The sequence below is a fragment of the Lissotriton helveticus genome, chromosome 7, assembly GCF_964261635.1.
Source record: "Lissotriton helveticus chromosome 7, aLisHel1.1, whole genome shotgun sequence".
In the NCBI taxonomy this organism is placed as follows: Eukaryota; Metazoa; Chordata; class Amphibia; order Caudata; family Salamandridae; genus Lissotriton; species Lissotriton helveticus.
Window position 1 is genome coordinate 317,622,110 of NC_136068.1, and position 72,089 is coordinate 317,694,198.

The following is a 72,089-nucleotide window of genomic DNA, read 5'->3' on the forward strand; positions in this document are numbered from 1 at the left end:
TCAAGATAGAACCCACTATTCCACTTCCAAAATTTCCAGATCAATTTCCCACTGCACTAAGTCCATTGCCAATTGCTTCCAATGCACTTGTAGCTGTCAAACAAGTCAAATATCTCAGTAAGTGAGTAATATTCTTGATGTACTTCTGTAAATCCATGCTCTTATAAGGAATATAGGTACAACACTGCTGAACTTTCAACATTTGGCAGGCTCCACCTTCCTTTGCTTAAGATTGTCTAACGCAAATCTATGCTGCAAAACCATTGACCTAATAGCAACCATTTCAGGATCTACAAGCAAAACAACATCTGCTGTACCAGCGGATAGCTTATTACCTACAGTAGAAAAAGTTTGAATCTTAATGTCATTCAGCATCACCCCTATATTAGGGATTATTGATCCAAAAATATCTCACACAATTTCTGCAGCACTAGCCCCTCTTTTGGGTCTATTTTTCTGTTCCCACACAGGATGATCACAATTGTTTACATGATATATTTTGGGGAAAACTACTCCTTAATAACATGTACCATTCCATTTCTTGGGCAATTAGAAATAAGCGTTCTTCCCAAAAGTAAAATAAACCCCAGGAGTCACGGGGTTTATTTTATTTTATTTTTATTTTATATTCTTATATAGCGCCTGAATAGACCCCCGAAGGGGTATCTCCGCGCTTTTGCCAGTAAAAATATGACTCCAGATAGTCGTGTTCAGGGGGGGGGGTAGTACATATTGCAAAGGAGGCGTTAATTACTAGTGAATAAGTGTGTTTTTAAGGTCTTCCGAAAGGCCAGATGGCTAGTGAGTGATCTCAACTCAAGAGGTAGAGAGTTCCAGAGCACTGGTCCCGCATGGGCCAGCGCTCGGCCTCCTTGTCTGGATTTCTTTATTCTGGGTACCTGCAATAGCTGCAGATTACTGGATCGCAGGGAACGCCCAGGAGCATATGGCTGAAAGATTTTGGCCAGATATTTTGGGCCTTCGCCTATCACACTTTTGTGAATGGTACATAGAGTCTTAAACTGTACTCGCTTCCTCACTGGTAACCAGTGGAGTCTAGTCAGCAGGGGGCGAGAAGGAGTCCTAGGGGGAACATTCAGGACAGTCCTTGCAGCCGTATTTTGTATTACTTGTAATTTATTAAGTTGACCTTCATTAGCTCCTAAAAGAAGACCGTTACAGTAATCCACTCTGCTCCATCTCCATCTAAATATATTTCCCACAGTGCTCTAGCTTCAAATGTATGATCACATTCACTCTTTCCTACAAACAAAGTATCCAACTCGTTCTTGTCGTTCTGTATACATAATTTCCCTGCATGCTGCCAATCTAAGGATAATGCTCCTGTGCTTCCTGCTGTTTGAGGATCCATCTCCCTTTGTGACCATTTGGGTATTCTAGTTAATCCAGTAACATTTGCTAATACTGCTCGGAACCTTTCTTCTACTAAATCTAAACATTTCTTCTCAACATCCGTTAGCAAGGATGTTAAAATATATCTATGGGCATACGCTGTGTCTAATGCTTTAAAGGACAAAGTATCTTTGAACCATGTCACTTATTTGGGAATATGCATATTGATTCATATGTTTAAACATAGCAATTTCTGAAATAACAATCATAATTCATATAATAATATTCAAAATGACCATGTCTATAGAAAAGACTCAAAAAAGACTAGAGGAAGCACCATACGTTAAAGGTATATGGTGGTAAGTGTTGCCTTCAACCACTGAAGCAGGTTATTTCATACAAATGAAGCAATCTCTTGCATTCATGGTATTGACATATTTGTAAAGCAATCTAGTATATGCGTTTAACTTGTAATCCCCTCTAGATAAATCTGTATGTAAATCTGGATTGTCTAATGAATAAAGGTTTCTATCAGCTATACGTGATGGTTTGGGTTTATAATTAACCTTCTCCTCTACTGTGTTAAATGCCGGGGAATAAACTCCTACAAGTAACGAAATGAATGCTGCGACTATAACTAACACGGCAATCCCTAGTATGTACCATCTACGATGATATGGGTTTGTTTCCATGACTTCGCTAAAGTCAGACCAGTGGGTGGAGAACTGCAACAGCAGAGTCTCCTCTGTCGGTCCCTGACCGGTGCAAAAGAAATATCAAAGTTCATGCATTGGAATTGCCTTTATTTACGAGATTCTTTGTGAGGCTACCCTAACCCTACTCAGTGTTCTTCTGAGAGGCAACCCTATTGCTATTCTTCTTCCATTCAGGCCTAGGTAATTTCCTTTTCTATATCAAGCAATCTATAAAGGTCTCTTATCACCAACAGGCAATCACAAAGTGATCCGGTGACAAACAGTCTATTGACAATTGTTTCAAAAGGGAACAACTCAGTTCACTCAATTCCACAGGAAATTCTCTCACATCCAACAAAGGGAAGTCAATCATATCCAGCATAGGGTCTCACATGGCTAATTCTTGTTTATATATGAAGGGCTAACAGTAGATATAATTAGTACCGGAAGTCATATGATAACAAAGGAATCGCCAATATTCTCCCCAAATTCTATCTCTCTGTCATTTGGAGCAAAGCATGTCTACTCAGGAGAAGAATATCTCCAACAAAAGCACCCTCAACAAAGCACCCTTAATCTCTATGATCTCTTCACGGCAGGCCCTCCACCTTCATCACCACTCAGATCAGATTCTTCAGAAGCTTCAGGAATAGCTGGAATTTCACATTCAATTGGCAACTTCACTCTCACTCTTTCCTGGCTTCCGTGCCAATGTTCCCTTTCTGCCACTCGCAATTCTACAACACTAGGTCCTTCGCTAGGGTCGTACTCTGTCTTGCTTACCATCAATGGACAGGTTCTTTTAACATCAACACCACCTGTCAACTCATCAAGACCAACTCAGGCCGATAAAGTGCTGTTTCAGGCTCTGACTGATACCCTACAGCTTGATTAACCTACTCCTGTGGCCTCTTGACTACCACAGGCACTTCTGGGAGAGGTGCTGTAATTTCATGAAGGAGAAATTGAACTCTGCGATTGTTGGCAGCATGCTCCCAGTTAGGGTGACCTTCACACTCCACAGCAGTTGTGGTGACAAGAATCACATGGTACAGGCCATGCCAATGAGCTTCCAGGCACCTCTTTTATACATGTTTCTACACCAAGACCCCGCAACTGGGACTAATGTTATGGCACTGCTCCTGATGAGCAGGGGCTACTTCAACCTGATGAGATACAGAACACATCACATCGGCCAATCCTTTGTAGTAATCAAGAATGACATAATTTGTGATATTTCTGAGAACATTTGCAGGTAAAGCTGGCAATCCCGTAGCCCTCCCCATGATGATTTCATGGGGAGACAATCCTGTTCTCCAATCGGGAGCACTGCGAAGACTCATCAACACAAGAGGCAAAGCATCAGTCCATTTCAGAGATGTCAAAGCACACACTTTAGCCAATCTGGATTTCAGCATTATATTAACCTGGTCCACAATGGCAGCAGCATCAGGTCAATAACTGCAATGCAATCTCTGCTCCACCTGCAATGCTGCACACAACATTCTCAGGACCTCTGTATTGAAATGAGTTCCTCGGTCTGAAGCCAGAGAAGCAAGAAATCCGAACCTCGGAATGAGTTTCCCTAACAACAGCTTAGCTACAGTGAGACTGTCATTTCTCCTGGTCGGGTATGCTTCACCCCAACGTGAAAAAATGCACACCACTACCAAGACATATCTCAGCCCATTGCAAACAGGCATCTCAATGAAATCTAGCTGCATCCTGTTTAAAGGACCTCTGGATCTCCCTATGTGACTCAATGTAACTGTGGTCCTTTTCTCTACATACATCTGTTGACAAACAACACAACTGTGACCCAAAGCTTCCGTCATCAATCTGAACTTAGAATTGAACCACATCTGCAGAAACAACCGCACCATGGCATCTCCGCCCACATGCGTTGGTCCATGATAATACCTAGCCAAGGGTGGCAACAAACTGTTAGGCAACACAGGTATTCCATCTCCAGAAACCCAAATGTTGTCATCTTTCTTTACACAACCTGCCTTTATCCAGCTCTGCAGTTCTGTCTATGTCACTTCTTCTTGAAACCTCTTAACTTCCTCCCAGGTATCAGCAATTGCTAACAAAAGGTTGTAATTGGTTACACCTGCTCCCTTATTGGTATAGTTCAATATATACAATGGTTCCTTCGGGTATGCAAACTGATTCCTGCAATACATGAATTCAAGTCCTTATTAATTCAGTCCAGTTTACTAGTTACTCAGGACAAAGCTCCCAACAAAGAGCCTGTTCACCTTACAAATCCAGCACCAAAGAAATTCGGGGTAAAAACATCTGTTTTTAATCTATGAATTAATCATTTCATTCACAAATATCCCTAATACATATCAAGATTTAAATCAGAACTTCTTCACAATTCATAAATATTTTACAAAAAGTGGCGCAGAACATACAGTGATTATAATGTAACATCAAGTGAAATGGTGACATTCAAAAGTGTTTATATACACTTGAGTGAAGGAAAGTGAGGGGTAAGACAAGACGTATTTTGGCCAGTTTCAATTTTTTAGTTAAACTCTGCCAGTAATCCACTTCAATTTGTGATCCTGAAAACTGGGTGTTTTGTACTGGTCCAACTATATCAGTTTCGTCGATGTTTCGACCCTATGGACGCCTGAATAGTGGGTCTATAGCGGGTCTTCTTCAGGACATGGGACTGTGAAAAGGCGCTTGCAAGTTAAATAAATTAGATGATCAAAATCTGGATTTGAAGGATTGTGGTGAAAATTATTGTGTCGAGTGACATTGATTAATCAGTACACTCACCACTGGGCCTCCAGGAGATGGACCCTGTATTTAACGTGAAGAAATCACTTCTGCCGTGATGATCTTTTTGTCTGTTGAGTTGAGTAAATATATGAGGATAGGCATTAGTCCATATCCACTGAAATTAATTATCTGAAAATTCCCACTCATTCTTAAAAATCGAGCAGACATATACCACTCACCCCTTACTTGACACTGATCATGTCCATCAACGTTTTTCATAGAAGGGCGGGAGACCCGTGTGGGGCTTAGAATGTTTAAATCACTCGTTTTAATCAGATCCGTCATGTGAATCCGATGATCTGTTAGGGAAAAGTGGATATAGTCAAAGTGACCAACCATAAGCATTGAGGTCATTATATACAGTATAGAGTATACACTCACCCCAAAATAATTGATAGTGGTCCCCACACCACACAGGGTTAAAATCGAATTCTCTCAAGGTTCCGGTCGCCGTATTAATCGGTCGATCTGTCGGAAAACAAGTGTGTTAAAAGACGTTTCTTGGATAGACTGGGCAAGCCAGCTCTTCATATCCAGAGTAAAGCCATTTAAAATGACGCCCTGCGTATGTTCTCACCTATATGATTGAAGTCTCTTAATCCCGGTCAGCTAGCGTGATCTCTATGCAGCTCCTTGCTCCTGGCGCGTTCAACTCGCGACTGGGCTCTGAGTCAGCCCGTAAACAAACTCGTCTCGAGGACGCCCGGGGACGTGAACGTCATGCCGTACCTGGTCAGCTGACGAGCTTACGTATTGCTTCCTGGAAGCGTTTTTGGTTGCTAAGCAGCCCGTGGTTACCGTCAAGAACCTCTTGCACGGCGATGATCAAAGCACCACCCATCGCAACCGTGATAGTAATCGCATTATTTTGATTAAATTAGGGTATTGGAATACATAGTTATAGACAAGGTTACGCAGGTTATGCACAGCGGGGAATTTTTTCTTTAGAGACAAATTACAGTTTTACCATCATGAGGATTGAATCATACAGCTTAATATTGACGATATGTGAAGTAAAAAGCTGGGGTATTTGTGTCACAAATCATGGGCAATTTTACAGTCAGAAGGATGACAATACATGTGAAAGAATATTCATACAGTTCACAAACTTCAGCATCCTTAGGTTTTTTAACATTCTCATATACCAAAACCTGATCGATATTTCGCTCTATTAGTGCATCTAGACCCAACCTAGGTCCACAGACTACTAGTTCGATTATAGACCTATATACCTAAAGTTGTCCCATCTGTTTTGCATTCTCCTCACTCTCATTTAACCCCTCCTGCACTGTATTAAGAATGTGTATCCACTTACACTCCTTGTAATTCAGTGATTTCGTAATTGATCCACCTCTTGCGCTAGGTGTTATTCTGTCTAGGACCCTCCACCTGATGTCTTCTGGAGTATGTCTATGTGTTTGAAAATGTTCCACTAACGGGGCGCCCACCGTATTACACCTAATCCTACTAATGTGCTGTAGGATCCTGGTCTTTACCTTATGTTTAGTCTGTCCCACATATGTCAAGTCACAGGGGCAAATGATGGCATACACCACCTGTGCACTATTGCAGTTCGTAAATAATGTTAGCTTAAATGTTTTGGTATTCATGGTGAAACACGAGCCCTCCAGACAGAATCCGGAGGCTCTGCAATTGCCACATTTACGATGACCAACCACTGGTGGCAAGTTCAACAAGTTCCTTAGGTCAGGTTGTTTCGGGGGTTCCAAGAACGCCTTCACCACTGTGTCTTTTATATTTCTGCCCCTTTTGTATGCGAATAAGGGCTGCTGTGCCGTTTGCAATTTTCCTTGGACCAGATTCCAGTATTTTTTAATGATTCTCTGAATCTCATTACTTCTAGTATTGTATGTTGTTACACAAACAATCCCACTAGATTCCTTTGGCTTTTCCTTCGTCTCCAGTAATATTTCTCTTGGTTGGTACCATGCACGCTTCTTCTCTACATACATCTGTTGACAAACAGCACAACTGTGACCCAAAGCTTCCGTCATCAATCTGAACTTAGAATTGAACCACATCTGCAGAAACAACCGCACCATGGCATCTCCGCCCACATGCGTTGGTCCATGATAATACCTAGCCAAGGGTGGCAACAAACTGTTAGGCAACACAGGTATTCCATCTCCTGAAACCCAAATGTTGTCATTTTTCTTTACACAACCTGCCTTTATCCAGCTCTGCAGTTCTGTCTATGTCACTTCTTCTTGAAACCTCTTAACTTCCTCAAAGGTATCAGCAATTGCTAACAAAAGGTTGTAATTGGTTACACCTGCTCCCTTATTGGTATAGTCTCCATTAAAGGTACAATCGTTATGAGCATAGTATTTTGAGACTTCTTTGGCATATCTGTTGTCAACAGTCACGTAATCATCTCCCTTGCAATGTGCGGAACATTTCACGACAGCAACTTGCGAAGGAAACTGCAAAGCCTCCAACAGCTTAAGTACTTATTCTTCATTACAAATGGGGAACCTGCTGAATTTATGAGCCCCCTTTGAGACCATAACTGAAGTATTAGTGTACTACACCAAAGTATTTGGCTTGGGGCACAGTTCGGTTACATCGAGACAGTCATGTTATTCTTCATCAGAATCAACATCACAATCAGTAAGAGTCAATAGAGTGGCAGGGTTCAAAACTGGAAAGCGTTTTAACGTGATGTGCTCCATTGCAAGAATAACTTGCTCATACTTAGTGAGGCAGCTAATGTTATGTTATGTTATGTTAATAGGAATTTTCATGGCGCTAATCATATAAATGTTAATGCGAGAGGCCAGATTAGCAGGGTTGCCCGAAGAGCCATGTTTTCAAGGCCTTTCCAAAGCCCAGTAAGTTGTCACAATTCCTGACTGAGAGTGGAAATGAATTCCAAAGCCTAGGTGCCAAATAGGAGAACCTGCGTCCCCCCTGCCTTTTTAGTTTGATGGTGGGAGTAGTAAGGAGATGAAGGTGAGCAGATCGAAGGTTGCGCATAGGGACATATTTGGTGATCAGGCTGTTAAGAAATTTAGGGCTCATACAGTGCAATGTTTTAAAAACTATACAACCTGTCTTAAAAGCGGTGCGTTGTGCTATGGGCAGCCAATGTAGTTTAGACAGTAGGGGCCTGGCCGATTGCCATCTCGGCTGTTTGTGAATCAATCTCCCTGCCTGATTCTGGATCATTTGGAGTCAGTTAAGCAGGCCCTGAGGGAGGCCAGTGTAAAGAGAATTAGAAAAATCAAGGCGTGAGAGCACCATGGCTATTACCACCTGGACCAGAGTTGGGTGGGACAGCAGGTGCGCGATTTTCCTTATTTTACGTAACTGAAAAAGACTGGTGGAGACCACAGTGCCCACGTGTCCTCTAAATGAAAGATAGGAGTCTATAGTCACCCGGAGACCTTTTACTGATAGAGAAGGGACAGGAGGTGGGCCTAATTTGCCTGGCCAAAAGTGAGATCCCCAACAAGTGGAGCTCTTCCCAGGCAGCACCAATTCCGTCTTGCCTGGGTTGAGTTTCAGTTGATTCAGATCCATCCAGCGCTGGATATGACGCATTGTGGATTGGAATTCGGCAGCTGCATTGGGAGAATCCAAAGAAAAAACAAGCTGCAGATCGTCAGCATAATTGAAAACAGTGGTTCTCATGGCTTTAAGTGAGTGAATCAAAGGCCTAATATAGAGATTGAACAATAGTGGGGAAAGGGACGAGCCCTGTGGAACACCACAGGAAGTGGACAAATTGGGGGCAGTATAATTCCCAAGACGCACTGCTTGGGTTCTGCCAGAAAGAAAGGACTTTATCCACTTAAAGGTGGCGCCCCAAATACCAGCTTGTTCGACACGGATGGCAGGATGTTATGTTCGACCGTGTCGAACGCAGCCGACAGATCCAGAAGCACAAGTGCCTGCGGGGCCCCCATGTCAGCATTGGCCCTCAAGGTATCCATCACCGCCAGAATAACTGACTCCGTAGAGTGAGGAGGCTGGAATCCGGCTTGGTTAGGCTCGAGGTAATCAGATTTTTCAATGAAGTTGGAAAGGCACCTAGCCACGCGGGCCTCCAGGATTTTTGCAAAAAAGGGGAGGAGGGAAATAGGGCGGTAATTTGAGGAATTTGATGGATCTGCTCCTGGTTTCTTAAGAAGAGGGACTAATGTAGCATTTTTGAAGGCTCCAGGTACTTCTCCCTTACTAAGGGATTCATTAAGGAAAGGAAGAATACTGTGAGGTAAGGCCGAAAAAATATCCCTCAAGACAGAGGGAGGGCAGCAGTCCTTGGGAGAGCCCAACTTGACTCGGGACTTTAACTACGATAAGATGTCAGGACATATAGCTATGAATTGATTCATAGTAGATGAGTTATTAGGATTGTCATCTAGAGACTTCACATGAGCAGTGATGGGAATACTGGCCCTGATGATTTCGATTTTTTCCACAAAGAAATTGTTCAATGAATTGCACAGCTTTTGGGTGGAGGCTTTTTTTTTTTTGCAGAGTTTTATATAGCGCGAACTTGAACCGAACCGAATCAGTTATCAGAGTGCTTTACATAGCACCAGTTACGTTACATGAGGACACACTTTCATTTTAGGCACGGGGAGATTAAGTGATTTGCCCAGAATCACAGGGGGTTTTTGGCGTCGTTACCGAGACTCGAACCAAGTTCCCCAGGTCCGAGGTCGAGCGCCTTAGCCGTTAGGCCAACCCCTCTCCCCAAGGAAGAGGAGAGATTCTGTCATCGCTGCTAAGGACATTTACAATCCTAAAAATGTCTCTAGATTTGTTAGGGGCGGTGAGGATCCTTGTGGAAAAATACGAGGCCTTAGCGGTCAATAAGGCTTTCTTATAGTCCCTGCGAGCTGACAGATAGAGCTGTCTATCTTCACTGGCATAACAATGCCTCCATTTCCTCTCTAACTGACGAAGCAATCGTTTTTGAGTTTTAAGTTCACTAGTGAACCATTTGTGGGCTTCAGAATGTCTGGCCCGTGAAAATTTAATAAGCGGGGCATGAGTATCGCTGGCCGCCAATAGCCAGTCAACTATATCTTTCTCCATGGAGTCAATATTAGAGTTGGAATTAACGGTGGGAAGGGAGCTAGCTAGTGTATTAACAAATTCCTGGGTGTCAAGTGTTCTCCACTTTCTGGTCAGGCCTCCCGCCACCTTAGGAGTCTTTGCCCTGCCATTAAAGGTGGCTATAATTTTAATCAAATTGTGGTCAGACCATATACAGGGAGAAATAAGAGGTAGCGAAAGTTCTATGTTATGAGACCAAATTTGGTCCAGGATGTGGCCCTTAATGTGAGTAAGGGCAGTAAGATGTTGGACCAAATTGATATTAGAAAGCAGTTCGGAAAGTTCAGCCGACTGAGGCCCCCCTCATACATCATTGAACCAATAATTCAGGTCCCCAATAAGTAGGACTCTGGCATGGTTCATGGTAAGGTTCGCTATCTGTTCACTGAGGGAGAGGGGAAGGAAGGCATGGACTGGGGAGGGCGGTAAATAAGCACCAGAGCCAGAGATCCCGAATTAGTGTCGAGATTAATGACGATGTTCTCAACTTCTGGCAGAACCAGGGAGGTCAACGTGGTGTACTTATGTCTTTTGTGTATGATAGCAGCAACTCCCCCTCCCGTCTTCCCTGCAGGCCGGTTAGCCGATAGGATGTAATAGTCATAGGGGAGTGCTGCTAAGATATCTGGAGTAGAGTCCAGCGTGAGCCAAGTCTCAGAAAGCAGAAGAACATCCGGTTTGTCAGATAGTAACAACATGAATATGTCCAATTGGTGCTTCACCAAAGAACGGGTGTTAAGATACAAGACCCGGAGAGAAGTCGAATTGCCTGCAGTTAGGTAATCAGTAGGGGAAACAGAGGGCGTCATGGACGAGGGGATGAGATGGCCCACTTGTTCATGGAGAATACCATGAGCTTTGATGCGATCTGAAGGACTGGACTTTTAACAGTACCAGCGGTGCCAGGGAACAACACCTATAACCTTCATGGGATACCTGTTTCGGCGCACAAACTACAGAGACACGGGACACTTCCTTCGGCGTCAAAGATCAGCTTTTATTACTGCAGGGAAACAAGAGTCATAAGAAGTACATGGAGTAGTTCTGCGAGTCTGCTTCAAATTGCGTTTGTAGGTCGCTCTCTTTTATACAGAATGTTGCCATTGCATAACATGTGAACAAAAGATTACAATCCGGTTCCCACAGTAAACTTCAAAGAGGTCGCTTTCATGTGTTCAGAATCCCGGAACATAATTACAATAGCAATGCCGGTTCCCAACTGTAAAAGTACATCTTCCCACCATTAGGCACACCCATTAGAGTTGTAAATGACAGAGAAGAAGAGACAAGAGCAGCTGCAAGGAAGTCAGACACGTGTAGAGAAAAGAGTGTGGGGGTAATATCGGAAGCATGATCGTAGGATCAAAGAGTTGGATCCCATCGCCTGCAAGGCTGTCACAATAAGCCGGCACGACCAGATTACCCTCAAGCTGAGCCATTTGCCTTTGCTGTGTCATTCCTCCGGCCATAAAGATGCATGAAAGGAATATGCGTCTTCCGCAAGGCTTGGGAACTAGAGGGTCAAGGGGCGAACAGTTACCTGCTCGCTGACTACGTGAGGGCAAGAAACAAAATGGATGCCGTATCTAAAATGGAACCCGAGGGTTCAGATGAAAAACACGTAATAATAGACGAACCCTGGTAGGTAGTGTAGCGAAACTTCGCACACTTGCCGAACTCGTCATTTACGGTTCGTAGATACCAAACTCGTCCATATTCGGCAATGCCCAGAACATCATAATAATTTTTACGGAACCTCAGACGGTCCTTTTGCCCTCATGTAGGCAAGCACTAGTCGGAATCATAATCGATTTCGATACTCATCAGATCATTCAGATGTTGCTGATACATTATTCTATCCTTCAATGCCTCTTTGGTGACAACGGGCTGTCTTATACACGTCGTAGCACAAAGGCCACATAAGGCAGGACCACATTGCACACAAAGACAACACGAGAACAGAAGTGTCACAACAACCCCTATGATCATTCGAATCTTCCAACCCCAAGTCGATATCAGACCCCAAAACCATCCCAGAAGCGTCCAATTTCCCTCGTCCACGTGTATGGACTCCGAAATTTTGTGCAACTTAGAGATGGCTTGATAAACCGTTGGAGCGTTATCAGGTATGAATATGCAGCAGCTCAAATGGATGACTTTACAAACCCCACCTCTATCTGCTAGAACGATATCTAGAACCATACGGTTCTGCAATGTCATTAGTCTATCCGCCTGGAGTTCGGCTGTCAAATTACCAAGGGCATTTGCAGTTATGTTGGCAGTTGATTCTACTACACGAGTTAACTGCCTCAAGTTCCTGCTATTAACCATCGGTCCCCAGAACGGTAGGAAACCCTTAAAGAAGTCTCCCGCTTCTTGTCCGGAAGTATCTTCTTTGCTAATCACACCTCTTACAATTCTATTTCTGTGATAATCGGAGGCCACAGTGAAAGTCGGAGGCAAAAGATTTGCAATATAGCAGGTACCCGAGAAGTCATGAGGTAACCACGTATAGGCTCGATCATAACAAACAAAGTAGGTACCCTTGGCAGGCAGGAAAACAGGGGAAGAGAGCGTCGGTAAGACATACGTCTCGGTACAAGCACTCTCCCCAAACTGAGCTCTCGGATTTCGACCAAGACCTTTCAAGCAGAAATTACCAAGGTGAGGTACAATCCATATCGGTGGCGAGCTTTTAAGCTGCCTCTCACCCACTGATAAGCTGTACTCAGCCTCACTTAGTTCCTTATATGCTCGCACCTCTTCCTCTGGGATGAGCGATGCGTCAAAAATATCTCTATCTAAGTCTGCAATAGCTCTCGCCAGAGTCTTGTGGTACGGGCCAGGACCAGAGTTTGCTGAGCGTGGTTCTCGATGGGGGTAGGAATCTAGTGCGCTACGGAACATAGTTTGTAATGCTCGAGCTGACCCTTGTGCACTATAAGGCAGAACTAAGTACGGAATACCCTTATCCATGGTATGTGGCATTAACCCACACACCCAACAGTTGGTAGTGTTTACCACTAACTGATGCTGATGCAGGAGTTGGATAAAAGAGTTGTTTCTGAATTCCGCACGTCTGACTTGTTCGTGTTGAGGCAGAGGATAAAAGGAATGTGGAGAGACAGTAGAAACGAAATATAGATCATGAGATGGAAGAGTAGGTGTAGCAGAAGACAATAAGAACTGAGACCCATAATATATTCCTCCTACCAATAGCATAGATATGGTGAGAAACAGTATGATTACTTGTGAGAAAAACCATTTCGTATGACATATTTTATGCACTGCAGATTTTTGCGCCAAAATTTCTTCTCTTTTCGACAGCTCAGACAATGATGTTTCCATCCCCTAACGACCGTCCGCGACGTTCTTGACGCACTTCGTTCTGAGTAGCGGTTATCAATTCCCAGGAGTTCCCAGAAATCGATAATAGAAACCAACCTTGTGTCGATAGCTGCTAAACAGAAGGAAGTACCCGCACGGCCTTACGGTCAACCTGGATGATAGGTTCTAGCTAAATAATGTTCTTGGCTGTACGAAAAAGAAAAAGATACACAATATATAATGTCCACTGTTTTCAGAGCAATGTAGAACCTAGAAACAAAAAAATCTTTTTATTTGTGGCTTATTCGTGGACGAAGAAAATATCGGCTACTTCCAGGGCGAGTCTGATCTTCAAACAGTGGATTGGACGGCAAAGGAGTGTTCAATTGTTCAGGCGATTGTTCAACAGTCAAATTTTCCAAGGTTGACGTGGAGGAAATTGTTTGAGGGGAATCAACAACGGTGTCAGATACAAGCCGAGCTTCGCTGAATGGAACGAAGCGTTGCGGAGTCTCGGTCTCAGATGAAGAAAGACCTCTTCTCGTCCAGGTGTCCGACGGCAGAGGAAGCGGGACTTTTTTCGTGTGGGTAGCATGTACCCAGTTCCGACGTCCGTGTAGTCGAACCGCCGTCCTCGTAGCCAGCTGAACCTGAAACGGGCCCACAAATCTTGGTTCAAGGTTTCGTTTTCGTCCGTAGTTTCTGACGAGGATCCAGTCTCCTGGTTGAAGCCGATGACCAGGACCCTCTGTTTGTGACGGCAGAGCCTCAAAGACCTGTTGGTGAATCAAACTCAATTTAGCAGTCAGATCATAGAGATAATCGATCAACATAGGGTATTCAATTCTATCAAATTCCTTAGTTCTTGGGATTCCCCATACATTGGCAGGACGACCGAACACAATCTCATATGGGCTGAGCCCTACTCGAGAGTGTACAGTCGCCCTGGTCGACAGGAGAGCTAGAGGCAAAGCGTCGGGCCATGATAAACCAGTTGTTGCCTGAATTTTAGCCAATTTCAGTTTTAGAGTGCCATTATATCCCTCCACCAGGCCTGCTGATTGTGGATGGTTTGCACTATGAAATTTTTGTACTATCCCTAAACCGCGACACACACTCTTCATCACACTCCCAACAAACTCACTTCCGTTGTCCGACCATACGACCCGAGGCATTCCGTAGCGGGGAAAATATTCTTTGAGCAAAATTTTTGCCGTGGATAAAGCCGTATTATCCTTAAGGGGGTAGGCCTCAATCCACCTAGAGAATGCACACACCACAACCAACACATACTTCAAGTTATTACATCGGTCCATGTGGATAAAGTCCAACTGGATGACTTCGAAAGGGTATGTAGGAGGGGCAAAATGGCCAGGTGGAGTAGGGTTGCCCTTGCCAGGATTGTGCATCAAACACACCATACAATTCTTGACCACTCTCTCGGCACACTTAGTAATCCCATCATTCTTCCATACATGAGACAACAACTTGCATATGCCTTTCGTGTTGATGTGTGCCATACCGTGAGCCATTGTAACAACAGCGAGCACATACGCATCCGGTAACATCCATCTCTGCTTCTCTGATAGATCCACCCAACATCCATTCTCATCCAATCTTCCCGTGCTCTCTCTCCATTTAGTCCTTTCCGTCTCAGTGGCTTCATTCTGTATTCCTTTCACACTTTCAAATGTGTCTTCACACATACCAGTCTCTGTTGGCCATCTCACTGAGCTCGCAACATACATTCTGTTCGTCAAATCTTTAGCCGTCTCTTTAGCCGTTTCATCCGCAAACGCATTTCCACGACCCACATCATCTGTTACTTTCTGATGTGCGCTACATTTGACTATGGCCACTTGTTTAGGCAATGTGAGTGCATCTAAAAGATCATTTACAAGCTGACCATGTTGAATCTTCGTGCCATGCGACGTAAGGAATCCTCTCTCTCTCCACAATCGTCCAAAACTATGTGCCACACCAAACGCATACTGGCTATCTGTAAACACATTCACCCGTTTATCTTTAGACAACACACACGCTCTCGTCAATGCAATTAACTCGGCAGCCTGAGCCGAATTCTGACTTAATCTTGCGCTTTCCACAATCGTTCTCAATGTTACTACAGCATACGCAGTCGTCACATCACCGTTCGGCAACTTAAAACAGGAACCATCCACATACAAAGTACCATCGGGATCTGTCAATGGAGTATCTTTTAGGTCAATACGACCCTTAGTTTCCTCTTCAGTTCTGAGATAGCAGTCATGTACTGCTTCACCACTTGACTCTGTGTCGATCGGCAGCAATGTTGCTGGATTCAACACATTACATCGTTTTATCCGTATGTGACTGGCCAGCAACGTCAACTCATATCCAGACAATCTTGCGCTCGTCAGATGTTGAGTTTTCGTTCGATTCAATAGAGTGTCAACTGCATGCGGAACCATTACCGTAAGCATATTATCCATGACTAGACCTGCGGACTGTCGAATGGACGCCGCAGCTGCCGCCGTTGCCCTTAAACAACTTGGCAAGGCTCTTGCTACTGGGTCTAAAGTCGAAGAAAAATAGGCACATGGGCGTTGCTTGCCACCAAAAGGTTGTGTCAGAAACTCAACGCACAACCATCCCTCTCGTGAACGTATAGTGTAAACGGCTTACTGTAGTCAGGAGTGCCCAACACAGGAGCCGAACACAACGCATCACGTAATTCAGAAAAACTTTTCTGACACTCTTCAGTCCAAGGCAATGGGGATGAAACATCCTTGCACGTAAGGGCTATCAATGGTTTCGCCAACAATGAAAAATTTGGAATCCATTGTCTGCAATAGGACGTAATACCTAAAAAGGCGCGAACATCTCTCTGGGTTTTTGGCACAGTCATTCGGGTAATCGCTGCAATTCTCTCTGGGGTCAACCTTCTCCCTTCTCTTGACAATAAGTGACCTAGATAGGTAACTTCTTGACAACAATACTGTAGCTTTGAAGGCGATACCTTGTGGTGTAAGTCATGTAGATAGTGTAACAATGATACTGTAGCCGTTTTGCAAACAGCTTCTGTATCAGTTGCCACTAAAAGATCGTCAACGTATTGTATCAAAGCCGCACCCGTTGGTAAAACAAAGGCATCAAGCTGACCTTTAAGTGCTTGGCTGTAGATTGACGGACTCTCACAGTAGCCCTGTGGAGCGCGTTTTAGCCTAAAACTGCGACCACCTAATGAGAATCCGAATAGGTCTCTTCTTTCCTCTGCAATCGGAATGCTAAAGAAAGCATTCTTTAGATCGATCACCGTGAACCAGGAGGCAGATGCCGGAATCATTGTTAGTAAGGCTGTAATGTCGGGAACCACAGGAAATTGTGGAACCACTATTTTGTTCACCTCTCTTAAATCTATTACGAAACGATACACAGGAGGTTTAGTTGGGTCAGTTCGTTTCAGAATTGGCAATACAGGGCTATTACACACGTTTCCACGAGTTTCTTCAACAACACCTTTTCCAATGAGATCATGAACGATTGCTAACAGCGCTCGTTCGCCCTCAAGAGAAATACGATATTGAGGTAAACGCGGTAATCGCGCATTTTGTTTCAATTGAATCACATAGGGTGGAATGTCTAACAGGCCCACATCATTGGGACCTGTGGCCCATAGGGACGCAGGGAGGGAACTCAATTCCGGTGGGAATTTATCGACCGACAAATACATGGGAGAGATCACTCTCCGTCCCAACGTAAGCTCCACTCCTTCGGGGGAACAATACAATGTTGCATATAATCGTTTCAATAAATCCATGCCCAAAAGATTTTCACCACAACCTGTAGATAGAATCAGTGGAGCCGTTAGCTCACGAGGTCCAATCATAAGGGGCAAAGGACTAGAGACTGGGTTGCTAACAGGGGCGCCAGAGAATCCAACGGAAACGTTCGTTAAGCCAGACAAAGGTGCGCCAGGGAGTTTCGAATGCATGATGGAACTTTTTGTCGCACCAGTGTCTAACAGAAAAGGCTCAACTACACCCGATGTAGCCACTGCAACGTAAGGCCCACTCTGATCGACCGGAACTGACACTACTCCCTCTCTTTGTCGTTGGCTGTCCTAGTAGTGGTCATTTACAACAGTCTCATGTTCTACGTAATAATCATCCACATTATACTGTGCAGATCGAACTGACCCCGCATTTCGCTGGTCGAAACAATTATTCACGTCCGATTGATTTTGATGACGATCAATCTGATTGTGGGATGAACCACGACCCCTACCACGTGATGCCTGTTGGGGGCCACCACCACGGTTTCCATGTGTCGACACACCATTCAGACGGTCCCGTAAGGCAAGACAATCATATTTTAGGTGTCCCTCTTTCCTACAATATGCGCACTGATTATACCCAAGTGAAGATCTATAATCAAAGTTATCAGAACGCGGCTGCATCCTATCAGGCTGTGCTCGTGGTCGATACTGCTGTTGTGAATCGTTTTGGTTTGATCGTGGAGGGTATGCTTGCTGCAACAAAACCTTCGTTTTGAGCTCTTTTGTTTTCTTTTCTACACGATCACTTTCTTCCTTTTCCCTATTCTCATAATACTGGGCCATTGCCAGTATTTGCGCAGGGGTTGAAACTGCCCACGCACTCTCCGAATTCTTCAGTTTGTTGCTTAGTTCAGGCAACAAATTCGATACGAACTTGTCAACAAATAACCGCTGGCCTCCCTCAGCGCCCATGTCCTGGCCGCTGTGGTCGACAAACGCTTCCTCAAACCTTGTAAAGAAATCCGAGACACTCTCGTCTTTCTTTTGCTTACAAGCTGATAACTTATCCCAGTTCACCTTCATCGCTGGCATGAGAGTTTTCATGAGCGTAATTATTTTCTGAGGCAAATCCAAGATCAGCTGGTCAGGCTTAGCCCCACCAACTTGTAATGCATCAGCTGCTAGCAATGCAGCCCAATCACCCCCTAATTCAACTGCGTGATTGGCTTGACGAATTTTGGCCCAAACTGGTTGCGGTACAACATTGCCAAACAACATGTCGATGTCGGCAAGGTTCATAATAGAAGCTTCCACCAGTTGCGATAACTCCTTATAATAACCAGCCGGATTTTTACGCGGATCGGGCAAGGATTGCTTCACTTGCAAAACTTCCGATCGTTTCCATGGAAGATGTATCCACACTCTTCGAAAATGCGGTAAAACCGGAGGGGCAGCACCAGGGTCACCAGGCACCCAAAGTGGCGGAACCTCTCTCATAGGATACTGACCAGGAACCGCTTTCCAATTCTCAGTGGTATCATCTGAGGACACCCGAGAATGTGCTGTGGATCTAAACGCTAATAAGCGTTCCACGGCACGTCGCACATCTTCTCCTATAATCATACCAGTCGAAAAGTGACTCTGGAGTTCAACTATGTCGGACGGTACATTATCTACATCATCATTATACCATTCTTCCCTCAAAAAGTTACACATCTCTTCAAACACGAATCTCTGCGTAGGCTCATTAAACTGAAAAAATGTGTCAAAGACCACACGAGGAGTGTAGTTGGCAGGATGTCTTATCCACCTATGTGCCATGGTTACTAACGTCTCTTTCTCCCTACCACTAGGGATCTGACTCCGTCTCTGAGGAGTTTCAGATAAATTAGACGAAAATAATGGACCAGAAAGAGGTGAATAAAGGGTAGCAACAGAGTTAGGAACACGCTTACGAACAGAAGGGGAAAGAAAAACAGGGGAAACAACACTGGAGGTGAAGGAAGGCATAGTAGGAACGGACAAGGTAGTCGGAGTAGCAGAAACAACAGTCTGCGAAGGTACAGGTACAGGAGCAGTAGGAACAAGGACAGGTGGTGGAACAAACGTAGGGTTAACAACGGGCTGACCCGCAGCCACTGGAGCAACAAGGGGTACAACAGGAGGTACTACAGGAGCAGCTACAGGAGCAGTAGCACCCTGTACATAAGGAGGTGGTGATTTCATTAAATATGACAACAAGGAATCCTCCTTCAAATCTTCCTCTTTCTTCTCTAGATTATTCGGTAAAACCGGATAACATTTATCTATTTTCATGTGATGCAATCTAGTAGAGATTTCCATTTCCTTTTCTTCTTTTTCCTGTTTACATTCTCGTATAGTTTGCATTATCGGAACAAACCCTTGCGTTTGATCCTTTTTAAGTTGTTTGATTTCTTTCTGTTTGGCCTCTTTACGCCATATCCGAAAGGAATCAAACATAGCTGGCCTAGCTTTCTTTAAAAATAATTTAGCCTCAAGATTATCTAAAATCGAAAGTTCAAAAGTTCCATGTGGTGGCCATCTAAGGTCACCGTCTTTCTTTGTATAGCGGACCCAGTAATCATTATATATTATAGGACCCACCCCATGTCGACTATAAAGATCATGTATCGGAGTTCCAACTGGAGGTATCGGACACGAGTCCTCCAACCGGGAATCCATTGCGCAACATTGGAAAATACGAAACAAACCACTATGGCTAGGCATCGTGCACACTAACCTAGTATCAAACTTCAAGGATTACCGAAGCAATTAAACCTCGTGTAAGTCAAAACCCTCGGTTTTTGGCAATTGCAACTGTCAAATAATACTAAGAACCAATACTAAGAACCACAAATGCAATGGAACCATGCAATACAACAAAGCCTTAAGGCTACCACAAAGCTCGGAGAGCTAACAACAAAGCCTGAGGAGGCTATTACAAAGCTCGGTGAGCTATTACAACAAAGCCTTAAAGGCTACAACAAAGCTTTCAAAAAGCTAGAACAACCACTAAGGACTGGGAGCGACCCACAAATACTTAACTCAGAACTTCAATGGCGTCACCAGGAAGGCCCGTCTATCGTCTCGCTTGTACGTAAGGTCTGCGCCGGGCGTCGAAGACAGGTCGACAGTCAGGGCATCGGTCCGTCGCAGCCGTCAGGAGGCGGGAATCTTCGCAGGGAAAAACTTCGGGCCACTTATTTCGACAACAGGATCGATGAAGCGGGGTGCACCTTCCCTCGGAGATTTCACACGAAGTTCCTCACGATCATCAGGCTTTGGACCGGTACCGCTGAAGTCGCCCCACGTTGGGCGCCAACTGAAGGACTGGACTTTTAACAGTACCAGCGGTGCCAGGGAACAACACCTATAACCTTCATGGGATACCTGTTTCGGCGCACAAACTACAGAGACACGGGACACTTCCTTCGGCGTCAAAGATCAGCTTTTATTACTGCAGGGAAACAAGAGTCATAAGAAGTACATGGAGTAGTTCTGCGAGTCTGCTTCAAATTGCGTTTGTAGGTCGCTCTCTTTTATACAGAATGTTGCCATTGCATAACATGTGAACAAAAGATTACAATCCGGTTCCCACAGTAAACTTCAAAGAGGTCGCTTTCATGTGTTCAGAATCCCGGAACATAATTACAATAGCAATGCCGGTTCCCAACTGTAAAAGTACATCTTCCCACCATTAGGCACACCCATTAGAGTTGTAAATGACAGAGAAGAAGAGACAAGAGCAGCTGCAAGGAAGTCAGACACGTGTAGAGAAAAGAGTGTGGGGGTAATATCGGAAGCATGATCGTAGGATCAAAGAGTTGGATCCCATCGCCTGCAAGGCTGTCACAATAAGCCGGCACGACCAGATTACCCTCAAGCTGAGCCATTTGCCTTTGCTGTGTCATTCCTCCGGCCATAAAGATGCATGAAAGGAATATGCGTCTTCCGCAAGGCTTTGGAACTAGAGGGTCAAGGGGCGAACAGTTACCTGCTCGCTGACTACGTGAGGGCAAGAAACAAAATGGATGCCGTATCTAAAATGGAACCCGAGGGTTCAGATGAAAAACACGTAATAATAGACGAACCCTGGTAGGTAGTGTAGCGAAACTTCGCACACTTGCCGAACTCGTCATTTACGGTTCGTAGATACCAAACTCGTCCATATTCGGCAATGCCCAGAACATCGTAATAATTTTTACGGAACCTCAGATCAAGAACTTCATGCGTTAGCAAAGCTTGAGATTGCTTTAGCGATCTGAGTCCCGCCGGGGAATAAGTAATAATTTGGCCAGGGTTCGTGGCCCCTGGGCCCGGTCGGGCGCGGACGGGCGCAGACGGGCTTGCGTTTAACGCACCTTTGGTGCGCCACCAGCACGCCCGCTGCGCACGTCCGCTGCACTTCCGTGTGCTGGTGTACATATATGCCCCGGCCCTGCCTCCACGCTCCACCCCGTACCGGCCGATTGGCTGAGGCTGCTGGGAGGGGATCAGTGAGTGCGTCAGCTCAAGGACAGAGAACAATTCCCACTTAAAACAGCAATGCGATTCGGGTAAGTTTAAAAACAGTTATTTAAAGCAAATAATCAGATTTTACAGGCAGCGCTATCTGAAATGGTCCGCGCGGCAGCAAACATACAATTGCTTGCTCCCCGCGCTACACTCAGATTTAAATGCCCGGCCCCGCCTCCACGCTCCACCCCGTACCGGCCGATTGGCTGAGGCCGCTGGGAGGGGATCAGTGAGTGCGTCAGCTCAAGGAAAGAGAACAATTCCCACTTAAAACAGCAACACGATTAGGGTAAGTTTAAAAACTGTTATTTAAAGCAAATAATCAGATTGTACAGGCAGCGCTATCTGAAATGGTCCGCTAATCGATAGGTGCTGTGTACAAGTTCTAGACAACCGAATTTCGACAGAATGTGGATCATAAACAGTCAAAAGGTGACCCATCGCAATGTTCTCGCACCTCTCAATACTGACATTTGTGGTTGCCTCAGATTTCAACCATCCAGTCAACGGTGCAACTACGGGATCTAATGTAGCTGAAAAATAGGCCACAGGCTTTTGTGCACCTCAGTGATTTTTCATCAGCACTGAGAGAGTGCAGCCCTCCCTCTCACTACAGAAAAGTGAAAATACCATGTTGTAATCAGGAATTCTTAGTGCTGAGGTGCAACCGAGGTTTTCACTCAACTCCAGGAATGTCAGCCACTGTAATGTCTTCACCACTAGGGAAAAGTTGGGACTCCACTGGCAACAGTAGCTGATTATTCTAAAAAAATCCTTACTTCCGTCTGAGTCATCAGCGGAATAATCTGCCTGATCACTGAGATTCTTTCTTGCGATACGGTCCTCACACCTCTCACAATGTGATTGCCTAGATACAGGACGTTGGTCAAACAGCAATGTAACTTATTCGGCAACACCTTATCTACATTCTCGACCAACTGATTCAGCAAGGCAATAGTATCAATCTTGCATGCTTCTTGGGTGCCTGAAGCAATCAATAGGCCATCAATGTTTTGTACCAACACTGAATTGCAGGGCATGATCAAAGACACTAAGGGGTATATTATCAAGGGGTTTTATCTCCGCTTTTTTGGCTTTAAAAGCCAAGAAAGCGGAGATAAAATTATCTCCCTATTACCAAGCTGTCGCTAACACCAGTTAGCGACAGCTAATAGGAGATAGCGACCATCTTGGGCCCCACTTTGCATGTCAGTGATATTTATCACTAATGATATGCAAAGTGGGCGTGCCAAGATGTTAGCGACTGGAAACAGTCGCTAACATCGCTATCTCCTATTACCAACTTTTGGAGATATTTGCGCTAAGGGCGAATATCTCCAAAAGCTAACACCTGCCCTGAGCAGTTCTTAGCCATGTTATCCAATGGGAGGTGGATAACATGGCTAAGAGCATTTGCTCGATAATGCATGAATATCGCTGACTTTTCAGCGATATTCATGCATTGCGGGCGTTTTTTATCGCATTTGCGATAAACCTTGCTAATAGCAAGGTTTATCTGCGATAAAAATCGCCGATGTGCGGCGATAATTTTTGTCTCTAAACAAGTTAGAGACAAAAATTATCGCTAGTTGTTGATAATATACCCCTAGATTCTTTTTGAAGGTCTTTTTAAAGATGGACAGACTGTATAACCTTGAGGTACTCAGCACCATGCCAAAACACGACTACCAAACAGGAAAACGAGGATGAACTGGCAGTCCTCGCGCAATGGAAAAGAATGCCTGGCAAAGCTCAATGACATTGAGCCATTCAGCTTCACATGAAATCTGAAATATTATCACAACTTGATTCGGCATCATGAGGCAACAAGGAACCACGATACTGCTGATTTTCCTCAGGTCCTGCCTGATGCGGTACTTATTGCTTGGCTTCTGCAGGTCCATAATTTGTGAACTACAAGGACTCTCCATGATCTCTTTCAAGATCCCTTTTTGGATCATTTTCTCAATCACCAGAGTAATACCAGAAATTGTTTTGGGGGTTAAATTGTATTGCAGTTTTCTTGGCTACTCAGCCTTGGGGTGTACTTGTATACGAACAGACTCAACTCCTTTAATGAGTCTGATGTTGTTTCCTGAAAGATCCCAGCCTTCCAATCTCTAAGATCTTGGGGTAACTCATCAACTGGCATCATGGGGAACATTGTAACAGCTACATTCTGATTTGCTACCTTAAAATCAATGTCCTCATCATTTGTCTGAAGTTCTATGCCCCTTGGGGTGCAGTAAATTATTCAAATCAACTTGCACAGCAAGTCACACCCCAAGAGACACACGGGACTCGAATTGCACACTACAAATTGATGATTTTCAGTGAAGGAACCTATTTTTACAGGTACCTCTTCTGTCAAGGGACTTGAAATCTGCTTAGGAGGAGTAAGATTGGACCCTCCACTGTTCTTACAATGACGGGGATGCCATCTACTTCAGTATCAACAAATGGGTACTTTGATCTACCTCTAAGACTGAGCCAAGAGCACAATGTTCCTCCCCTCTCGGGCCCCGTCAGAGGCCTGATCAGAGCCATATCCTTCTGCTGTCTCAAACACAGGAAACTGCTGAGCTATATTTTGGCTCTAGAAAGGATTCAGGTTCATGTTCAGCATTTGATTTGAATTAAATCTAGGGTTATTGGCATTCTGCTGTGGCATCAGGGGTTGTGGGACTTGCATCACCAGACCTTGGGCTGCATTGAAATTTTGAGATCTCGGTCTCGTCCATTTTGTGATTGCATGGGGTTACTATTCTGAAGCTGTGAAAACCCTAACTTATGTCCTTGATTGGCTAGATTAAGATGATATTCTTTCTTCCCGTGCCCCAACCTATTACAGTAGTGGCATATGTTAGACTTTTTCAAAATGGTCGCATCAATTCCAGTGCTGCGGTCAAAAGGAATACCTCGGCCTCTACTCTCCGACTGGAAACCTCCTCCACCTTTCATCATAGAAGTTCCCTCGTTAGAAACACCCTGCATCGGAGCCACATTTTCCATAAAGAGCTGATTCTGGTTACCTCTGAGTAGCCTTCATCTGCATAATCATCAGCTTCTCCCAAAGCCTCTTCTGTTTCATCTCAATTGCTTCATGGCCATACTTGGCATAACATAAAATCTCATTGATTGACTTATTCTGCTAACATATCAAATGCTGTTGAATCATCATACTAATTTCAGATCTCAGTCCTGTCACAAATCTGGACACTAACTGTTCCATTTCTTAGGTTCCAGTGTCTCCATTCGCTATACTTTTTAAAAGTCTGTTACAATCCTCATAAAAGGCATGAACCATCTCCTTAGGTTCTTGGGTGGTCCTGCTAATCTCAACCCAATCAATATCCTGTGGCGGCACCTTAGATTTCAGCCAAGTCATCACCTGATCATAATTTTTCATCACAATAGGTGATGGCCCATGTGTCACTGCAACTCTTTCTAGCTCCCTTTCAGGCCAATCTGTAGCTATTTTGCATGCAGACCACAAATCATTTGTAACAACAATGTCAAACCAGGTATTCAAATCAGTCCACAGTACCCTCTGAAATCCTTACAAACTCGGTGCCCTTAGGGTAAAGACACACAGATGATGGACGGAATGCAGAGCAGATCAAATATTCACCTCAGTCAAGAGAACTGGGTTAGAGCCATCATTTCTTTGCTCACCATGCGACACCAGTTTAGACCCACCATATGCAAATCAGTCTTGACCGTGTTCCTCATGGGGACAGTCCAGCCCGAACTGCCAAGCCAGGTCCTCCCTGGACTGGAAACAAGAATCCTAGGACCAGTTTTGGGGCATCACCCTCATCAGCCACGCTAGCTTGAATGCAGTGACATAGTGAGCCTGGGACCCACATCTCGGCAAACCTGGTGAACAGTCCAGCCCAAACTGCCAAGCCAGGTCCTCCCAGGACTGGAAACAAGCATCCTAGGACCGGTTTCGGGGCATCAACCCTCATTAGCCACGCTAGCTTGAATCCAGTGACATAGTGAGCCTGGGACACGTCTGCCATACTCGTTGCACTTAGGTCGAGAAATCAACACCGATTGCACCACCCACCTAAGTAGCCTTTCAAAGGTGTCTCAGACCTGTCAATGTAGTGTCTTCACACAGTTTTTACTTGCACTCATTTGCCAGCCACTTACCTTCCCTTTTCTTACATGTAAGGCACCACTCAGGTAGGCCCAGGAATGCCCAAGGTACCCACATGGGCAGGTTGCAGTGTATGTGAAATGTAGGTATTGTACTGGTGTGTTTTTACATGTCCTGATACTGAACTACCGTGTATTATGTTTTGCACTAATGAAATGCTGCCTGTCCCATAGTTTATACTGGGAGCTGTCTTGTAACGTCTTACAAGTGTAACTTTCCATTGGGACAAGATAGAGGCTTGGTGTTTAGACTTCTTGAGCTCAGAATTTAAAGATGCATCCTTTAGTAAAGATGCTTTTTATATTGTGTGTTTGAAAACGCCACTTTTAGAAAGTGGGAATTTTCCTGCTTAACCACACAGTGTGCATCTGCCATATTTGCATTCCCCGTCTGAGTGTGGAGTGACAGGAGCTGGGGATGTGCATTTAAACTAGACCAGGGATACTCAAAGTATGGCCTTAGGGCCTCATGTGGCCCTCTTCATCTTTAATTGTGGCCCCCTGATGAACAGCAGCACTGGGCTGTTGTTCACATGATATACCAAGAACATTAAAAAAGCTGTGAAAGGGGCATACTTTATTTACATGTTAACTAAACCAAAGGTAACGCAAATAATGCTTCATAGACAACTTATCTTCAATTAAACGGCAGTAAGTCTGAAATTATGCTCTTCGGCAAAGCCGCAGAATACTGGACTCACGATTGGTGGCCTACCAAGTTAGGGTTCTGCCCAATGCCCAAGGAGTCAGTTCGAAATCTGGGTTTTTACATTGGTAATCAATCATCCATGAAAAACCAAATCAACCATATAGTGAGTACCTGTTTTGGAGTTATGCGCAGCTTGAGGGAGGTCTTTAAGTGTAGAGGCCCGTAAACCCCTAGTCCAGGGGCTAATTATAAACAGAATGGACTACGGGAACTCGCTGCTATTCTCAATAAATGAACACCATTTGAACAGGCTCCAGGTTCTTCAAAACACTGCTGCCAGACTGGTCCTTAACCTTCCACCAAGATCTCCCTCCGCTCCCTACCTAAAAAGCCTCCATTGGCTTCCAGTGAAAAAGCGAATCCTTTTTAAAACGCTCTGCCTGGTTCACAAGCACATGCATGGAAACGGTCCGAAATACTGGTCCCAAAAGCTAAGATGGTATCAACCCCGAAGAGAACTTAGATCTAGGAATGAGTCTTTGTTAACACCCCTGAGAATACATACTTCCAGGAACGGTGGTCGAGCTGATCCTTTCTCGCCCCTGCTTCGTGTAACAAAATGCCTCTCGAACTTCGCATTATCCCTGAACACAGTCTTTTTTGCAAGAAGCTGAAGACTTAGTCTATTTTTGCTGATTTACATTTTTTAATAACTGTATATTGGATTCCTATTGTTTTGGTCTTGTTTTACACAGATAAATATTGACTATTTTTCTAAAACTGGTGTGGTGTCCTTTTGTAGTGTTTTCACTGTATTACTGTGTGTTATGTGCAAATGCTTTAAACATAGACTCTGGCATACAACCTTACTGCTCATGTAAAGCAACCAATTGGGTGAGCAGGGGCTAATTTAGAAGTGCAACTCCCTTGTCATGACTAGGAAGAAGGGTCGCTACTTGGACAGGGTAACAACCTGCCAGCTAGAGACCCCATTTCTAAAAGAAGCCATGTATCGCCACCTGCAGAGGAGAGTATTTGCGAGCAAAACAATAATCACTTGAAGGTTAAACATTGAATCTCAGGAACTTGAGGCCTGGTCATTATGGTAAGTTAGCACAGCAGATATTGTACACTTGACATTTGAATATTGGTGCATGTGCATTCACAATTTGTACATGGATGGTATCTATTGTGGAATGAATTCATGACTACATATAACTGGGCTAGATTCTTAAACCATTTGTATAGCTGTGAACGAGAACTACTTATTTACTAAAATCTTAAACATTAGCATGTACTCATTTAGTGATACTATTAAGTTTTTATCATGGAACATTTCAGAAATACATTTGAAATCCCTTTTGTTTATTAGAATGTTAGACCACACAAAATAAAATACGTGCCAATCTGCACAAATCAACGTAAACAGGTGAAGTGTAAGGGTGAATCCAAATCAAGCAGCTCCGAGGGTGAATGCAAGGGTAGGAAAATAAATTAATAGATGGGTGAATGTCGGGTGAACTGAACTACTCTACTATAGTCGCTTAGCTCACAGTGTGTCAATAGAGGTGTATTTCTAAGTGGGAGGCATTTTAATTTTCTGGTTCGCCCTTGCCTCCATGCATGGCAAGTTAACAATGGTTATTGTTGACACAACCTGACCTGGACCCCCGTCCGGCGCCTTTCCATGCTTGCTTAACCCCTGCAAATTCAGGGTCTACCATAACCATCCACAGGCGGTAGCTCTCCCCAGCCAATCCCTCAGTGTCAGGGGGAGAAATAGGAAGTGGCATTCTCCATTAAAGCCGCCTCGCTCAATGCCCAGCAGTGAAAAGGCCTTTCACTGACTGAAATCAATTTACAGCTGCCTCTGCTGATGAAGGAAGTCACTGGAGCCTGGGAATGGGGGAGTAAGCTGCCTTCAGTGCACTGTTCATTCATGCTGAGGGCAACCTCATTTCTCTAAACGTAACCACAGGGCATATTAACAAGGAACAGGGAAAATTAACGCTAAGGGCGCTTAGCGGTAATTTTTTTAACGCCCGTAATCAATGGATAATATCTCCTGGTTATCGCGTTATTTACAACGCTAACCGCCTAGGCGATAAAAAATCCAGCAATAGCGGCATTTTGGGAGGTTATCGCTGGTAATGCTGCAATAAAACTACAAGGATAGGGATATCCTTGTTGAAAGTCCATGGTGGACTTAGCCATGTAATCCACCTCCCATTGGATTACATGGCTAAGTCTGAAAATTAGCAGACGTAAAAAAAGCATCGTTAACCGTGGTTAGCACTGATTTTTTTGTCTCTAACAGGCTTAGCGTGAAGCTTGATAATAGGAGAACTGTCCCTTAACGACATTTCTTCTATTATTTTGCTCTGGAACGCCCACTTTGCATCTCATTAGAGATGCAAAGGGAAGCATAGTGAAAAAGGGTGCTAACATGCGATTTTGCATGTTAGCACGCTGTTGTTGATAGGGCGATATTTGTATCGCCACTTCTTTGGCTTTTAAAGCTAAAACAATTGAGATAAAGCCCTTGTTAATATGACATCAAATGTCTAGGACCTATAGAAGGAATGTGCATAAGGTGCAGTGTTCACAACACCAGCAGGGGCCTGTGGCAATGCCAGCAACATGATGCATTTGTGACGGCATGGATTGCTTCAGATCCCAAACTCCGGTAAACAGAGGGAAGATTTGAACAACACTGCTCTCCTATTTCCACTGTTATACCCCATAAAAGTATTGCAATTGATGGGACGTCTAACAATGATATCGAAACCAGAAGTATAAAAGTACAAAACTATCTATTTAGTTCAAGAAAGATGAAAAATGGATTGCAAAATATATTGTGCCATCATTTCTTCAAATACATGTCTCTATATGAACATTGATAACATATCACATACATTTTTTCACTTCTAACAAGTGTATTATTCAATTCCGAAGCCCTAAATTGAGGTTCATCGATAAGTTCAGATTCATTTAATTTTGTTCACAGGAAAGTTCATGTCATGGTAATACTGAAAAAAAATGTACTTCAACGCGGTGAAAAACAGCCAACAGGTATGTTGCGTTTCCAGGTTTTCCGCTTCGGGCCAAGTTTAGGAAATCAAATAAGTTCAAAGGCTTTCTGCTGCTTCATAAATCTTCCCAGGCAGATACTTTAATAATCATCAAAACAACTACCAAAGGCTGTCCAAAATCACATTTATTTAATTCAATCAAGCTGTTTCTTAGGTTTCCAATTTGAGCAACATCATTCTCCTAGTTGATGGACAAAGGAGCTAATCACAGGTTTTGAGTAGTGACAATTATGTTGAGTCATTGAACCATTTTCCTTTTGTCCATTTTGTTTCTTCAAAATCCGCATTTTTATTGATGCAAATCTCAAGCATTTTAGTAGCTCCCAAGGACTGAGAAAGAAAGGAAAAATAACACACAGACATGGTACACATGGTGCAATAGAGATGAAACTTTATTTCAGAGAGCACTTCAGGACAAAAAAAGACCCTACAGTCCCCGATGCAAAAGAAGCGATAGAATCCTTAGGGACATGCAGGATGCCCTGGTATCATGGCTGGACTGGACATTCTGCCACACTTTGCCGGCTGTGGGTCTTTTTCCAGAGTATGATGGGCTGGCATGACTCAGCCATGTCCCAATGACCCTATTCTATTCACCACCTCCTTTATTGTGGTGTATGAAAATGCACATGCATAGCTGAAGACATTATTCACAAATCCAAGTTTGTTAAAGAATAATTCACTCCCTATCTAACCACCATAAAACGTGAGAAACAATCCCCTGTTCTGATCTAATGACTCTATATTACTGGGGTACATCTCCAGGGCTCAATTGACATCCAGCAATGCAGTAAAACTCCTTTTGAGAGAGATGTCTAGGGAAAACTCTACAATCCCCTTATTCACATAAAAAGATATAACCCGATCTTAGGGCCCGAAGTAGTTGTTCCTTAACACCAAGCACCTCAAAACATTCGGAAATGACGAAAAAAAGCCAACATTGCACCCATTTTCCTCAACTGTCTGACCCGTTATCTGTCAGAAGTAGCATGATAAAGAAGGCACAACTGAAAGGCACCTACTCTAATGGCTAAGACGTATTTGTCAGCAAAGTCTGAGAGACCAAAAAGGGGGAATTCTGGGAGCTGGGAATGTACCAGCTCAAAACCATGGAAAAGATGGGTTTCATGGTAACTACACAAAATATCGAATTCAGAATATCGAATGGACAAAATATCGAATGGACAGAATATACTGGTGAAAAATATCGAATTGAAGGTAAGTAATGTAATATCGATTTTTAAAATATAGAAAGTAAAAATATCGAATTTTTAATTATATCGAATTTTTTATAGTGTTTTGTATGTTTGTATATGTGTGAAAAGTGTATATTATTTTTGTAATTTATTCTAAGTAATTAATTTTATGTTATTTAATGTTCGCGTAATTTAATTCTGTAGCGGGTTGTGGGTTTATAGGGGAATATTGTGGGTAGTAATTTAATTATATTAAATTAAAAATTAATTTTTAGAAATTACTAATTATTTTTAATTTAATTTTGCGTTTTATTTCTGTAGCAGGTTGTGGGTTTATAGGGGAATAGGGTTGGAAGTAATTTAATTGTCATTAATTAATTACATATTAAATATACTTTTTGTGTATTGATAATTAATTTACTGTTAATTAATTATTAATTGGTATTCATTTTTATTATTAATTAGTTTGTTATTGAACATTAATTAGTTGTTAATTAATTATGAATAGGTAATTAATATTAATAACTAATATTTACTTGTATTTTTCATTGATTAATTATTACATAATATTAAATTGGTAATTCATTTTAATTAATTTTTTATTGGTATTGATATTTATTTTTATTAATATATTAAATCATTACTTTCCCCCCTGTTGCACTCTCTGAAGTGGGAATAGTCATTTTTACCCCTACGCTATCCCACGCTTTCCCTATTGTTGCACTCTCTGGAGTAGGAATAGTAATGTTTACCCCTGCGCTATCCAACGCTTTCCCTACTGCTGCACTCTCTGGAGTGGGAATAGTAATTTTTATCCCTACGCTATCCAACGCTTTCCCTACTGTTGCACTCTCTGGAGTGGGAATAGTAAATTTTACCCCTACGCTATGCAACGCTTTCCCTACTGTTGCACTCTCTGCAGTGGGAATAGTCATTTTTACCCTCCGGCTATCCTATGGTAAAAATGTTGTATATTTGTTATTAATATTAATTATTTTTAATATATATATATATATATATGTATTAAAAAATAAAATTGTATGTTTTTTTATTACTTAAATTAATTTTTTAATAATTTTAAGGTTATTTAAGTATTTGTAAGTATGTTTTTGTTAATTATGTTTATTATTTCATGAATTTTAAATTACTTTTAAGACATTTAAAAAAATTCAATATTTTGACTAACTATTTTTTTTACAACGATATTTTTGATTCGATATTTTTGTACTTACCTGTTTGTAGATAGGAATTCGATATTTTTGCATTCTATATTTTGGCATCGATATTTTGGTAAGTCTATATTTTTTAATTCGATATTTTGTCAGTGATCAGGGTTTCATATCTGTCAACCTTCTTCACATGTACCCATTATTCTCATAACTTCTCATAGTGACCCATGGAGTGACGCTGGATTGGCATACACACATACAAGACCTAGTGGTGGCGGACACAGATCTGGGGTGGCAGGGCGGGGGGCGAGAGAGTAAGGGGGTTTAAAAAAGAAAAAGACACCTACCTCCTTGTAGCTCTGTTCCACGTTGTATCTACTCTGCGTCTGCTGAACACGTAGGCAGCCAGGCTCGCTTTAGCCAAACAAGGCTGCAATGCAGCCTTGAGATTGGCTCCCCTAAGCCAATTACAATGCTACAATGCAGAGATGTGATTGGTCTGAGCGCCGTAGTTTGGTGCTCAGATGTGGACTGAGCCTGGGCATGTTCTCCACCCAGCCGGTAATGCAGCCTGGGTGGAGAACATGCTAAGTGACCTTTCCTGTTCGGCTGCCCCAAGAAGGACAGCCACAGCATCATGTGCATTTCAGTGTGCCCAGCACTCTTCCCCTGCCCTGCTCGGTGAGGAGAGCAGCTCGACACAATGCTGACGCAGCAGGAACAAATAAAATGATAATAACATCAAGTTATTATCTTTTTATTTTTCCTTTCTTTACTGCTGCGAAGTAGTGAGTGGGGCGAAGCTGGAGCTGCCACTGACAAAACCCCAAAAGGGTCCAGTTCTGATGTGTGAAACACCTTAAGGGTGTGCCAATCGTGGACATATGCTAGATGCCTCATATATGTCTGAAAGCAAAAACTTGTGATAAACAGTTGGACTGCAATGACTGTGTTGAAAGACATCTTCTTTGAAACCACAGTTTCTCAATTTAAAAACAGTGGGGGTGTATCTGGATGAAACATCCCCATCAGAGAGCAGTGGGTGCAATGAGGGAAACTCATTGTGGAGAATGCAAGGCAACTATATTTTTGTGAACCACTGTCAAAAAAAGAGAAGAGGGAACTACTGAGCTGTAGCAAAGGGTTATTAACATTTATCCAGCTATCACAACTGCAGCACATGCAGTGGCACCGAGATCAACTGTTATGAGGGGGCCCTCTGTGGCCTTAGTATGTCTACCTTTGCAATGATCAGTAGGAGGCAGTGCAGGTCATATTAATAGCTGCATTAGGATTTTCTCCTGCGATTGATAAAAAAGGCGGTGTTGCTATTTTATTTCGTAAAGGTTTGGATGTTCAAATTTTATCTTCTCAATCGGATGCTGAGGGTCGATGGGTTATGTCAAAAGTGTCTATACAAAACAAAACTATGGTGCTCCTAAATATCTATGGTCCTGTCCGTCCTGATCCTAAATTTTGGAATGATATTAAAATCCTCATTTCATCTATTGACTGCCCTAACGTGGTCCTTGCTGGCGACCTTAACCAATGGTTAGACCCATTTTCGGATAGATTATCCTCCTCCAAATTCCAGCCGGATAAGACACATAAATCATTCCAATCAGCAATTGCCTCCCGTCCCCTTTTTGACGTGTGGAAAACTTGTAATCCGGACTCACTCGAATACACATTCTACTCTAATGTTCACCACACCAGGTCCAGAATTGATTATATTCTTGTCAGCAAATCCCTTCTCCCTGTGATTCAGCATTCTGAAATTGGCTCCATTTTCCTTTCGGACCATGCACCTGTATATGCCACTTTTGACCTGACCCACACCGCCACCTCTTTCAATCGTTGGAAATTCAATACTTTCCTTCTCTCTGATTCTGTTTTTATGTCTAAAGTTAAAAGTTTCATCTCTGAATTCTTCTCCCTCAATTTACCCCAAGACACATCAGTTTCAAACAATTGGGATGCTTTTAAAGCTGCATTGCGAGGTTTCACAATCTCTTATGTATCTAGGAAAAAGAAACTTAACAGGGACAAATACACCGCTCAACTCTCCAACATTAAGACCCTAGAACACTCTTACTTTTCTTCCAAGAATCCGGATGCTCTCCTCCACCTTATTAAAGCCAAATCTGAACTTAATCAAATTGCCACAGTTGAAGCTTGCAACACCCTTTTGAAGGTGAAATCTAAATTTCATGGAGGTCAAAATAAAGCGGGGAAAATGCTAGCAAATTATCTTAAAATTAAAGCTGAGCGAAAATCAATTGGCTCTATTCTCAATGAAGAAACTAATTCAAAGGTTTCCTCTGATGAGGATATTGCACAGGTCTTCCATAATTATTATAAACTCCTGTATACAGATGATACACATCCTGGTGAGGATGATCTTTCCCGTTTCTTCGAAGACCTTCCTCCTCCCCCTTCTCTTCCTACAGAATTCCATCAATTAGAATCTGACATTACCCCTCAGGAAATCCTCAAGGCTATTACCTCCCTTAAGAAAGCGAAAGCCCCTGGTCCAGATGGTCTCCCAATTGAATTTTACGCCAACATGCACTCCATTTTTGTTCCTCACCTTTTACAACTTTTTAATTCCTTTATTGCAAATGCTAAAGCATCTGGCTCATTTTTGGACGCCCTCATAATCATAATCCCCAAACCTGACAAGGACCACTCCTTGTGCAAAAATTATCGTCCCATATCCCTTATTAATTACGACTGTAAAATTTTTGCCAAAATTTTAGCAGCTCGCTTAGATTCCCTTATTCCTCTGTTAATCACAACCGATCAAGTTGGCTTTGTGAAAGGTAGACTTGCAGCAGACAATGCCCGTGTTTTTGCCAATATTATTTCCCACAGTAATCGATTCAAGGCCCCTCTAGCTGCCCTTTCACTGGACGCTGAGAAAGCGTTTGATCGCATTAATTGGAAATTCATGTTTAAGGCATTGCATTGGTTTGGGTTTGGTCCCCACTTCATTTCCCTGATTAGTCTCCTTTACTCTGCTCCCCGTGCCAGTGTTTTTGTTAATAATCAATTCTCCAACTTTTTCCCCTTATCCAGAGGAACAAGACAAGGTTGTCCTCTCTCCCCCTTACTCTTTATTCTTTGCCTTGAACCCTTCCTTATTAAAATTCGCTCTAACCCCCTCATTCAGGGATTCAAACAATCATCGATTGAGACAAAAATATCAGCTTATGCTGATGATGTTCTGGTCTACATGGCTAACCCTGTCTCCTCCCTTCCCCCATTTTTAGAAGAAGTCCACTTATATTCATCTGTTTCTGGTTATAAACTTAATCTCTCCAAGACAGAGGTCCTACCCCTTAACTCATCCTGTTACCAGTATATGTTTGCTTCAACCGACTTTGCTTGGTGTCCCTCCAAGATCAAATACCTGGGTATTTGGTTTTCCTCTACTCTGCGTGACACACTCAAACTGACCTTTACCTCCCTTACTCAAAAAATTCAATCACTCCTTCAGACATGGTCTCCTCTTTTCCTTTCATGGTGGGGTCGCTTAGACACCATCAAAATGATGATTTCCCCACATATTTTATATACTGTTTCCATGCTTCCTGTGAAAATCCCTAAATTGTATTTTAATAGGCTAAACTCTATCTGCTCTAAATTCTTGTGGAACAATAAGCGACCCCGCATTTCCCTACAAAAACTTATACGCCCTAAATCTGAAGGGGGAGTTCGCTTTCCTGATTTCCGATCGTACCATTCTGCCTTCTTAATAAAACAAGCTTTTTCATTAGCGTTCGATTTTACTGATATCCCCTTACCCAGATGGATCGCAGTTGAACGGTCTTTGTTAAAGGATTTTACTTTTCAACAATCTCTTTTTATGTCAAACTGTTCATTCTTGACAAATCACCCTGTTTTGAAATACTCTCATACACTGCTACATGATATCTTCTCAAAAGACTCATCTCCCCTACAAACATTTCTTTCCTCCAGTATATGGTATAACAAATATCTTAAGTACAAGGGTAAATCTTTCTACTTCAAGTATTGGAAAGAAAAGGATATTTTGTTTGTCTATCAATTTTTTTCTGATTCAACCATTATTTCATTTGATGAAATGCAAACTAAGTTTGATTTACCTTTACAGTCTCGCAAAGAATTTGACATTATTACCGCTGCCATTGTGTCTCACCTATCTACCTTCCCTACGTTTGATATCCTTCCTTCCCTTACTCCTTCCACCCCTCTATACCCTATGTTTACTCAACAAATACCCAAAGCTGCTCTGATTTATAAAATGTTATTAGAGAATGTTGGTCTTAGACCTAAAACTGTTACTGAAGTTGCTTGGGAAACTGATTTATCTTTCTCGTTATCTGTTGATATTTGGGACCGATTATGGTCCAAACTGTTTCAGACTTCAGTTTCGGCCCGTATTACTCAGTCACTTTTTTTCCTATACCATAGAGCTCTTTTTACCCCTGTAAGCATTTCAAAATTCTCCCCTTCCTCCTCACCCCTTTGTTGGTCATGTTCCTCTAATCCAGGCACACTCATACATCTCCTATTTGATTGCCCAACCAGTTCTTACTTTTTGGTCCTCAGTTTGGAAATACTGCATGCGTATTTTTCACTTTTCTGAACCATTTTCACCGTTGCATATTTTTTTAGGTTCTCTATCTGATGTTTTGGATTTACATTCATATAATGCTAAATTGTTTGATCTATTTATTGCAACTGCATTCAAAGTAATCTTGTCTTGCTGGAAGGATAACTCTAAATTGTCTGTGCAGACATGGTGGAATTTTGTTTGTGATGAGCATAGAATTGCAATTGCTTCCTCTTCATCTGTCACCTTAAAAATTAAGTCTGATCTTACCTGGCTACCTTTCTCTAACTTCTTATCTTCTTCTCCCCCTCCTTAACCCCCCTTCTTTCCTTTCTCTTTCTATTTTCCTCTTTTTCCCTTCTCTTTTATCTTCTTTCTTTTTCTCTTCGATTTCCAATTATCTCTCATGAATATCTCCTATTGATTTTGCTCTATCTCTTGTTGTTATATTATGATGTATCATTTCTTTTAAGCTCAATAAAACTTTACTAAACTGAAAAAAAAATAGCTGCATTAGGGCTCATGGTACCCTTGCTATGGCATTAGCCACTGTGATGATGACATATACTCTCTCCTTTCTACTCTTGTTCAATGAAAGGGGGTAAATGCATACTAATAACCCTTGGCTGACTTGTGACAGCCTTTCCAGCCCCAGGATGCTGTATTTTAGAATTTAGGGAGAAGCATACTGAGCAAGGGAGCAAACAGGTCCTAACACTCATTGTGAAACCATCTGCAAATCTCTTGAAAAGCTTGGCTGTCAGAGAGAAAGGAAGGAGACAAATAACTCTGTAAAATTGACCAACTAAGTTCTTCAACCCGGGATATAATCCATGGAAAGAGACAGATTTGAAATTCAACACCATGTCATCAGTGGTAAAGCTAGGTATATTTTCTGTCTCTCATTCAGAGAAGCGGTACAAAAGGGGGTGGTGATGGACGGAGCATCTGAATCAATCAAACACTCACACCCAGTCAAAAGATCTGGGTTTAATCCATCACCGTTCTTTAGCCCACTCTGCCACCCCAGTTCAGACATGGCTATATGCAAATCAGTCTGACCCTGTGACTCATGGGAACAGTCTAGCCCGAACTGCCAAGCCATGTCTTCCCTGGAACGGAAACAAGCCTCCGAGGACCGGTTTCTGCCATTCCGGCCGTCTTCAGCCCGGCTTGCTTGAATCCAGTGGCAAAGTGAGCTGAAGACGGCTGTAATGCCAGAAACCGGTCCTCGGAAGCTTGTTTCCGGTCCAGGGAAGATATGGCTTGGCAGTTCGGGCTGGACTGTTCCCATGAGGCACAGGGTCAGACTGATTTGCATATAGCCATGTCTGAACTGGGGTGGCAGAGTGGGCTAAAGAACGGTGATGGGTCAAACCCAGATCTTTTGACTGGGTGTGAGTGTTTGATTGGTTCAGATGCTCCGTCCATCACCACCCCTTTTTGTACCGCTTTTGGCCGCCATAAGTGTGGCAGGGTATGCTCAGACGTGAGTCCCTTGCTCACTTTGCCACTGGATTCAAGCAAGCCGGGCTGAAGACGGCTGTAATGCCAGAAACTGGTCCTCGGAAGCTTGTTTCTGGTCCAGGGAAGGCATGGCTTGGCAGTTCCGGCTGGACTGTTCCCATGAGGCACAGGGTCAGACTGATTTGCATATAGCCATGTCTGAACTGGGGTGGCAGAGTGGGCTAAAGAACGGTGATGGGTCAAACCCAGATCTTTTGACTGGGTGTGAGTGTTTGATTGGTTCAGATGCTCCGTCCATTACCACCCCCTTTTGTACCGCTTTTGGCCACCATAAGTGTGGCAGGGTATGCTCAGACGTGAGTCCCTTGCTCACTTTGCCACTGGATTCAAGCAAGCCGGGCTGAAGACGGCTGTAATGCCAGAAACCGGTCCTCGGAAGCTTGTTTCCGGTCCAGGGAAGACATGGCTTGGCAGTTCGGGCTGGACTGGTCCCATGAGGCACAGGGTCAGACTGATTTGCATATAGCCATGTCTGAACTGGGGTGGCAGAGTGGGCTAAAGAACGGTGATGGGTCAAACCCAAATCTTTTGACTGGGTGTGAGTGTTTGATTGGTTTAGATGCTCCATCCATCACCACCCCCTTTTGTACCGCTTTTGGCTGCCATAAGTGTGGCAGGGTATGCTCAGACGTGAGTCCCTTGCTCACTTTGCCACTGGATTCTAGCAAGCCGGGCTGAAGACGGCTGTAATGCCAGAAACCAGTCCTTGGAAGCTTGTTTCCGGTCCAGGGAAGGCATGGTTTGGCAGTTCGGGCTGGACTGTTCCCATGAGGCACAGGGTCAGACTGATTTGCATATAGCCATGTCTGAACTGGGGTGGCAGAGTGGACTAAAGAACGGTGATGGGTCAAACCCAGATCTTTTGACTGGGTGTGAGTGTTTGATTGGTTCAGATGCTCCGTCCATCACCACCCCCTTTTGTACCGCTTTTGGCCGCCATAAGTGTGGCAGGGTATGCTCAGACGTGAGTCCCTTGCTCACTTTGCCACTGGATTCAAGCAAGCCGGGCTGAAGACGGCTGTAATGCCAGAAACTGGTCCTCGGAAGCTTGTTTCCAGTCCAGGGAAGGCATGGCTTGGCAGTTCGGGCTGGACTGTTCCCATGAGGCACAGGGTCAGACTGATTTGCATATAACCATGTCTAAACTGGGGTGGCAGAGTGGGCTAAAGAACGGTGATGGGTCAAACCCAGATCTTTTGACTGGGTGTGAGTGTTTGATTGGTTCGGATGCTCCGTCCATCACGAACCCGTTTTATACCGCTTTTGGCCGCCATAAGTGTGGCAGGGTATGCTCAGACGTGAGTCCCTCGCTCACTTTGCCACTGGATTCAAGCAAGCCGGGCTGAAGACGGCTGTAATGCCAGAAACCGGTCCTCGGAAGCTTGTTTCCGGTCCAGGGAAGGCATGGCTTGGCAGTTCGGGCTGGACTGTTCCCATGAGACACAGGGTCAGACTGATTTGCATATAGCCATGTCTGAACTGGGGTGGCAGAGTGGGCTAAAGAACGGTGATGGGTCAAACCCAGATCTTTTGACTGGGTGTGAGTGTTTGATTGGTTCAGATGCTCCGTCCATCACCACACCCTTTTGTACCGCTTTTGGCCGCCATAAGTGTGGCAGGGTATGCTCAGACGTGAGTCCCTTTCTCACTTTGCCACTGGATTCAAGCAAGCCGGGCTGAAGACGGCTGTAATGCCAGAAACCGGTCCTCGGAAGCTTTTTTCCGGTCCAGGGAAGGCATGGCTTGGCAGTTCAGGCTGGACTCTTCCCATGAGGCACAGGGTCAGACTGATTCGCACATAGCGAATCTCAGTGGAGAAGCGTGGCTCAGTGGTTAGAGGCGGCAGACCCAGAAGCTGAGATCGACCGTGGACCAGGGTTCGATTCCCCGCCTCGGCGGGTCTCGGGCTCAAAAATTCCACGGACTCGACAATTCTCGCTCTGGTGCCTACTCAACTCATGGGGTCACACTCTGTGACTCTGGGCAATAGCTTGCTTAATCTCCACTACGGCCCCTCGCGGTGGGATGCCTGGCTTTCACCTTGTGGACACCCTGCCAGGGTTTCTCACAGGGGAATACCAGGACGGGTTCCCTAAGCAAGCGCCGGGACGCTTACGGGCAGCCGTGCGCTTTACAAGTCCAATACATTTACATTTACATTTACATAGCCATGTCTGAACTGGGGTGGCAGAGTGGGCTAAAGAACGGTGATGGGTCAAACCCAGATCTTTTGACTGGGTGTGAGTGTTTGATTGGTTCAGATGCTCCGCCCATCACCACCCCCTTTTGTACCGCTTTTGGCCGCCATAAGTGTGGCAGGGTATGCTCAGACGTGAGTCCCTTGCTCACTTTGCACTGGAGTCAAGCAAGCCGGGCTGAAGACTGCTGTAATGCCAGAAACCGGTCCTCGGAAGCTTGTTTCCGGTCCAGGGAAGGCATGGCTTGGCAGTTCGGGCTGGACTGTTCCCATGAGGCACAGGGTCAGACTGATTTGCATATAGCCATGTCTGAACTGGGGTGGCAGAGTGGGCTAAAGAACGGTGATGGGTCAAACCCATATCTTTTGACTGGGTGTGAGTGTTTGATTGGTTCAGATGCTCCGTCCATCACCACCCCGTTTTGTACCACTTTTGGCCGCCATAAGTGTGGCAGGGTATGCTCAGACGTGAGTCCCTTGCTCCCTTTGCCACTGGACTCAAGCAAGCCGGGCTGAAGAAGGCTGTAATGCCAGAAACCGGTCCTCGGAAGCTTATTTCCGGTCCAGGGAAGGCATGGCTTGGCAGTTCGGGCTGGACTGTTCCCATGAGGCACAGGGTCAGAATGATTTGCATATAGCCATGTCTGAACTGGGGTGGCAGAGTGGGCTAAAGAACGGTGATGGGTCAAATCTAGATCTTTTGACTGGGTGTGAGTGTTTGATTGGTTCAGATGCTCCGTCCATCACCACCCCCTTTTGTACCGCTTTTGGCTGCCATAAATGTGGCAGGGTATGCTCAGACGTGAGTCCCTTGCTCACTTTGCCACTGGATTCAAGCAAGCCGGGCTGAGACGGCTGTAATGCCAGAAACCGGTTCTCGGAAGCTTGTTTCCGGTCCAGGGAAGGCATGGCTTGGCAGTTCGGGCTGGACTGTTCCCATGAGGCACAGGGTCAGACTGATTTTCATATAGCCATGTCTGAACTGGGGTGGAAGAGTGGGCTACAGAACGGTGATGGGTCAAACCCAGATCTTTTGACTGGGTGTGAGTGTTTGATTGGTTCAGATGCTCCGTCCATCACCACCCCCTTTTGTACGGCTTTTGGCCGCCATAAGTGTGGCAGGGTATGCTCAGACGTGAGTCCCTTGCTCACTTTGCCACTGGATTCAAGCAAGCCGGGCTGAAGACTGCTGTAATGCCAGAAACCGGTCCTCGGAAGCTTGTTTGCGGTCCAGGGAAGGCATGGCTTGGCAGTTCGGGCTGGACTGTTCCCATGAGGCACAGGGTCAGACTGATTTGCATATAGCCATGTCTGAACTGGGGTGGCAGAGTGGGCTAAAGAACGGTGATGGGTCAAACCCAGATCTTTTGACTGGGTGTGAGTGTTTGATTGGTTCAGATGCTCCGTCCATCACCACCCCCTTTTGTACCGCTTTTGGCCGCCATAAGTGTGGCAGGGTATGCTCAGACGTGAGTCCTTTGCTCACTTTGCCACTGGATTCAAGCAAGCCGGGCTGAAGATGGCTGTTATGCCAGAAACCGGTTCTCGGGAGCTTGTTTCCGGTCCAGGGAAGGCATGGCTTGGCAGTTCGGGCTGGACTGTTCCCATGAGGCACAGGGTCAGACTGATTTTCATATAGCCATGTCTGAACTGGGGTGGCAGAGTGGGCTACAGAACGGTGATGGGTCAAACCCAGATCTTTTGACTGGGTGTGAGTGTTTGATTGGTTCAGATGCTCCGTCCATCACCACCCCCTTTTGTACCGCTTTTGGCCGCCATAAGTGTGGCAGGGTATGCTCAGACGTGAGTCCCTTGCTCACTTTGCCACTGGATTCAAGCAAGCCGGGCTGAAGACGGCTGTAATGCCAGAAACCGGTCCTCGGAAGATTGTTTCCGGTACAGGGAAGGCATGGCTTGGCAGTTCGGGCTGGACTGTTCCCATGAGGCACAGGGTCAGACTGATTTGCATATAGCCATGTCTGAACTGGGGTGGCAGAGTGGGCTAAAGAACGGTGATGGGTCAAACCCAGATCTTTTGACTGGGTGTGAGTGTTTGATTGGTTCAGATGCTCCGTCCATCACCACCCCCTTTTGTACCGCTTTTGGCAGCCATAAGTGTGGCAGGGTATGCTCAGACGTGAGTCCCTTGCTCACTTTGCCACTGGATTCAAGCAAGCCGGGCTGAAGACGGCTGTAATGCCAGAAACCGGTCCTCGGAAGCTTGTTTGCGGTCCAGGGAAGGCATGGCTTGGCAGTTCGGGCTAGACTGTTCCCATGAGGCACAGGGTCAGACTGATTTGCATATAGCCATGTCTGAACTGGGGTGGCAGAGTGGGTAAAGAACGGTGATGGGTCAAATCTAGATCTTTTGACTGGGTGTGAGTGTTTGATTGGTTCAGATGCTCCGTCCATCACCACCCCCTTTTGTACCGCTTTTGGCCGCCATAAATGTGGCAGGGTATGCTCAGACGTGAGTCCCTTGCTCACTTTGCCACTGGATTCAAGCAAGCCGGGCTGAAGACGGCTGTAATGCCAGAAACCGGTCCTCGGAAGCTTGTTTACGGTCCAGGGAAGGCATGGCTTGGCAGTTCGGGCTGGACTGTTCAAATGAGGCACAGGGTCAGACTGATTTTCATATAGCGATGTCTGAAATGGGGTGGCAGAGTGGGCTACAGAACGGTGATGGGTCAAACCCGGATCTTTTGACTGGGTGTGAGTGATTGATTGGTTCAGATGCTCCGTCCATCACCACCCCCTTTTGTACCGCTTTTGGCCGCCATAAGTGTGGCAGGGTATGCTCAGACGTGAGTCACTTGCTCACTTTGCCACTGGATTCAAGTAAGCCGGGCTGAAGACGGCTGTAATGCCAGAAACTGGTCCTCGGAAGCTTGTTTCCGGTACAGGGAAGGCATGGCTTGGCAGTTCGGGCTGGACTGTTCCCATGAGGCACAGGGTCAGACTGATTTGCATATAGCCATGTCTGAACTGGGGTGGCAGAGTGGGCTAAAGAACGGTGATGGGTCAAACCCAGATCTTTTGACTGGGTGTGAGTGTTTGATTGGTTCAGATGCTCCGTCCATCACCACCCCCTTTAGTACCGCTTTTGGCCGCCATAAGTGTGGCAGGGTATGCTCAGACGTGAGTCCCTTGCTCACTTTGCCACGGGATTCAAGCAAGCCGGGCTGAAGACGGCTGTAATGCCAGAAACCGGTCCTCGGAAGCTTGTTTCAGGTCCAGGGAAGGCATGGCTTGGCAGTTCGGGCTGGACTGTTCCCATGAGGCACAGGGTCAGACTGATTTGCATATAGCCATGTCTGAACTGGGGTGGCAGAGTGGGCTAAAGAACGGTGATGGGTCAAACCCAGATCTTTTGACTGGGTGTGAGTGTTTGATTGGTTCAGATGCTCCGTCCATCACCACCCCCTTTAGTACCGCTTTTGGCCGCCATAAGTGTGGCAGGATATGCTCAGACGTGAGTTCCTTGCTCACTTTGCCACTGGATTCAAGCAAGCCGGGCTGAAGACGGCTGTAATGCCAGAAACCGGTCCTCGGAAGCTTGTTTGCGGTCCAGGGAAGGCATGGCTTGGCAGTTCGGGCTGGACTGTTCCCATGAGGCACAGGGTCAGACTGATTTGCATATAGCCATGTCTGAACTGGGGTGGCAGAGTAGGCTAAAGAACGGTGATGGGTCAAATCTAGATCTTTTGACTGGGTGTGAGTGTTTGATCGGTTCAGATGCTCCGTCCATCACCACCCCCTTTTGTACCGCTTTTGGCCGCCATAAATGTGGCAGGGTATGCTCAGACGTGAGTCCCTTGCTCACTTTGCCACTGGATTCAAGCAAGCCGGGCTGAAGACGGCTGTAATGCCAGAAACCGGTCCTCGGAAGCTTGTTTGCGGTCCAGGGAAGGCATGGCTTGGCAGTTCGGGCTGGACTGTTCCCATGAGGCACAGGGTCAGACTGATTTGCATATAGCCATGTCTGAACTGGGGTGGCAGAGTAGGCTAAAGAACGGTGATGGGTCAAATCTAGATCTTTTGACTGGGTGTGAGTGTTCGATTGGTTCAGATGCTCCGTCCATCACCACCCCCTTTTGTACCGCTTTTGGCCTGCCATAAATGTGGCAGGGTATGCTCAGACGTGAGTCCCTTGCTCACTTTGCCACTGGATTCAAGCAAGCCGGGCTGAAGACGGCTGTAATGCCAGAAACCGGTCCTCGGAAGCTTGTTTCCGGTCTAGGGAAGGCATGGCTTGGCAGTTCGGGCTGGACTGTTCCCATGAGGCAGAGGGTCAGACTGATTTTCATATAGCCATGTCTGAACTGGGGTGGCAGAGTGGGCTACAGAACGGTGTTGGGTCAAACCCGGATCTTTTGACTGGGTGTGAGTGATTGATTGGTTCACATGCTCCGTCCATCACCACCCCCTTTTGTACCGCTTTTGGCCGCCATAAGTGTGGCAGGGTATGCTCAGACGTGAGTCCCTTGCTCACTTTGCCACTGGATTTAAGCAAGCCGGGCTGAAGACGGCTGTAATGCCAGAAACCGGTCCTCGGAAGCTTGTTTCCGGTACAGGGAAGGCATGGCTTGGCAGTTCGGGCTGGACTGTTCCCATGAGGCACAGGGTCAGACTGATTTGCATATAGCCATGTCTGAACTGGGGTGGCAGAGTGGGCTAAAGAACCGTGATGGGTCAAACGCAGATCTTTTGACTGGGTGTGAGTGTTTGACGGGTTCAGATGCTCCGTCCATCAACACCCCCTTTTGTACCTCTTTTGGCCGCCATAAGTATGGCAGGGTATGCTCAGACGTGAGTCCCTTGCTCACTTTGCCACTGGATTCAAGCAAGCCGGGCTGAAGACGGCTGTAATGCCAGAAACCGGTCCTCGGAAGCCTGTTTCCGGTCCAGGGAAGGCATGGCTTGGCAGTTCGGGCTGGACTGTTCCCATGAGGCACAGGGTCAGACTGATTTGCATATAGCCATGTCTGAACTGGGGTGGCAGAGTGGGCTAAAGAACGGTGATAGGTCAAACCCAGATCTTTTGACTGGGTGTGAGTGTTTGATTGGTTCAGATGCTCCATCCATCACCACCCCCTTTAGTACCGCTTTTGGCCGCCATAAGTGTGGCAGGGTATGCTCAGACGTGAGTCCCTTGCTCACTTTGCCACTGGATTCAAGCAAGCCGGGCTGAAGACGGCTGTAATGCCAGAAACCGGTCCTGAGAAGCTTGTTTCAGGTCCAGGGAAGGCATGGCTTGGCAGTTCGGGCTGGACTGATCCCATGAGGCACAGGGTGAGACTGATTTGCATATAGCCATGTCTGAGCTGGGGTGGCAGAGTGGGCTAAAGAGCGGTGATGGGTCAAACCCAGATCTTTTGACTGGGTGTGAGTGTTTGATTGGTTCAGATGCTCCGTCCATCACCACCCCCTTTTGTACCACTTTTGGCCGCCATAAGTGTGGCAGGGTATGCTCAGACGTGAGTCCCTTGCTCACTTTGCCACTGGATTCAAGCAAGCCGGGCTGAAGACGGCTGTAATGCCAGAAACCGGTCCTCGGATGCCTGTTTCCGGTCCAGGGAAGGCATGGCTTGGCAGTTCGGGCTGGACTGTTCCCATGAGGCAGAGGGTCAGACTGATTTGCATTTAGCCATGTCTGAACTGGGGTGGCAGAGTGGGCTAAAGAACGGTGATGGGTCAAACCCAGATCTTTAGACTGGGTGTGAGTGTTTGATTGGTTCAGATGCTCCATCCATCACCACCCCCTTTAGTACCGATTTTGTCCGCCATAAGTGTGGCAGGGTATGCTCAGACGTGAGTCCCTTGCTCACTTTGCCACTGGATTCAAGCAAGCCGGGCTGAAGGCGGCTGTAATGCCAGAAACCGGTCCTCGGATGCTTGTTTCCGGTCCAGGGAAGGCTTGGCTTGGCAGTTCGGGCTGGACTGTTCCCATGAGGCACAGGGTCAGACTGATTTGCATTTAGCCATGTCTGAACTGGGGTGGCAGAGTGGGCTAAAGAACGGTGATGGGTCAAACCTAGATCTTTTGACTGGGTGTGAGTGTTTGATTGGTTCAGATGCTCCGTCCATCACCACCCCCTTTCGTACCGCTTTTGGCCGCCATAAGTGTGGCAGGGTATGCTCAGACGTGAGTCCCTTGCTCACTTTGCCACTGGATTTAAGCAAGCCGGGCTGAAGACGGCTGTAATGCCAAAAACCGGTCCTCGGAAGCTTGTTTCCGGTCCAGGGAAGGCATGGCTTGACAGTTCGGGCTGGACTGTTCCCATGAGGCACAGGGTCAGACTGATTTGCATATAGCCATGTCTCAACTGGGGTGGCAGAGTGGGCTAAAGAACGGTGATGGGTCAAACCCACATATTTTGACTGGGTGTGAGTGTTTGATTGGTTCAGATGCTCCGTCCATCACCACCCCCTTTTGTACCACTTTTGGCAGCCATAAGTGGGGCAGGGTATGCTCAGACGTGAATCCCTTGCTCACTTTGCCACTGGATTCAAGCAAGCCGGGCTGAAGACGGCTGTAATGCCAGAAACCGGTCTTCGGAAGCTTGTTTCCGGTCCAGGGAAGGCATGGCTTGGCAGTTCGGGCTGGACTGTTCCCATGAGGCACAGGGTCAGACTGATTTGCATATAGCCATGTCTGAACTGGGGTGGCAGAGTGGGCTAAAGAACGGTGATGGGTCAAACCCAGATCTTTTGACTGGGTGTGAGTGTTTGATTGGTTCAGATGCTCCGCCCATCACCACCCCCTTTTGTACCGCTTTTGGCCGCCATAAGTGTGGCAGGGTATGCTCAGACGTGAGTCCCTTGCTCACTTTGCACTGGAGTCAATCAAGCCGGGCTGAAGACTGCTGTAATGCCAGAAACCGGTCCTCGGAAGCTTGTTTCCGGTCCAGGGAAGGCATGGCTTGGCAGTTCGGGCTGGACTGTTCCCATGATGCACAGGGTCAGACTGATTTGCATATAGCCATGTCTGAACTGGGGTGGCAGAGTGGGCTAAAGAACGGTGATGGGTCAAACCCATATCTTTTGACTGGGTGTGAGTGTTTGATTGGTTCAGATGCTCCGTCCATCACCACCCCCTTTTGTACCGCTTTTGGCCGCCATAAATGTGGCAGGGTATGCTCAGACGTGAGTCCCTTGCTCACTTTGCCACTGGATTCAAGCAAGCCGGGCTGAGACGGCTGTAATGCCAGAAACCGGTTCTCGGAAGCTTGTTTCCGGTCCAGGGAAGGCATGGCTTGGCAGTTCGGGCTGGACTGTTCCCATGAGGCACAGGGTCAGACTGATTTTCATATAGCCATGTCTGAACTGGGGTGGAAGAGTGGGCTACAGAACGGTGATGGGTCAAACCCAGATCTTTTGACCGGGTGTGAGTGTTTGATTGGTTCAGATGCACCGTCCATCACCACCCCCTTTTGTACGGCTTTTGGCCGCCATAAGTGTGGCAGGGTATGCTCAGACGTGAGTCCCTTGCTCACTTTGCCACTGGATTCAAGCAAGCCGGGCTGAAGACTGCTGTAATGCCAGAAACCGGTCCTTGGAAGCTTGTTTGCGGTCCAGGGAAGGCATGGCTTGGCAGTTCGGGCTGGACTGTTCCCATGAGGCACAGGGTCAGACTGATTTGCATATAGCCATGTCTGAACTGGGGTGGCAGAGTGGGCTAAAGAACGGTGATGGGTCAAACCCAGATCTTTTGACTGGGTGTGAGTGTTTGATTGGTTCAGATGCTCCGTCCATCACCACCCCCTTTTGTACCGCTTTTGGCCGCCATAAGTGTGGCAGGGTATGCTCAGACGTGAGTCCTTTGCTCACTTTGCCACTGGATTCAAGCAAGCCGGGCTGAAGACGGCTGTAATGCCAGAAACCGGTTCTCGGGAGCTTGTTTCCGGTCCAGGGAAGGCATGGCTTGGCAGTTCGGGCTGGACTGTTCCCATGAGGCACAGGGTCAGACTGATTTTCATATAGCCATGTCTGAACTGGGGTGGCAGAGTGGGCTACAGAACGGTGATGGGTCAAACCCAGATCTTTTGACTGGGTGTGAGTGTTTGATTGGTTCAGATGCTCCGTCCATCACCACCCCCTTTTGTACCGCTTTTGGCCGCCATAAGTGTGGCAGGGTATGCTCAGACGTGAGTCCCTTGCTCACTTTGCCACTGGATTCAAGCAAGCCGGGCTGAAGACGGCTGTAATGCCAGAAACCGGTCCTCGGAAGATTGTTTCCGGTACAGGGAAGGCATGGCTTGGCAGTTCGGGCTGGACTGTTCCCATGAGGCACAGGGTCAGACTGATTTGCATATAGCCATGTCTGAACTGGGGTGGCAGAGTGGGCTAAAGAACGGTGATGGGTCAAACCCAGATCTTTTGACTGGGTGTGAGTGTTTGATTGGTTCAGATGCTCCATCCATCACCACCCCCTTTAGTACCGCTTTTGGCCAACATAAGTGTGGCAGGGTATGCTCAGACGTGAGTCCCTTGCTCACTTTGCCACTGGATTCAAGCAAGCCGGGCTGAAGACGGCTGTAATGCCAGAAACCGGTCCTCGGAAGCTTGTTTCAGGTCCAGGGAAGGCATGGCTTGGCAGTTTGGGCTGGACTGTTCCCATGAGGCACAGGGTCAGACTGATTTGCATATAGCCATGTCTGAACTGGGGTGGCAGAGTGGGCTAAAGAACGGTGATGGGTCAAACCCAGATCTTTTGACTGGGTGTGAGTGTTTGATTGGTTCAGATGCTCCGTCCATCACCACCCCCTTTTGTACCGCTTTTGGCCGCCATAAGTGTGGCAGGGTATGCTCAGACGTGAGTCCCTTGCTCATTTTGCCACTGGATTCAAGCAAGCCGGGCTGAAGACGGCTGTAATGCCAGAAACCGGTCCTCGGATGCTTGTTTCCGGTCCAGGGAAGGCATGGCTTGGCAGTTCGGGCTGGACTGTTCCCATGAGGCACAGGGTCAGACTGATTTGCATTTAGCCATGTCTGAACTGGGGAGGCAGAGTGGGCTAAAGAACGGTGATGGGTCAAACCCAGATCTTTTGACTGGGTGTGAGTGTTTGATTGGTTCAGATGCTCCGTCCATCACCACCTCCTTTTGTACCGCTTTTGGCAGCCATAAGTGTGGCAGGGTATGCTCAGACGTGAGTCCCTTGCTCACTTTGCCACTGGATTCAAGCAAGCCGGGCTGAAGACGGCTGTAATGCCAGAAACCGGTCCTCGGAAGCTTGTTTGCGGTCCAGGGAAGGCATGGCTTGGCAGTTCGGGCTGGACTGTTCCCATGAGGCACAGGGTCAGACTGATTTGCATATAGCCATGTCTGAACTGGGGTGGCAGAGTGGGTAAAGAACGGTGATGGGTCAAATCTAGATCTTTTGACTGGGTGTGAGTGTTTGATTGGTTCAGATGCTCCGTCCATCACCACCCCCTTTTGTACCGCTTTTGGCCGCCATAAATGTGGCAGGGTATGCTCAGACGTGAGTCCCTTGCTCACTTTGCCACTGGATTCAAGCAAGCCGGGCTGAAGACGGCTGTAATGCCAGAAACCGGTCCTCGGAAGCTTGTTTACGGTCCAGGGAAGGCATGGCTTGGCAGTTTGGGCTGGACTGTTCCCATGAGGCACAGGGTCAGACTGATTTGCATATAGCCATGTCTGAACTGGGGTGGCAGAGTGGGCTAAAGAACGGTGATGGGTCAAACCCAGATCTTTTGACTGGGTGTGAGTGTTTGATTGGTTCAGATGCTCCGTCCATCACCACCCCCTTTTGTACCGCTTTTGGCCGCCATAAGTGTGGCAGGGTATGCTCAGACGTGAGTCCCTTGCTCATTTTGCCACTGGATTCAAGCAAGCCGGGCTGAAGACGGCTGTAATGCCAGAAACCGGTCCTCGGATGCTTGTTTCCGGTCCAGGAAAGGCATGGCTTGGCAGTTCGGGCTGGACTGTTCCCATGAGGCACAGGGTCAGACTGATTTGCATTTAGCCATGTCTGAACTGGGGAGGCAGAGTGGGCTAAAGAACGGTGATGGGTCAAACCCAGATCTTTTGACTGGGTGTGAGTGTTTGATTGGTTCAGATGCTCCGTCCATCACCACCCCCTTTTGTACCGCTTTTGGCAGCCATAAGTGTGGCAGGGTATGCTCAGACGTGAGTCCCTTGCTCACTTTGCCACTGGATTCAAGCAAGCCGGGCTGAAGACCGCTGTAATGCCAGAAACCGGTCCTCGGAAGCTTGTTTGCGGTCCAGGGAAGGCATGGCTTGGCAGTTCGGGCTGGACTGTTCCCATGAGGCACAGGGTCAGACTGATTTGCATATAGCCATGTCTGAACTGGGGTGGCAGAGTGGGTAAAGAACGGTGATGGGTCAAATCTAGATCTTTTGACTGGGTGTGAGTGTTTGATTGGTTCAGATGCTCCGTCCATCACCACCCCCTTTTGTACCGCTTTTGGCCGCCATAAATGTGGCAGGGTATGCTCAGACGTGAGTCCCTTGCTCACTTTGCCACTGGATTCAAGCAAGCCGGGCTGAAGACGGCTGTAATGCCAGAAACCGGTCCTCGGAAGCTTGTTTACGGTCCAGGGAAGGCATGGCTTGGCAGTTCGGGCTGGACTGTTCCCATGAGGCACAGGGTCAGACTGATTTTCATATATCGATGTCTGAAATGGGGTGGCAGAGTGGGCTACAGAACGGTGATGGGTCAAACCCTGATCTTTTGACTGGGTGTGAGTGATTGATTGGTTCAGATGCTCCGTCCATCACCACCCCCTTTTGTACCGCTTTTGGCCGCCATAAGTGTGGCAGGGTATGCTCAGACGTGAGTCACTTGCTCACTTTGCCACTGGATTCAAGTAAGCCGGGCTGAAGACGGCTGTAATGCCAGAAACCGGTCCTCGGAAGCTTGTTTCCGGTACAGGGAAGGCATGGCTTGGCAGTTCGGGCTGGACTGTTCCCATGAGGCACAGGGTCAGACTGATTTGCATATAGCCATGTCTGAACTGGGGTGGCAGAGTGGGCTAAAGAACGGTGATGGGTCAAACCCAGATCTTTTGACTGGGTGTGAGTGTTTGATTGGTTCAGATGCTCCGTCCATCACCACCCCCTTTAGTACCGCTTTTGGCCGCCATAAGTGTGGCAGGGTATGCTCAGACGTGAGTCCCTTGCTCACTTTGCCACGGGATTCAAGCAAGCCAGGCTGAAGACGGCTGTAATGCCAGAAACCGGTCCTCGGAAGATTGTTTCAGGTCCAGGGAAGGCATGGCTTGGCAGTTCGGGCTGGACTGTTCCCATGAGGCACAGGGTCAGACTGATTTGCATATAGCCATGTCTGAACTGGGGTGGCAGAGTGGGCTAAAGAACGGTGATGGGTCAAACCCAGATCTTTTGACTGGGTGTGAGTGTTTGATTGGTTCAGATGCTCCGTCCATCACCACCCCCTTTTGTACCGCTTTTGGCCGCCATAAATGTGGCAGGGTATGCTCAGACGTGAGTCCCTTGCTCACTTTGCCACTGGATTCAAGCAAGCCGGGCTGAAGACGGCTGTAATGCCAGAAACCGGTCCTCGGAAGCTTGTTTACGGTCCAGGGAAGGCATGGCTTGGCAGTTCGGGCTGGACTGTTCCCATGAGGCACAGGGTCAGACTGATTTTCATATAGCGATGTCTGAAATGGGGTGGCAGAGTGGGCTACAGAACGGTGATGGGTCAAACCCGGATCTTTTGACTGGGTGTGAGTGATTGATTGGTTCAGATGCTCCGTCCATCACCACCCCCTTTTGTACCGCTTTTGGCCGCCATAAGTGTGGCAGGGTATGCTCAGACGTGAGTCACTTGCTCACTTTGCCACTGGATTCAAGTAAGCCGGGCTGAAGACGGCTGTAATGCCAGAAACCGGTCCTCGGAAGCTTGTTTCCGGTACAGGGAAGGCATGGCTTGGCAGTTCGGGCTGGACTGTTCCCATGAGGCACAGGGTCAGACTGATTTGCATATAGCCACGTCTGAACTGGGGTGGCAGAGTGGGCTAAAGAACGGTGATGGGTCAAACCCAGATCTTTTGACTGGGTGTGAGTGTTTGATTGGTTCAGATGCTCCGTCCATCACCACCCCCTTTAGTACCGCTTTTGGCCGCCATAAGTGTGGCAGGGTATGCTCAGACGTGAGTCCCTTGCTCACTTTGCCACGGGATTCAAGCAAGCCAGGCTGAAGACGGCTGTAATGCCAGAAACCGGTCCTCGGAAGCTTGTTTCAGGTCCAGGGAAGGCATGGCTTGGCAGTTCGGGCTGGACTGTTCCCATGAGGCACAGGGTCAGACTGATTTGCATATAGCCATGTCTGAACTGGGGTGGCAGAGTAGGCTAAAGAACGGTGATGGGTCAAATCTAGATCTTTTGACTGGGTGTGAGTGTTTGATTGGTTCAGATGCTCCGTCCATCACCACCCCCTTTTGTACCGCTTTTGGCCGCCATAAATGTGGCAGGGTATGCTCAGACGTGAGTCCCTTGCTTACTTTGCCACTGGATTCAAGCAAGCCGGGCTGAAGACGGCTGTAATGCCAGAAACCGGTCCTCGGAAGCTTGTTTGCGGTCCAGGGAAGGCATGGCTTGGCAGTTCGGGCTGGACTGTTCCCATGAGGCACAGGGTCAGACTGATTTGCATATAGCCATGTCTGAACTGGGGTGGCAGAGTAGGCTAAAGAACGGTGATGGGTCAAATCTAGATCTTTTGACTGGGTGTAAGTGTTTGATTGGTTCAGATGCTCCGTCCATCACCACCCCCTATTGTACCGCTTTTGGCCGCCATAAATGTGGCAGGGTATGCTCAGACGTGAGTCCCTTGCTCACTTTGCCACTGGATTCAAGCAAGCCGGGCTGAAGACGGCTGTAATGCCAGAAACCGGTCCTCGGAAGCTTGTTTCCGGTCTAGGGAAGGCATGGCTTGGCAGTTCGGGCTGGACTGTTCCCATGAGGCAGGGGGTCAGACTGATTTTCATATAGCCATGTCTGAACTGGGGTGGCAGAGTGGGCTAAAGAACGGTGATGGGTCAAACCCGGATCTTTTGACTGGGTGTGAGTGATTGATTGGTTCACATGCTCCGTCCATCACCACCCCCTTTTGTACCGCTTTTGGCCGCCATAAGTGTGGCAGGGTATGCTCAGACGTGAGTCCCTTGCTCACTTTGCCACTGGATTTAAGCAAGCCGGGCTGAAGACGGCTGTAATGCCAGAAACCGGTCCTCGGAAGCTTGTTTCCGGTCTAGGGAAGGCATGGCTTGGCAGTTCGGGCTGGACTGTTCCCATGAGGCAGAGGGTCAGACTGATTTTCATATAGCCATGTCTGAACTGGGGTGGCAGAGTGGGCTAAAGAACGGTGATGGGTCAAACCCGGATCTTTTGACTGGGTGTGAGTGATTGATTGGTTCACATGCTCCGTCCATCACCACCCCCTTTTGTACCGCTTTTGGCCGCCATAAGTATGGCAGGGTATGCTCAGACGTGAGTCCCTTGCTCACTTTGCCACTGGATTCAAGCAAGCCGGGCTGAAGACGGCTGTAATGCCAGAAACCGGTCCTCGGAAGCCTGTTTCCGGTCCAGGGAAGGCATGGCTTGGCAGTTCGGGCTGGACTGTTCCCATGAGGCACAGGGTCAGACTGATTTGCATATAGCCATGTCTGAACTGGGGTGGCAGAGTGGGCTAAAGAACGGTGATAGGTCAAACCCAGATCTTTTGACTGGGTGTGAGTGTTTGATTGGTTCAGATGCTCCATCCATCACCACCCCCTTTAGTACCGCTTTTGGCCGCCATAAGTGTGGCAGGGTATGCTCAGACGTGAGTCCCTTGCTCACTTTGCCACTGGATTCAAGCAAGCCGGGCTGAAGACGGCTGTAATGCCAGAAACCGGTCCTCAGAAGCTTGTTTCAGGTCCAGGGAAGGCATGGCTTGGCAGTTCGGGCTGGACTGCTCCCATGAGGCACAGGGTGAGACTGATTTGCATATAGCCATGTCTGAGCTGGGGTGGCAGAGTGGGCTAAAGAGCGGTGATGGGTCAAACCCAGATCTTTTGACTGGGTGTGAGTGTTTGATTGGTTCAGATGCTCCGTCCATCACCACCCCCTTCTGTACCGCTTTTGGCCGCCATAAGTGTGGCAGGGTATGCTCAGACGTGAGTCCCTTGCTCACTTTGCCACTGGATTCAAGCAAGCCGGGCTGAAGACGGCTGTAATGCCAGAAACCGGTCCTCGGATGCCTGTTTCCGGTCCAGGGAAGGCATGGCTTGGCAGTTCGGGCTGGACTGTTCCCATGAGGCACAGGGTCAGACTGATTTGCATTTAGCCATGTCTGAACTGGGGTGGCAGAGTGGGCTAAAGAACGGTGATGGGTCAAACCCAGATCTTTAGACTCGGTGTGAGTGTTTGATTGGTTCAGATGCTCCATCCATCACCACCCCCTTTAGTACCGATTTTGTCCGCCATAAGTGTGGCAGGGTATGCTCAGACGTGAGTCCCTTGCTCACTTTGCCACTGGATTCAAGCAAGCCGGGCTGAAGACGGCTGTAATGCCAGAAACCGGTCCTCGGATGCTTGTTTCCGGTCCAGGGAAGGCTTGGCTTGGCAGTTCGGGCTGGACTGTTCCCATGAGGCACAGGGTCAGACTGATTTGCATATAGCCATGTCTGAACTGGGGTGGCAGAGTGGGTAAAGAACGGTGATGGGTCAAATCTAGATCTTTTGACTGGGTGTGAGTGTTTGATTGGTTCAGATGCTCCGTCCATCACCACCCCCTTTTGTACCGCTTTTGGCCGCCATAAATGTGGCAGGGTATGCTCAGACGTGAGTCCCTTGCTCACTTTGCCACTGGATTCAAGCAAGCCGGGTTGAAGACGGCTGTAATGCCAGAAACCGGTCCTCGGAAGCTTGTTTACGGTCCAGGGAAGGCATGGCTTGGCAGTTCGGGCTGGACTGTTCCCATGAGGCACAGGGTCAGACTGATTTTCATATAGCGATGTCTGAAATGGGGTGGCAGAGTGGGCTACAGAACGGTGATGGGTCAAACCCGGATCTTTTGACTGGGTGTGAGTGATTGATTGGTTCAGATGCTCCGTCCATCACCACCCCCTTTTGTACCGCTTTTGGCCGCCATAAGTGTGGCAGGGTATGCTCAGACGTGAGTCACTTGCTCACTTTGCCACTGGATTCAAGTAAGCCGGGCTGAAGACGGCTGTAATGCCAGAAACCGGTCCTCGGAAGCTTGTTTCCGGTACAGGGAAGGCATGGCTTGGCAGTTCGGGCTGGACTGTTCCCATGAGGCACAGGGTCAGACTGATTTGCATATAGCCATGTCTGAACTGGGGTGGCAGAGTGGGCTAAAGAACGGTGATGGGTCAAACCCAGATCTTTTGACTGGGTGTGAGTGTTTGATTGGTTCAGATGCTCCGTCCATCACCACCCCCTTTAGTACCGCTTTTGGCCGCCATAAGTGTGGCAGGGTATGCTCAGACGTGAGTCCCTTGCTCACTTTGCCACGGGATTCAAGCAAGCCGGGCTGAAGACGGCTGTAATGCCAGAAACCGGTCCTCGGAAGCTTGTTTACGGTCCAGGGAAGGCATGGCTTGGCAGTTCGGGCTGGACTGTTCCCATGAGGCACAGGGTCAGACTGATTTTCATATAGCGATGTCTGAAATGGGGTGGCAGAGTGGGCTACAGAACGGTGATGGGTCAAACCCGGATCTTTTGACTGGGTGTGAGTGATTGATTGGTTCAGATGCTCCGTCCATCACCACCCCCTTTTGTACCGCTTTTGGCCGCCATAAGTGTGGCAGGGTATGCTCAGACGTGAGTCACTTGCTCACTTTGCCACTGGATTCAAGTAAGCCGGGCTGAAGACGGCTGTAATGCCAGAAACCGGTCCTCGGAAGCTTGTTTCCGGTACAGGGAAGGCATGGCTTGGCAGTTCGGGCTGGACTGTTCCCATGAGGCACAGGGTCAGACTGATTTGCATATAGCCATGTCTGAACTGGGGTGGCAGAGTGGGCTAAAGAACGGTGATGGGTCAAACCCAGATCTTTTGACTGGGTGTGAGTGTTTGATTGGTTCAGATGCTCCGTCCATCACCACCCCCTTTAGTACCGCTTTTGGCCGCCATAAGTGTGGCAGGGTATGCTCAGACGTGAGTCCCTTGCTCACTTTGCCACGGGATTCAAGCAAGCCGGGCTGAAGACGGCTGTAATGCCAGAAACCGGTCCTCGGAAGCTTGTTTCAGGTCCAGGGAAGGCATGGCTTGGCAGTTCGGGCTGGACTGTTCCCATGAGGCACAGGGTCAGACTGATTTGCATATAGCCATGTCTGAACTGGGGTGGCAGAGTGGGCTAAAGAACGGTGATGGGTCAAACCCAGATCTTTTGACTGGGTGTGAGTGTTTGATTGGTTCAGATGCTCCGTCCATCACCACCTCCTTTTGTACCGCTTTTGGCCGCCATAAGTGTGGCAGGGTATGCTCAGACGTGAGTCCCTTGCTCACTTTGCCACTGGATTCAAGCAAGCCGGGCTGAAGACGGCTGTAATGCCAGAAACCGGTCCTCGGAAGCTTGTTTGCGGTCCAGGGAAGGCATGGCTTGGCAGTTCGGGCTGGACTGTTCCCATGAGGCATAGGGTCAGACTGATTTGCATATAGCCATGTCTGAACTGGGGTGGCAGAGTAGGCTAAAGAACGGTGATGGGTCAAATCTAGATCTTTTGACTGGGTGTGAGTGTTTGATTGGTTCAGATGCTCCGTCCATCACCACCCCCTTTTGTACCGCTTTTGGCCGCCATAAATGTGGCAGGGTATGCTCAGACATGAGTCCCTTGCTCACTTTGCCACTGGATTCAAGCAAGCCGGGCTGAAGACGGCTGTAATGCCAGAAACCGGTCCTCGGAAGCTTGTTTGCGGTCCAGGGAAGGCATGGCTTGGTAGTTCAGGCTGGACTGTTCCCATGAGGCACAGGGTCAGACTGATTTGCATATAGCCATGTCTGAACTGGGGTGGCAGAGTAGGCTAAAGAACGGTGATGGGTCAAATCTAGATCTTTTGACTGGGTGTGAGTGTTTGATTGGTTCAGATGCTCCGTCCATCACCACCCCCTTTTGTACCGCTTTTGGCCGCCATAAATGTGGCAGGGTATGCTCAGACGTGAGTCCCTTGCTCACTTTGCCACTGGATTCAAGCAAGCCGGGCTGAAGACGGCTGTAATGCCAGAAACCGGTCCTCGGAAGCTTGTTTCCGGTCTAGGGAAGGCATGGCTTGGCAGTTCGGGCTGGACTGTTCCCATGAGGCAGAGGGTCAGACTGATTTTCATATAGCCATGTCTGAACTGGGGTGGCAGAGTGGGCTACAGAACGGTGTTGGGTCAAACCCGGATCTTTTGACTGGGTGTGAGTGATTGATTGGTTCACATGCTCCGTCCATCACCACCCCCTTTTGTACCGCTTTTGGCCGCCATAAGTGTGGCAGGGTATGCTCAGACGTGAGTCCCTTGCTCACTTTGCCACTGGATTTAAGCAAGCCGGGCTGAAGACGGCTGTAATGCCAGAAACCGGTCCTCGGAAGCTTGCTTCCGGTACAGGGAAGGCATGGCTTGGCAGTTCGGGCTGGACTGTTCCCATGAGGCACAGGGTCAGACTGATTTGCATATAGCCATGTCTGAACTGGGGTGGCAGAGTGGGCTAAAGAACGGTGATGGGTCAAACGCAGATCTTTTGACTGGGTGTGAGTGTTTGATTGGTTCAGATGCTCCGTCCATCACCACCCCCTTTTGTACCGCTTTTGGCCGCCATAAGTATGGCAGGGTATGCTCAGACGTGAGTCCCTTGCTCACTTTGCCACTGGATTCAAGCAAGCCGGGCTGAAGACGGCTGTAATGCCAGAAACCGGTCCTCGGAAGCCTGTTTCCGGTCCAGGGAAGGCATGGCTTGGCAGTTCGGGCTGGACTGTTCCCATGAGGCACAGGGTCAGACTGATTTGCATATAGCCATGTCTGAACTGGGGTGGCAGAGTGGGCTAAAGAACGGTGATAGGTCAAACCCAGATCTTTTGACTGGGTGTGAGTGTTTGATTGGTTCAGATGCTCCATCCATCACCACCCCCTTTAGTACCGCTTTTGGCCGCCATAAGTGTGGCAGGGTATGCTCAGACGTGAGTCCCTTGCTCACTTTGCCACTGGATTCAAGCAAGCCGGGCTGAAGACGGCTGTAATGCCAGAAACCGGTCCTCAGAAGCTTGTTTCAGGTCCAGGGAAGGCATGGCTTGGCAGTTTGGGCTGGACTGTTCCCATGAGGCACAGGGTGAGACTGATTTGCATATAGCCATGTCTGAGCTGGGGTGGCAGAGTGGGCTAAAGAGCGGTGATGGGTCAAACCCAGATCTTTTGACTGGGTGTGAGTGTTTGATTGGTTCAGATGCTCCGTCCATCACCACCCCCTTTTGTACCGCTTTTGGCCGCCATAAGTGTGGCAGGGTATGCTCAGACGTGAGTCCCTTGCTCACTTTGCCACTGGATTCAAGCAAGCCGGGCTGAAGACGGCTGTAATGCCAGAAACCGGTCCTCGGATGCCTGTTTCCGGTCCAGGGAAGGCATGGCTTGGCAGTTCGGGCTGGACTGTTCCCATGAGGCACAGGGTCAGACTGATTTGCATTTAGCCATGTCTGAACTGGGGTGGCAGAGTGGGCTAAAGAACGGTGATGGGTCAAACCCAGATCTTTAGACTGGGTGTGAGTGTTTGATTGGTTCAGATGCTCCATCCACCACCACCCCTTTTAGTACCGATTTTGTCTGCCATAAGTGTGGCAGGGTATGATCAGACGTGAGTCCCTTGCTCACTTTGCCACTGGATTCAAGCAAGCCGGGCTGAAGACGGCTTTAATGCCAGAAACCGGTCCTCGGATGCTTGTTTCCGGTCCAGGGAAGGCTTGGCTTGGCAGTTCGGGCTGGACTGTTCCCATGAGGCACAGGGTCAGACTGATTTGCATTTAGCCATGTCTGAACTGGGGTGGCAGAGTGGGCTAAAGAACGGTGATGGGTCAAACCTAGATCTTTTGACTGGGTGTGAGTGTTTGATTGGTTCAGATGCTCCGTCCATCACCACCCCCTTTTGTACCGCTTTTGGCCGCCATAAGTGTGGCAGGGTATGCTCAGACGTGAGTCCCTTGCTCACTTTGCCACTGGATTTAAGCAAGCCGGGCTGAAGACGGCTGTAATGCCAGAAACCGGTCCTCGGAAGCTTGTTTCCGGTCCAGGGAAGGCATGGCTTGACAGTTCGGGCTGGACTGTTCCCATGAGGCACAGGGTCAGACTGATTTGCATATAGCCATGTCTCAACTGGGGTGGCAGAGTGGGCTAAAGAACGGTGATGGGTCAAACCCACATATTTTGACTGGGAATGAGTGTTTGATTGGTTCAGATGCTCCGTCCATCACCACCCCCTTTTGTACCACTTTTGGCAGCCATAAGTGGGGCAGGGTATGCTCAGACGTGAATCCCTTGCTCACTTTGCCACTGGATTCAAGCAAGCCGGGCTGAAGACGGCTGTAATGCCAGAAACTGGTCTTCGGAAGCTTGTTTCCGGTCCAGGGAAGGCATGGCATGGCAGTTCGGGCTGGACTGTTCCCATGAGGCACAGGGTCAGACTGATTTGCATATAGCCATGTCTGAACTGGGGTGGCAGAGTGGGCTAAAGAACGGTGATGGGTAAAACCCAGATCTTTTGACTGGGTGTGAGTGTTTGATTGGTTCAGATGCTCCGTCCATCACCACCCCCTTTTGTACCGCTTTTGGCCGCCATAAGTGTGGCAGGGTATGCTCAGACGTGAGTCCCTTGCTCACTTTGCCACTGGATTCATGCAAGCCGGGCTGAAGACGGCTGTAATGCCAGAAACCGGTCCTCGGAAGCTTGTTTCCGGTCCAGGGACGGCATGGCTTGGCAGTTCGGGCTGGACTGTTCCAATGAGGCACAGGGTCAGACTGATTTGCATATAGCCATGTCTGAACTGGGGTGGCAGAGTGGGCTAAAGAACGGTGATGGGTCAAACCCAGATCTTTTGACTGGGTGTGAGTGTTTGATTGGTTCAGATGCTCCGTCCATCACCACCCCCTTTTGTACCGCTTTTGGCCACCATAAGTGTGGCAGGGTATGCTCAGACGTGAGTCCCTTGCTCACTTTGCCACTGGATTCAAGCAAGCCGGCCTGAAGACGGCTGTAATGCCAGAAACCGGTCCTCGGAAGCTTGTTTCCAGTCCAGGGAAGGCATGGCTTGGCAGTTCGGGCTGGACTGTTCCCATGAGGCACAGGGTCAGACTGATTTGCATATAGCCATGTCTGAACTGGGGTGGCAGAGTGGGCTAAAGAACAGTGATGGGTCAAACCCAGATCTTTTGGCTGGGTGTGAGTGTTTGATTGGTTCAGATGCTCTGTCCATCACCACCCCCTTTTGTACCGCTTTTGGCTGCCATACGTGTGGCATAGTATGCTCAGACGTGAGTCCCTTGCTCACTTTGCCACTGGATTCAAGCAAGCCGGGCTGAAGACGTCTGTAATGCCAGAAACCGGTCCTCGGAAGCTTGTTTCCGGTCCAGGGAAGGCATGGCTTGGTAGTTCGGGCTGGACTGTTCCCATGAGGCACAGGGTCAGACTGATTTGCATATAGCCATGTCTGAACTGGGGTGGCAGAGTGGGCTAAAGAACGGTGATGGGTCAAACCCAGATCGTTTGACTGGGTGTGAGTGTTTGATTGGTTCAGATGCTCCGTCCATCACCACCCCCTTTTGTACCGCTTTTGGCCGCCATAAGTGTGGCAGGGTATGCTCAGACGTGAGTCCCTTGCTCACTTTGCCACTGGATTCAAGCAAGCCGGGCTGAAGACGGCTGTAATGCCAGAAACCGGTCCTCGGAAGCCTGTTGCCGGTCCAGGGAAGGCATGGCTTGGCAGTTCGGGCTGGGCTGTTCCCATGAGGCACAGGGTCAGACTGATTTGCATATAGCCATGTCTCATCTGGGGTGGCAGAGTGGGCTAAAGAACGGTGATGGGTCAAACCCAGATCTTTTGACTGGGTGTGAGTGTTTGATTGGTTCTGATGCTCCGTCCATCACCACCCCCTTTTGTACCGCTTTTGGCCGCCATAAGTGTGGCAGGGTACGCTCAGACGTGAGTCCCTTGCTCACTTTGCCACTGGATTCAAGCAAGCCGGGCTGAAGACGGCTGTAATGCCAGAAACCGGTCCTCGGAAGCTTGTTTCCGGTCCAGGGAAGGCATGGCTTGGCAGTTCGGGCTGGACTGTTCCCATGAGGCACAGGGTCAGACTGATTTGCATATAGCCATGTCTGAACTGGGGTGGCAGAGTGGGCTAAAGAACGGTGATGGGTCAAACCCAGATCTTTTGACTGGGTGTGAGTGTTTGATTGGTTCAGATGCTCCGTCCATCACCACCCCCTTTTGTACCGCTTTTGGCCACCATAAGTGTGGCAGGGTACGCTCAGACGTGAGTCCCTTGCTCACTTTGCCACTGGATTCAAGCAAGCCGGGCTGAAGACGGCTGTAATGCCAGAAACCGGTCCTCGGAAGCTTGTTTCCGGTCCAGGGAAGGCATGGCTTGGCAGTTCGGGCTGGACTGTTCCCATGAGGCACAGGGTCAGACTGATTTGCATATAGCCATGTCTGAACTGGGGTGGCAGAGTGGACTAAAGAACGGTGTTGGGTCAAACCCAGATCTTTTGACTGGGTGTGAGTGTTTGATTGGTTCAGATGCTCCGTCCATCACCACCCCCTTTTGTACCTCTCATTCAGAGAAAGGCTATACCTTGATGAAGGAAATCACAAGGATATTTCATTAAAACTCACTATGCTTCTCAAAAAGCTCAGACCGAAATGGGAGAGCACAGTCTCAAATGCCCAGTTACAGACTCAAAAGCCCAGGCACAGCAATAAATGTGCAAGCACAATCTAAAATGCTGGGCACGTCCTAATGTCCTTCAACAGCAAGCACATCAGAGATATTGCCTGATTATGTTGAGAGTCAGTCTCAAGTACCTAGTGGAACCTCCGAATGCCCAGATGAGGCTTCATTTAGCCGATTAGTGTCTCTGTATATAGATTTTTTGCCTGATTACGAGTTTGGTGGTCCATCGGACCGCCGAACCCATGGTGTAGGTGCAGTGATGGTCAGAGACCACCGCACCAGTGCTCCGATCGCTGTATTACAAGTAGGGCAGTTGGACCATTTTGAGCCCTCCACAACTGCCAGGGATCCACTATACCTGGTGGTGGTGCAGAGGTATGAAGCTGCAATATGTTTGGTGGGGCCGCTGCGGTCCCGGCAAGCATATCACAAGCTTGTTCTACATGGCCCCTGTTGCCTCTGGCTTAGGGATGCTTGCAGGGGGCACATGATGTGCCCCCTGTCTGCATGCATGCCCAGCTCCTGCACAGCATGGATTTTACAGTCTATGCCATGCAGGAACTTGCTTTGGCATTCCCATTGCGATTCCTCTTCAAAGGCACCATCACAGAAACGCCAAAGGACCGCCCGCCAGACAAGGAGAATACTCGTAATCTGGCAGGCAGCCAGCGGTTGAGGTTGGCGGTGCGGGAGCGAGGCGGTGGCATGCCTCCAAACTCCTGCACCAACAAACTCGGAATCAGGCCCTTAGCCTTTAAGAGGTCTTATGGGCCTTTCCCTTTCCAGAGCACAGACAGGATCGGCAAAGGTACATGTAATCTTTCCTGACAAACCAGGGAATTTGTGGTGAGTACTCCTTCCTTAGCCCTGAAGTCAGTATACACACACTCAAACATAAGTTATATCAATACATACAAAGCACAGACCACTCTGATACAGAATGTTTGTAGCATGAGTGCACTTATTATTGTTATTACGTTTTGTGAAAGCAAACATTAAGAAAGTAAACGGAATGAACACAACCATAGAATGTATAAATACGTCTTCACTGTAAATTACCTTACAGCCTCTTGAGGCAAAAAGTGTACAATACCGAATGGTAAAAACAAACATGTAAAACAATGGTCTTGTACAACGGATGTTTATGATAATGTGTGAGTGAGTAATACTGTAAGAACCAGAGGGGGTTGTTTCCCACAAATTGCTTAGCTAGAGACAGTATGCGCATTGGAAAATATATGTAAACAACATCAATAAATAGATCAACTGGGCAACATGGAGCCATATGGTGATCTTAATATAGTTCATTTCAAAATATGATATTATGTATTACTTTCCACTCTATCCTCTTTTTCTTCCCTGAAAACAAGCTGTGGCCCAGCAATAGATTTGATTATAACTGAAAGTGTTTGGATGATTCCATCTATATTGTCTGTCATCCATCCATCTGCTAGAGCGGGAATCAGTTTTCAACTCAAGACGTATCAGTTTACCATCACACAGGCTAATTCCCACTCTATTGACCTTTTCTGGGGCCGTATGAATCCTTGCAGTTGTTTCAGAGAATAGGAGAGGAATACATCAGATATATTATCATCAAAATAATTAGTCTATTAGTCGGTTCGGTTCAAAGCTTTATTCGATTTGTAAAACAAACCATACAAGCAAGACAGATTTACATATTTAACATTGTTTTCTAAAATTTCATCAAGTCTATTAGTCAATAAAGAGAGTTTGGTTTGTGTTAAAGTGTTTTATTAATCAAAAATCTTTTAGTAGGCTGGCATGGCCAGCAGCATGGCTGAGTAGACGTGCTTGCCGGAGCTCTGGCCACCCGTAATTATTCCTGCGATAGATCCACATATCCAGACACCATCGGAAACATATTCTCTAACCTGGGTGCTCCCGACGTCTCGACTCAGTCCCCGGGGGCTGCCTGAAGCAGAATCCTAGTCCATAATGGCCTGAACCTGTGCGGCGGCGGCGGAGTGACCTGCAGCTCATAACATGGCCAACGCGACCCGTTGGTGACGCAGCATTAATTACATTACATGAGGCCCTGGTTTCTATTATTGTGACTCGGCTGAGGGGAGATACATCCGGGAGACGGCAGTGGTGACACGCTGGAGGCGCGCCCATCGGTGCGTTTGCATCGGACTGGAGGAGTGTGGTCTGCCCGTCTTCTCCCTACCCCTTGCTGTGGTGACCGCATGGGATGCTGTGCCGCCGGGTGGGGGTACCCCAGCCTCGTAGGAGGTCATGGGGGAGGATTGAGATCTGGATACCTGAGGACGTTGCTGATAGTCTTGAGGTGGGAGCACGCTGCGTTATGTGTGGTGCGTTCGACCTCTGCGGGGGACTGCTACCGAGGCTGCTGTAATGCAGCCTTGTGTTTCAACGGGGGCTGAGGCACTGAGGGTGGAGAGTGGTGGTTCACCCCTCCTGGCCCCCTCCCTCCTGCGGTGCTTTTCCGAGCGGGGGCCACATAAATAGGTGGAGAGCCGTCCTGACAGGGCAGGAGTATGCTGAATTGCTGCATTTGAAATGGGATAATAACGATTTCACCCCTGATGCAGTGGAGTTTTGGGGCTGCTGGCCCACCTCAGTCTGGAGAGACATGTCTTGGGTCATTCCTGTAGTCCCTGGCAGTGTGGGGGAAGACTGCCCTTGAATTGTGGTTGTTGGCTGGTTCCGGGGCGCGATTGGCTCCGGAGGATACTTGTCCTGCTCTAACTCTACACTAAACACGGTGGGAGCACCTCCTGGGACCCACACAAAGGACTACTGGTCAGCAGCAAGGACTTAGACTTTGATTGTCTTGCCCTGCAATGCTAGTGGGCCCAGCCGGTTGTTCCGCGCTTAGCCCCAAGAGGAATTCAATGGCAGCTGTAGTCCTGGGCTGGTCTGTTCAGAGGGGAGAGCAGGCCGTGGCCTTGTGCATAGGCAAGGAGGAGGAGGATCATGTGAGGGGACCGGGATGTAGGTGGTAGTGGCAGTTGCGGGCAAGAAGTGTGGACCCCTATGCGGCCATTCCCCCGGCCCTCTTTGAGGTCTGCCAGAAGTCACTGGAGTGCTGAACAAGTAAGGTGAGTCAATTGGACGTATTGGAGACTTCTAAGCATCCATTGGTTGTCTGTCTAGGCTCCCGCATACAGCTTCCCCATGCTGACACAGAGTGAGTTCACATAGACACGTTGGACTTGAGCTGGTAGCTCACCCACGATCTATGGCAGTAAAAGAGGAGACCAAGCCGGCGGTGGAATTTTTTCCCTCCCATCCGAGGTTGTGGTCCACTCCACTTGCTTACCAAGATGACGAGGGACAAAGAACCCAAGAGACAGACACAAGGGAAAATGGACAAATATACGAAAGCAATCCCGCCGCAGGCAGAGTCTGGTAAGGCGATGGTGGACCCCCCAGACAATACTGCTATCCTTCCAGCAATCCAGGCCTCCAGGGAGGCCATCGAAGGCAAGACGGCAGAGATCAGATCAGAGGTGACCCTCTTGCAGCAGGATGTCCGCAATATTGCGGACCGAGCAGGCGGAAACACGCATCTCGGAAGTGGAGGACTCATCCCACGCTTTTCAAAAAGACATTAAAGGACTACAAGCAGATATGAGAGAAATGGCCTGGCGTGTGGATGGCGCTGAAAATAGGGCCAGGAGAAATAATCTCCGCTTTATTCGGGTTCCGGATGGCCAGGATGGGCCGGACCCAGTCGCCTTCTGCGCGAGGTGGCTACGGGAGTTTCTCCCGGGAGCGCATTTCTCCACTTGCTTTATCATTGAAAGGGCTCATAGGATGCACAATGCGAAGCCTCCCCTGGGGGACCCACCATGCCCACTAATAAAAAAATTCTTGAATTATCAAGACCGAGATATGATCGTCAGGGAGGCAAGGAAAGTAGGTGATCTCAAATTGGCCAAAACCAACATAATGATCTTCCCCGACTATTCCAGGGACGTGCAGAAGATGCAGCAATTCTTCGACTCTGTGAAAAGCAAACTCAGAGCCATGAAACTTCAATACATGCTCCTTTTCCCGTCCAAATTGAAGGTAATATTTTCAGGGAGTAGCCCACTTCTTCCAAACACCTGAGGAAGCCTGGGCGTGGATTAAGGAAAGACCTAGACTGCGGCCGAGCCCGGGAAAGAAAGGGACACGATCCGGGGAGACCACCCCTAGATGGTAACAATCTGTACCGCTGAGTCTTTCGATTGCTGCTGAAGGCTTCAAATAGTTAAGACAGTTTATCTCCCTAAATGATATACCCCCAGATTCATCATGCTCCTCTTTTGCGAGTCCTTAATAGCGATTATTAAGGAATCGCTACTAAAGACTCGCAAAACGGGATGCATGTAGAAATCGCTAAATTTATAGCGATTTCTACATCTTCCTTATTTGCGAATCGCTAATTGCTAATGGCAAATAAGGAATGACTCCCCATTCATTCCTATGGGCCAAAGGCCCATAGGAATGAATGGGGATTCAATCCTTATTTGCGATTCGCAATTAGCGAATCGCAAATAAGGAAGCGATTTCAAGGGTGCCAGGGTGTCCAAAGGACACCCTGTAGCACCCCTGAAATGGTGATTTACACTGGTGTTGCGCACACACATGTCCAAATGACATGTGTGTGTGTAACATCCAACTTAGAAAAATGCACTAAAGTGCATTTTTCTAAGTTTTCGCTATTTACCACGAAGTCAGACTTCGCGGTAAATAGCGGCCAAAAATTGCGACTTCGCAATTCTAAAATGGTTCATGAATTGCATTTAAGGAATCTCAAATAGAGATTCCTTAAATGCTATTCTTCGCAATTTAGCGATTTTAGAGTTTGCGAATTTTGCATTTGGGATGATGAATCCCAAATGCAAAAAAAGCGCTTGCAAAGGGCCAGATTCGCAGAATCTGGCCCTTTGCGAGCCGATTTTTCCTTCATGAATCTGGCTGATAGACTGTCTTACTCACAATCTCCAACGAGTCCTGCAAGAATTCCGGGAGAACATGGCCCGATAGCGGCGCCTCCCCTTGACATTACTCTGTAGGGCCGCCATGTACAAAATTATTACCCTCCCAAAGCTCCTTTACATTCTCCAAAACACGTTCTACAGGATTCCGGTGTCAATTTTCAGGGCTATAAATGATCAAATACGTACTTTGTTGTGGGATGGAGGTCACCCCTGTGTAGCACTTCAGACACTGCAACGTAGTCAATATAATAGGGACTAGAGTTACCAGATATACGGGCGTACTATAGGGCACCCCACCTCATCGTACTTAACAAATGGGGACACGCACCCAGAGACCACCCACATACGCACTGCCGGATCTCCAATTTCAAAAACGTTCCTACCTACACTACATATACGGAGGGGGGGCACAAGGCCTACTACCAGCAACAAGGAAAGTGATAGAAGCATGGAAAAAAGCCGAACGTCAAATGAACTGGGACAAACCCTTGACGAGGGCCACCCCTCTGTGGGTGGGTAGGCGCCTGCTGGAGATCGCGAAACTGCGAGGTTTTAGCAGATAGGACACAATTGGGATAACTAACCTGAGAGACATTGTTAAACAGGGAGATTTGATGACCTTCTCACAATTACAAGAAGACTATACCTTGTCTGACAGGCAAATCTACAAATATATTCAGCCCTGGAATGCGTGGGTGGCGCAGAAACCCGACATTGCTGATCAAGAGGCGATATCTGAGAAGGCAGTTTCGTGGACATATAAGACCTTAATCAATAATGTACCCGATAACTTACCAGCACTGAGGCATAAATGGGAGGCAACAATGGGTGAAGTAGAGGACATAGATTGTGAGGTGGCCCTCATGCACCCTAGGGAAGTGGCTATTAAACTTAGGTTGCTCTTGATCCAGTTTAAAATTGTGCATAGAGTGTACTATGATAGAGTGAGACTTCATGCAATGAGCCAAGCTGAAACACCCGAATGCCTAAGGTGTAAAACCGAGAGGGGCTCCTACATCCATACGCTATGGGAGTGCCAAATTATTTGCCGCTATTGGATGCGAGGGCTACAAGAATTAACTAATATTCTTGAGACGCAAATTCCGCTAGACCCTAAATATGTCCTGCTGGGTATACATGCAGATGTTGACTTGCCTAGATATAAACTTCTGTTAAGTAATCTTGGTCTTGTAGTAGCCAAGCGTGACATAGCCAGGAAATGGGGGAGAGCCGACCCTCCAACTATGAAAACTGGAAAGCTGGTATGGATATGTACATGGGGGCAGAAAGGACAGCATACCAGGCAAGGGGGTGTCCCAAGAAATTTCGGAAAATTTGGCAACCATGGTTGAGTTACTACGGATTAGAGCTTGAGAATGATGACACAGACATAATGCAACTGATTTCACGGGAAAGGGGGGTCGTAGAGCCTGGAGCCTCGGCACAGGATTCTCTTATGGGTAGGATGTGAGAGATACCATGAGGGTAGAAACCCGGGATGTGACCTGAGAATAGTGATTTGTATGTCCTCTCCTCCATGACCCCACCAACTCTAAGTCTGATTGATTTAATAGGTACAGAAGGTATGGGGGTGCGTCTGTTGCTTATTGTTTTGTTGTTTTTCATCTTTCTTTTGTTCTGTTCTGTTAAATACAAATAAAAACAGTTTAAAAAAAATCTTTTAGTAGATCATCTTGATCATATCACAACATAAATTCATCAGGTTTTAGTCATCAGAATCCTATAGAAGTCAATGATTAATCACTAAGCAAAAAATGAAAGAGAAATGCATTAAGCACACTTCTTAAAGGAAAGAAAGGCCTATTTTAATGAATGTGGAAGAAAAGGAGTCAGTCAGAACCCATAAAACGTTTGAGTTCAAGAGAGTGGAAGAACGGAAAGCTTCAGCCTTAAATCAGTTAAATAGATCAGAAATACCAAAGCAGAACTTCCCATAAAGAGAGGTTCAAGAAACTCAGTAGATTCACAAAGCAAAATGGCATAAGGTCTGGGTAAATGCATTGGAAATATAATGTGGAAAAAAGTCGTAACTTACTCATGCAATACACACTTATATAAACAACACATTTCATGAAGATCTGCAACATTTGTTTCTTCTGTCTTCCCTAAGCCAATCAATGTTCGATGCTCTCCTGGGAACAGGATCACAGCTTTTTTTCTCATCTGAATACAATAGTCCTCATACACCAGTGTTACGTTTGCAACTACGTTGTAGTGGTTATTCCTAGGTATTAGACTACACTTCTAACCTTCTAAAATATCAAGTATCTAAACATTGGGCTCTGTAGAAGTTGAAACAGCTATATAACAAAAAGAAAACATTTAGCAGCAAACATTTACTGAAATGGAACACACAAATTAGTTCAAAAGGGTCAAGATCAAGTTTAATTGTTGCTTCTGCATATATGAATTCTTCATTTCCCCATTAAATAACAAAGCTTATCAATTGTTAACTGTGACTTTTGTGTAAGTAGAAACATTCTGTAGAAATATATGAAACTTTTATGTATTTTTTACATGTTATAAAAGCATTTTCATGAAAAGGTCAAGAGTTAACCCTTTTAGTTATATTTGCATTTTTGAGTAATGTCAGTTCTTGGCCAAAAAATAAACATTTTATGCATGTTTAATCATTCTAAGCAAATCAACTTTTCTAGCAGTGTTACTTTTGCCATTTAAGGCCCAGTACTTGTAACTATAATGGCTTTGTGCAATACAGTTTTCACATTTTAAACACATTTTATTTTCATTAAAGCTTGCATGTTAACACTGCACATTCCTTATAAGCATAATATTTAGTTTTTTATTGAAACTCTCTCACATCCATGCACTCAGTCTTTCATCAGCCATGTGTTCACTCATCTTTTCAATTGTGTACCTTTTCATTCACCGATTGACTTATTTTTGCATTCTCACTCTTGCCCATTCCTGATACCATACAAGCATCTCACTAATCTATGAATAGGGTCTTTCAGTTATCAGTTACACCTACTGCAGTTCCTACTATCTTTTGAGGGCTGCGTGAGGTGTGTCTGCAAGTACATCAGTGCTAGTCTGTGAGGGGTGTGATATTGTTGTCATTAATGTATGACTGCTAGTCAGAGTATTCTGGAGTGATTGTGAGAGGTATGAGGCTGTTGTCTGTAGTCTCAGACATATAGGGGATTTATTAATGTGCGATCACTATCATGTAAGGGGTGTGTAAGTGCTTTTTAGGTCGAGCCTAGGCAGCGCGCATGCGCCTTCACTCACATGCTGTAGTCACTGTATGGGCTTCCAGCCTGCCTATTAGTTTTTATTGGTAACTTGGATTAACCATTAGAAAGGCTTGCTTTCCAGTGGCTAATTGTTCTTTTTGTCCCAACTTTAATTGATTGTTAACACCCAGAGCTCAGGGACTAACTTCTGTATGGTTCCGCCCCGTGTGTTAAAGTGTTTAGTAGGAACTATTTGTTTTTTTCCTGCTCCTGTTTTAGTTGTAAGTGCATGACTTGTTTGCAGCTCTTGTCTTGTTTAATTGCTTTTTCCTGCTCATGCCAGCACTCAGGTATTTTATTTTTGCTTCCCCCTCCAGCTTCGCGTTATGAGCCACCACCCTCCGAGCACAAACACATCTTTTCCTTTCTGTCACTTCTGTTTGTATTTGTTCCTCGTATGCAGATTTCTCATAAGCCAGACTGAAATCGGCTGTGAGGATGTCTGTGGACAGCCCGGTGATAATATCTCGAGTTTGGGTGACCACACCCATCAACGGCAGCGAGGAACAGAGACTAATCTTGTAGAAACGACTCTAAACTCAGATTTTATCATTTACAAACAGACCTCCTATTGCCCTGCATGAGCAGTGAACAGCGAACAGATCACTTGCCCGATTATTTCATGGCGCATTTAGTTTAGCTGTGCCCAGTACATAACTTGTGGTTTGTGCACCTCCTCCCATATCGCAGAAAGCCTGACACCACCTACTCCCACGTTACTAGTTTTTTTCAAGGTCTTAAAAACATGAAGTAATTTCCAGCCTAGTCTTTTTGCAGGTACATGGCACAAACCTATTTAGCGAATGTAATGCCTTTAGTCAAGGTTCTGTGCAGGCGTACTCCCCCTCGCCCTTTAGGCGTAAACTTCCAAAAAATCCATTTGACTAAGCAAAAGGGAAGGTGAATCAGGTATTTTAAAGGAATACAGGCATTGCCTCTTTAAGGGCCCCCTGAAGTCGCCCTCACACTCTTCATCCTTCCTGTCCTCCCACTCTGCCCCACATAGAAGCATTCTGGGGCATATTTACAAAGAAGTGGCAGAGCGTACCGTTAGCCTCCTTGGTTTAATGACACACTCCACCACTTCTGAAACTTAGGGCAGAACCATATTTACAAGAATATGGTGCAGACCTGTGTTTCCCCCTGCGCTGGCGCTAGGTTTGGCAGCCTAGCGCCAATGGAGGCACCCTTGCATCATAGTGCAAGGGTATCTGCGTTCAAGGGAAGATTGTTTATGTACAGGAAGGTCCCCCTTCCTGCACATAAATAATCTTTAAATGCAGTGGCGTAACGAAACTTGAAGGCCCCCCTGCAAGGTACTTGGAAGGGCACACTCTGTGATTAATCAGGAGCTCTCCAGCTAGAGTACTGGGCTGAGGGAGCCCCCCGCACTTTGGGGGATGCAGGGGCCTGCGTTACGCCACTGTTTAAATGCCGCTTTGTAACTTCTATGTGTGCTGCTCAATACAGCACCCACAGAAGTTGCAAAATGTCATTTTTTTCAAATGATTGTTTATGTGCCGGAAGGGGTACCTTACTGTACATAAACAATCATTGGCCTTTTGCTGTTTTCATGTGTGCTGCACAACGAAGCACACTCAAAAACAGCAAAAACAAGGAGAAATGAAACATTTCTCCTTGTTGCCCCAGGGTAAGACAAGGTTTTCCCTGGTCTTAATTCTGGCGCTTCCTCCTATTTACGCCTCCCTTGTAAATTTGAGGCAGGGTCAGAATCAATTGGTGTTGATGTGGAACGCCCACTGCCCACCCC